Consider the following 72089-nt stretch of genomic DNA (forward strand, 5'->3'; position numbering starts at 1 on the left):
ACCCCCCTTCGCCGTCAGTAGAAATTATTTTCCACTAGTTCGTGTCTGTATTTGTATATACCCACACATATGTTTATGATTTTTTCGATTTATAATTGGGTGAAAAAATTCAGATTTTTTTACCTCTACCTTTTTAGAGTGGAAAACTCATGGTTTAAAATAAAATAAAATAAAAAATATTTTTTCTTTTTTTTTTACATTGCAAAGTTTTAAATTTATTTTAGAAATCGACACAAATTTTTTTGAGTGTAATTTAAAAATTAAGACCTGTGCACGTTTATTATTGGATGACTTCAACTTTACAAAAAGACAAAAAACGATAGAAATTTCGGAAAAGTAAAGTCTTTATATATATATATATATATATATAAACTTTTATGGAGTATTACCTGAATTTTGATGTACAAAATCAAATGTTTTATTTATTAACGTATGTAATAGTACATTTGTTTTGATGACATAGTAAGATAAACACCAATCAATTATGTTGTTGTGTGTGACAACTGTTTAAAACTAACCACAATTTTTAGTATAAATAAGTTCATAGTTTTCCCTTCTAGGTTTGAATAATATTCTGGTATAAATTTTACTTTTCTTAGATAGGTAAAATATAATTTAAAAATATTTTCTTATACAAAATTACATAATTATTTTTTTAGAATCTTATCAAGGTAATATATGATAAAGCTCTTTTTGAACTTCATATGTTCATTTATTTGCCTTAACTTAAGTTGTTGCTATGCTATGAGTTGACGCTTATAAATAAAAAATAAAAAATAAAAAAATAACATATTTTAAGAGCATGTCACATATGACAACACAATCTATGTAATAAAATAAAACCATAGAGTGAATGATAGAAAAAAAAGTTGTATTGAGTTGAAAGTATGCGTTGATAATTCTATTTCTATCTTTAATAAATCAAACTGTCTAGAATACATTTATTTTTTTAATACATATTTGATATCTAATTATTTTAGTTTCATACATATTTTTATCTTTAATATATTAATGTAGTATAAAAAAAAAATTAAATTTAAAATATTTTATAATCAATGGAACAAGTATTTTTCATGCCTTCATTGCAAATATTGCTAATAGAGATTAGTTCTAATTTGGTAGGAATTTTGAATCTTGTATGTGTCATCTAACTTTTCAATAGCAACAAGGAGGTAATACCTAAAGATACTATTATAAGTATAATACTGTTATTATTGAGAGCATTAAATGTAGCCAGCGCTTTCTATACTATTTATTGTAGTCTACAGTAAATATTGTACCTATAGTATTTTGAATGTAGTGAGAAGAAATTATTTATCTTCTCTCCTTCTCTTTGTATAAGAGAATTAACCCTATCAATAAACTCACTTCTTTTGTGTCTATATTTTTATATGTATGTGCATATTACTTCTAGCTACTCTTGTCTCTCTCTCTAAAACATTCTCAACACATTATCAACACAATTACTCTTATGCCCTAGTCTTAATTCTCAAAAACTTATGTGCACTTTATCCTTTGTTTTCTCCTTAATTTTTTTTATAAGTTGGTATTGTTATTGTGTTGTTGTTGCTGCTGCTATTATTATTGTTTTCTTATTGTGTTATTGTTGTGCTACTATTATTGCTATACTGAGTTGCTATTGCACTACTATTGTTCTTGTGTTGAGTATTTGTTGTGCTATTCTTGATGTGTTGTTGTCCTGCTGCTTTTGCTAAATTGAATTGTTGTTGCTGCTACTGCTATTATAGTGCTATTGATGTTGTACTATTACTGATAAATTGTTGCTTTTGTTGTATTGAGTTGCTATTGCACTATTGCTGTTGTATTGTTGTTGTTGCTACTGTATTGCCATACATTATCGCCAATTTGTTGCACCTTGCTCTACCTTACCACCATATGTTGCATCCTACCACCAACTGCTGTACCTTGCCGCAATCCACCCTAGACCCATATTTTTGTGAAAAAAAAAAAAAAAAAAAAAATCCTAAAATTTTTAATATTTTTGATTTGAAGTTTTAACTTTATCATTTTATTTGGCTTGACATTTTAAGGTACATTTTACTTAATCTTTTTTACTTGATTTTGTATTTTTATTCACAAATTTATTTATAATGAATGCTTCAACATCTTCAACTGCTTCTACTATATTTCTAACTATCACTATTGCATCCCAATATTTTCAAGCTCTTCTATTTCCACCATTGGTTGCTAAAAGAAATAATTATCTATTATGGGCAAAAATAGTAAAAATAAATTTATTTGTAGAACAACTCTTAGATGTAATTATGTTTGAAGAATCTTCTATTATAAGTACTTCAATTTTTATTACTATCCTTTGGAAAGCACTTATTTTTCTTCGTCAATATCTTGTACTTGCATTGCAACATTAATATTTAGAAATAGAAGATCCAACCAACCTCTAGAAGAATCTTAAATCCAAATTTGATCATCAAAAGACCATTTTCTTTCCACTTGCATGTAATTATTGGACATATTTATTTTTCTTAGATTTTTTAAATTTAAATGCTTTCAATAGTAAAATATATCATATTATCTCACAATTACATTTATGTAGATAAAACACCTCTGAAAAAGAAATGATTGAAAAAATTCTCTCTATATTTCTTCCTACATTTGTTGTGCTTCTACAATAATATAAGAATATGAAAGTTTAGAATCATCATGATTTCATGTCCTATCTACTTCTTGTGGAGAAACAAAACGAGCTACTCTTACGTAAAGCAAAAGTTTATCCTATTGGAACCATGGTTCTAGAATCTCATGCACTTAATATTCCAAAGTCTAAAAATAAATTATACAAACATAGAAAAAATACTTATAAGTACCAAGTCAGTCATGGTCATGACCATTTCCATCCATATGGAAAGAATAAACGTTCTACAACTAATTACAGTAGAAAACAAAAATCATAGATGCGTTCTTACTATAAATGTGAAATGATTGGATATTTGGCACATATATGCTGTATTTCAAAATACTTTGTTAAAATATTCCAAAAAAATAAAAAACTTTGAATTGAGGCTTGTCAAGTTCATACTATAGATGTGTCCATGGATTTAATTGGTGTTGATGATTTAGAGGCTTATATGAATGACAAAACTTCTAATAATGAGTCAAATAATGTGCTCATTGATTTTACAACAACACATACTATCTTGTGGAATAGAAAATTTTTTATTGAAAAATTTTCAACCTTAAAAACTAAAAATTTGATAACTATGGCCAAAACAAATGCATTTTTTTTCAAAAAAGAATAGCAATAGTAAAATTACTTGGAGGCTCTATCATAAAATGTAAACATACAATGTTTGCACCCAGAGTACATTGGAGTCTGATCAACTACAAAAATGTATGTGTTAATAGTTATCACCTCTCAATTGCAATTCTAGATAGATGAGAGATTTTGGTTCTTGAAAAAAATCATAAAGTTGTAAAAAAAATCTTTGTTGCAACAAATGGTTTATATAGGATTATAATTTAGCTTCCTATTATATTTAATTTTACATCATCTATCATAGAGAGTCATGTTTCTCTTTGGCATGGACGATTGAGACATGTAGGATCTATATTATTTCAAAAAATAATTCCATGTATAACTCGACATAATTTAAGACCTAAAGATGTAAATTCTATAGAATTATGTTATATATAACTACAAGGTAAGATGATTGCTCAGCCTTTGATTTTGAAACTCCTACAATAGTTACTACCAATGCTTCAAAGGTTGCATGGTCATATTTGTGGTCCTATTAATCCAATATTTGGATGATTTTGTTATTTTTTCGTCCTTATTGATGCATTAGACAAACAATCACATATTTCATTTTTATCAATCTAAAATATGGTATTTGGTAATCTTATATCTATGCTTATTTGTTTTTGAGGATATTTTCTTGATTATCCTATCAAAACATTGCGTATGGACAATGCAAAAGAATTTGCATAAAAGTCCTTTGAAGACTATTGTATTCCAACAAGGATTGAATTGAAATATTGTGTTCTATATGAACATACTCAAAATAGACTTACAGAGTCATTTATAAAGCATATACAACTCATTACTTGGCCACTCCTTCTTCAAAAAAATTTACTTACATCTATGTGAAGTCATGCAGTTTTGCATGTTATAGCATTAATATGCTTCCATCTTTCTTTTCTTAAAATTATTACACCACAAGAGTTCATTTTATGTTATATTCCAAATATATCTCACCTACAGATATTTACTTGTCATGCTTAGATTCTAATATTAGAACTTCAATAGCATATCATTGGAACTCATCAACAAAAAGGCATATACATTGGTTTTAATTCATTAAGTATTATTTGTATTATTGATCCATCAATTAGCACATTATTACGTGCATGTTTTCAAAATTGCCATTTTGAAAGGAACTTATTCTCATCTCTTTAAGGAGGATGTGAGGCCAAATTTCACCACTTGATGAAACCTATGCCACACAACAAGTCCAAGAGGTAGAATTGGAGAGCTCCCAATTGTGTAATTGTTAGATTAATTTAAATCTTTATATTAAAAATTTAATTAGTTTTAGGCCTTCCAAGCAATGGTTACCAACATTAAATTAACATGTTAAATGAAATTTACTATGAAAACATAATAAAAATAATTAACTAAGTTATTACTATTAATTGACCATAAGAATAAAAACTTAAGTTTGAGTTAAAAGTTAAGTTAAAAGTTAAGTTAAAAAAAGTTAAAATTAAAAATTAAGATTAAAAGGTTAAATTAAAAGTTAAAATTAAAAGGTTAAGTTAAAGTTAAAATAAACAAGTTGAGTAAAAAAATTAAGTTAAAAGTTAAGATTAAAGGTTAAGTAAAAAGTTAAAATTAAAAGTTTAGTTTAAAAGTTATAGTTAAAAATTAAAGTCAAAAATTAAACTGAGAATATTAAAGGTTAAAAGTTAAACTTAAAATTTATTAGCCAAAAAGTAAAATGTGGAGCTTACAATTCACTATGAAGATGATAGTAAAAATAAAGTGACAGAGGTGAAAGCGAAGGTACCTTGACAACACCTACGAATTGAAGGCAGCAACCCCCCTCTACTCCAAAATTTGCCAAAATTTGTAATTGGCTTCAATTTGAATGATTCTTAGCTTGTTGCAAGGCTGATTTGAAGATTCTTTTGATCCAACAACCTTCGTTGCAATCTAATGATCCAATCGTGAGAATTCCTCCTTTTAAGTTGAGTGATCCAAACTACCATGATGACTAACCCTCTTCACTTAGAAATTCACTAAAAATTTAGATTGTCTACAAATTCACCAAAACTTGTGCCTTTCAGAGCTTACCTTATAAATCTTGATGCTTTCAAAATTTCAAATAAATCCAATCACGAGGCACTGAGAAATGCATTTCCAAACTCGATTGATTCAAACTGCAAAGGCAGTCGACTCCCTAAAATTAAAAAATTCACCAAAAATTCCTTCTTACTCCAAATCAAGCAAATCTTATCTTGTTGGAGAGCTAACAACAAAAGCTACAACTATTTGAAATCTCACATTGAGACAACAGAAATTGAGTGACTGATTGAAGAAAATCCGAGGCCCTTGAAACCCTTGGTGTATTTGGAAGGCCAAGGAGATATCTACCTCAATGAAACATATTTTAAAACTTAATGACCATCCTTCACAATGAAAAATCCATACATACACAATCACAAGGTTCAAAATGAGAATTAAAATCTAAATTAAATTAAGATTAGGATTTTGGCCAAATTTTGGCATAGTTGTACCCTTCATCCAAAAGAGGAGAGAGAGAGGGCTTGGAAAACCAAGCCTCTCTTATACAATTGAGTGGAGGCTCGTAGAAGGGTGGCTACATCTCCACCCTTGATTTTTAAGTTCCCTAATCTAGATCTACGGCCTTCATTCTTCCAAGAGCCAATCTCTTTACCAAGGCTGATGGCTCTTGTAAGTGGTCAAGAAAGCATTTTTTTTGTAAATATAACTTCACTATTGTATTCAAAATACCTTTTTAAGCTAAGATCAACTACTCACATGCCTCAATCCAAGCTCAATTATAATTTTCATGGAAGTTTTTACTTACAAGGATCTTGGCAATTTTTGTGAAATTCTTCAAAATGAGAATTTCATTGCTTCTCTTGTAATTTGAAGGAGAGGTTGCTGATCTTGTTTTCTTCACTCCACGAGATAAATCCGGTGCCACCATTACATTAAAAAGGCTCCCATTAAGTAAAAGAACCACCATGCCGCTTGAATTTGTGGAATTTGGAGGAAAATCCAAAATTACCATTGCTAACTTCCCTAAATGTTTTAGAGAATTATAATTCCAACTCCTAAATCATGTGAATGATCATAGATGCATTCATAGGCTTTTAGTCAACCCTTATAGTAATGACTAACAACCTCTAAATTATTAAACTAATTAAGTTGCTATTCTAATTTTCTAACTCTTATCACTTTAGTTCTAATTAATTTAATTCAAGGAATTAGACTATGATTTATACCATCAAGGTTTGTAATCCTAAAAATTCTATAAAACTAAATTTCACTTATATAAATCCTAATCTAACATGTTTAATTATCATAAAATAGGAAAATAACAAAAATTTAAATTTTAGAGTATAATTGAGAGCTCAGAGAGGAATATTTAATCAACAAAGAAATATAACACTTACATTTAAAGCACTAGAAACATCTTTATAATGAATCTTAATCCTATAATAACTTTGGTTGAAGTTGAAGTTGTCAAGATTTTGTATCTAAAATAGGTTGTAAATAAAATACTTGATAGCTTCAATAATATGCCTTGAATTATAAGAATTTTAATTAATGAGGCTCAAAATGAACCTGCTTAGATTGCAATACTACTAATTAATATATTTTAAGTTAAAATATTAACATTTAAAAGGACTTGTGGACCAGATAAGCAACCACAAAAGAAAAAAGTTGTAATAGATGGTGATTTTAATATTATTTTTGTAAAAGTTCCTATTAAACCTATGAAACTATCAATTAATGACAATATTCCCATGCACATTATATCTTCACCTCATGCAATAGAAAATCTTGAAATTAGAAGGAATAAAATCAATATGAGTATAAAATTATCTGTTTTATATTGTGCTATAAATAATCATTGGGATAGACCATCTATTATAATAGATGAATCATTTGTATTCATAATTGGAGAAGCTCTTTCTTACAATAAATGCAATCTTAAACCTCAAAACATCTAGGAAACGATCCATTGCTCTGACTAGTTAAAATGGAAAACTGCCATCAAATAGTAGTATACTTCTTTGTATAAAAAAAAAAGTCTTTAGTCAAATTATAGATACTCTTACTTCTTGTCGCGTGGAATATAAGATGGTATTAGTATGCAAGCAAGATGCTAAGGATCAAATAACCTGCTATAAAGCTTGTCTTGTTGCCTAAGGATTTATTCAATAGTTTGACATTGATTATAAATCCACATATTTTTCAATCATGGATTCAACTATATTCTAATATATTATTGGAATGGTAGTTCATGCCACCCTTGTGATGTGTCTCATAGATGTGATAACTACATATTTATATGGTTCTCTTTATTCAAATATTTATATGAAAGTTCTACCTGATTTGGAAATAATAATTCTAAATGCATATGCTCCAAGATAATATTGTGGTATTAAATTATAGAAGACCTTATATGGTCTAAAAAACTTTGAATGCATGTAGTATCAATGTTTCTATGATTATTTAATTATAAATAATTTTGTAAGTGATCTACTAATTCTTTATTTATTTATCAAATAAGATAAAATTGGTTTTGTGATCATCATTATATATATATTGATGATCTTAACCTAGAGGATATTAGATCTCTATGTGCTGTAGCTATTAACCTACTTATCTATGAGTTTGAGATGAAAATGCTAAGAAAAAAAACTTTTTGTATTGGTCTTCAAATTATGCATCTTATAGATGGTAGCATTTTTTTTCTATCAGCTAATGTATATTAGACAAATCTTATGGAGATTCAATATGATTGATGCTTATCCATTGTCAATACCAATGATTGGGCGTGGTAATAATAGTCATGATCCATAGCGTTCATGTGAGGAAGAAGAGGAAATATTTAGAGAGCAATATCCATACCTTATAGCAATTAGAGCACTTTTATATTTAGCCACATCTATAAGATCCAATATTACATTTGTAATTAGTGTTCTTACAAGACATAGTACAGATTCAACACTTCAATATTGGAATGGCGTCAAATATTTACTATATTATTTAAAAGGCATTGAAGATTTAAAATTATACTACACACAATCTGTAAACTCAAAATTGATTGGATATTTTAATGCAAGATATAAATCTGATATTGTAACAATCAAATTTCAAGTAGGCTATGTATTCTTAAGACATGGAATTATAATATCATAAAAATCAGTGAAACAAACTATAATTGCAACTGCATCCAACCATACAAAAATTATTGCCTTACATAAAGCATGTTAAGAATATATTTGGTTGTAATTATTTGATAAATTCATTCAAACAACTTGTAGATATTTATATGATGATTCTTGAACTATCTTATATAAAGATAATAGCACTTATGTTACATAGATAGAAGTTGGTTTCATTAAAGGTGATAGGACAAAGTATATTGATCCAAAGTATTTTAGTTATATCCATGACTTGGTTAATAATCAAATACTTAAGATCAAAAAAATTGAATCTGTAAATAATCTTGTTGATCTCTTCACCAAAGCTCTCTCTTTGTGCAACCATCACCAACTTACTTATGGCATTGGTATGTCGCAACTTACTTTTCTTGAGCAAGAAAGTTAATAAATTCTTCAAAAAATGTTGTATTCTTTTTCCTTCATCTATGATTTTGTCTTTACATATAATAAAATTTTCTTAAATAAGATTTTATTGAAGTAGCAATTATTGATCTTACAAGATTACAAAAAATTATAGATCATAATTCTATGCATATAAATATTATGACAAGCAAGGAGGACTGTTGAGAGCATTAAATGTAGCTGGCGCTCTCCATGCTATTTACTACAGTCTAAAGTAAATATTGTAGCTATAGTATTTCAAATGTAGTAGAGAGAAATTGTTTATCTTTTTTCTTTCTCTTTGTATAAGAGAGATAATCCTATGAATATAGTCAATTCTTGTATATGTGTGTGTTTTTATATGTAAGTGCATATTACTTCTAGCTACTCTTGTCTCTCTCTCTAAAACATTTTCAATAATTATTAGCTCAAACATGCTTCAATAGAAGGTTCTTTAAGAATGCTTTTCTAATACTACAAGGATCATTAATGAAAAATACTTTTAGTTTTGCCCTAGTGTAAGCACTGAGTATTTGATAATACACAACTTATTATTCTTTAGTCAAAAGTGTGTTTTTATTTTGCGCTTGCATATGTATTTGAATAGTCTTATATAGTTATTTTGTAATCAAAAAATAACTCTATAGACTATCAAAATTTATCATAGGCTCATAGAAATTAAATTTTGTGAGACTTTTATAAAAAAATGGAATTCTTTGGGTATTAATGCAAGTACAAAGTTTTCCACCTCCCTATTTATGGACTACTCATATCTTTGGTTTTGCAAAAGATATGAGAAATTGTCTAAAAGACTTTACTTATTATTGGTCCAAAGAATTGTTGTATCATTAAGAATGTAATACATCAAAATAACTACAAAAAGATTTTGCAATTGGCCGCTTGTCTTTATGACCATTGCTTCTTAAAGGAATTACTCTCATTTCTTGTCCATATTGTAAAGGCCAAGAGCTACACCTCCAATCTTATAAATATATTATAAACATAACAATCTTTTATTTGTAGAATATCAAATAAAATTATTTCTTGTATAATTTTAATAAGCTTTTGAAAGAAATATCATTTGTTAGTAAAAAAATTCACAAAATACATCCATTTAATTATTAGAGCTTGTTTTTTCAATTTTTATGACTTGATTCTAGTATTTCAAGTAAATCGTCTTAGAAACTTTGTATAGGAAATTTCTCTAGTTTCAAGCATTATCCTATTTATTTCAAAATATTCTTTTATCATCATTTTTTATAATTGGTCTAAATTTAGAATTAGCTAAGATTCTTATTTGTATTGAATAACATAATATATTGATCTAGTAAGTTCATTTACAATTGCATGATATATAGAGATCTATTATACATTTTGAAGTTGAAAAAATGTCATACCACTTCAAATAATGAGACATATTGGACATCAAAAAATCCATTGATTTTATTATTCTTGAAGTTAATAGTCACTTGATCATGACCTTTGTAAATATACTTAAATAAATAATATACTACTTGGATCATAGAACATATTTTAACATTAATATAAGCATTGAATTTGGTAGCCAAGTATATGTTATAAAAGACAATCATTTGATTATTCATAATAAATCCATTTCTTGCAACATAAGTTCTTTATTTATCTCAACATCAATAAATTATATATCTATCTTCATTACATTTTGTTTTTGAATTGAATACTTATATCTTTTTTCAATACAACATGATTTATGGACCATACAACTAATTATAGTTTCAAATGCTTTTAGATGCAAAAGATGGTCTAGTAGTTCAATTGATACTAAAGAGTCAAAATCTTCTAGCATTCTCAACTTACAATGTTTCTTCAATATGATCAAAATATAGATATGTGAGAGATCTTGTTTTTGGAACTCAAATGCTCACAACTTAGCCACAAATTCACCAAATGCTCCTTCTTTTATATCATTAAGAGAGTATTTAATTTTAATTAAAAGATTAAATTAATAAGATTAGATTGATCTTCGATGGTATGGCCTTCTAAGATTTTTGCCTCAATTTTGGACCCCTTTAAATTATACATGAAAGTAATAAAAAAATCTATTTTTTAAATGTACATACTTTAGCCATTATATCTTAATATGGTTTTATCATTTGACTTGACCCTTCTACAAATAATAAAGGCAAAATGAACTTCCAACCAACTTGTATTGCATATGTATCACTAGCATACACACCATCTTTAAGCCCATAATATCAATTGGACTGTAAAATCTTTTGGTTTTCACAAACAAACCTAAGCTGCTTTTTCTTGATACATATATAAAAATCAACCATATATTGCTGAAAAAGCTTGATATGCCACAAGATTCATGTTTTATTTGTATGCATCTACAACATATAAGTATAGAATTGCATTTATATTACATGCCTTGAATTATTTCTAATAACAACCTTATCTTTGTTAATATTCACAAATATATTTTTACTCTACATAAATCTATACAATGGTATGTTTAAATTCTATCCAATTTCTTCTTGTGGAAACAAAAGCATATAATAAAGCAATTAATATGATGGATGTAAAGCGCTTATACATGTTAAGCCACCTCTATTTAGTAACTTTAGGACTATGTTCCTTTCATGTATGCTTCTATCATTCATATCACCAACTATGATCCCTCCAACATCATCTATTGTCAATGTGTTGTAATGTTGGACATTTTGTTGCCAAAGTACAATTATCTGGATTTAAAGATTTTCAGCAATGGTCTATATGTGCGTACTTGTACTAACAAAGAGATGCACATATAAATTAAAAATAAATAATATCTTTTGTAGTGCCAATATAATATTATGTTATATACCTTGAAAATAAGCCACTCTATTTTCCAACTCTATTCTTGGATTAAAAGTATAGAGTTGCACTAACTTAGAAATCTCTTCATTAACATAGAATAGTCTACCTATTTAGTGGTACAATTCTTCCTAAATGTAGTTATTCCCTTGGACAAGACAATAGTTAATTTTTGCTCTAAAAATGTCAATGCTAATGCATTGTTATATCCTTGAATATTGTCTTAAAATGACCTTGACTTGCAATCAATACTTTTTAAAAGGCTATGCAAAAGCTTTGAGGGGAGCATTAATTGGTGGAAGAGTCACTTTCTTGTTAATAAAATATATAATCAAGCATATAACTTGTTTTTTTATCATTGATTACTAGCATTGAATTAAAGAAAATATGAATTATATAATAATACACAAATATTACAAGATTAGAATAAGTATTAACTTAAATTTTTTTGAAGCGAGTTAAAATTCCTTGTGATAGATAATAATTAGAAGATACAATAATATAATTTATTGCTTAATGGTGCAAATGTTGTGCTTTAAGAAGCCATTCTTGTTACTAAGGATTTGTCAAAATTTTAGAAATTTCTACAAGTCTTATACATCTTGGATTTTAAAAAGTTTTCATAAGTAAGCATCCTTTGGCAAGGCTCACAAGGATGAATAAGCTTTTCTTGTCTAACTAAACCACTAAGTTTTTTCTTATATATATATATATATATATATATATATATTGATACTAGTTTCTACTTTCATCTCTTTGCATATATATATATATATATATATATATATGTTTCTCTTCTTATTCTATACCTTTGTTTTTTCTCAGATGCATCAAATAGGTTTTTTTAACAATTCCTTCTCAATAGTGGTGCTTTTTGTTCCTTCTCAAATATGCTTTCATGGAAATTCTTGTTTTTTAAAGAACTAATTCATTTCCATAAAGCCTTACTTTTGAATTGCTTAAGAACATATATGCAAGATTTTTTTTTGATTGGCGTGATTTCAAGTATAGTTAATACATTGAATCTATGTAGAGAAATAAAAATGAATTTGAACATAACCACATACATTCTTATCATAAAAGCATGAATGAAATTTACAAATACATCAAGTTTTTGGTTCTTTATAATATGAATTTTAGCAATAGTAAAGATCAATACAAAGATGGAGGGACTAAATCTAGTTAACTGAGATTTCTTACTCTTTATATCTAGTATTGTATTCAATTAGGCTACTTATAAAGAATTGAAAAATTAATAATGGTAATATTTTGTTCATCTCTTCATCAAATGATACAATTTTAATCAGCACTTACTTAAAAATGATGTTAAAAAGTAAAATTTCTTCTTTTTGCATTTGTAGATTTATATCATTTACAATACTATGCAAGATTGTATTAATGAATGATGTTTGTGAGTCTAATTCTGACGTACTATCCCTTGGATTGTCATGTGCCATTGAACCCAACACAAGATTCATAACCGATAGGAATTTAATATATTTTTTTGGATACATAAATAATATTTTTGCTGATTCTAATTCATATATTCTTGTATACATTAGCTGTAGAAAAATAAACTATGAAAAAAATATATTAAAAAACATGAGAATATTCAAATCTCATTATCTACCATGTATTGCACCTGGTTGATGACCTTTTGTTGTTCTATAGCTGAATTTCAATAGAGCAAGTTAATGTACCTGATTTCTTAGAAGAAAATAATTTTTTTTACAATATAATTAGGATGTCTAAATAAAAAAATAAGCAATAAAAAAATAGCAAGAATGTTCAATGGTTAGAAGAACAAGTCATTTTGCCCAAGTGAATCCATAATAAAATCCCCTCCACAACTCTCAAAACAAGAAAACACCCAATATGCAATGACACAAACCCACAAAGTAATCTCATAACTTGCACGACAAGTAGATTTTAGAGAGCTTGTAGCCAAAGTAATTGCAACAAATTGTCCAACAAGAATTTTTACATAAAACACTTTGGAAAAAAATAAAAAAAGTAAAAAAGTAAAAATAAAAAATGTCATCACAAAGGAAGAACGGTTGAGCTAAAATACCCAGAAAAAAATAAAAAAAATAAAAAAAATGGAGGCATAGGAAAGAAGTAAAGTAAAATAAAATAAAATGCATATAAGAAGCAAGAGGCTAAAAGGAAACGAGGGCAGTAACAAGTTTTCCGAGGGGGCTTGCCAACGTGGCGTCGCCTATCTCCGAGGTCGCTGGAACGCGGGGGTGGGTGCCTCTGGTCGAATCCAGGATTCTTTCCATATTGATGAGGAATGAAGGGGAAGGGGAGGGCTATGGAGTTTTTCTAAGCCTCTCTCCGTCTCTCTCGCTCATGCTTTGTTTATGTTTCTATTCTGTTCGCATTCTCTCGTTGTCGTTCCATTCTGCAGGTCCATCATCTTCGTATGTTTGAAAATGGCATTGATCTAAACTAGGTTAGCAGCAGACTGTAGCTACTTGCCCTCGGTTTCTGTTTTTGTTCGGTCTTTCAGCTGGTGCCATGGCCATTGTCGTCTCATCATCCAGATTCGTTCTCTCTGCAGGTAGACGACGAGGAACGTAGGGTTTTCTTCACCCCGGTGCTCCGAATGCTTTGGTGACACAATCTTCGAATTGGACGTTTTGAGACCAGGCTTTTGTGTGGATTGTGTGCCACCAACCAACCAGGCAGTATGTGGAGCCTGTAGGCGAGGTGATCGGTTGTGGAGGAGTTGTGGAAGAGATGCAGTGCGGGGGCCGTGGATGGATCTATGAGAAAGGGGTGGAGTCCATGGCGCGGTGGACGACGAGCAGCTGTTGGTGAATCTGGAAGAGACGCAGGACAGAGTAGGGGAGCGTGACTGTGGTGGAAGTGTGATTATATGAGAGCTCTGGTGAGTGTGTGTGTGTGTGAGAGAGAGAGAGAGAGAGAGAGAGAGAAGGCTGATTTGTTGCCCTGTTGTGGCAATTATGGTGTGCATCGAGCGATTTGGGTGTCATCGATGGAGTTGATGGTGGGGATGTTGGCGTGGGCATTAGGCCAGGTTGGAAATTCACGGGTTTGGAGCCTCTGGATTCTTCTGGTTCTTGAATTTTTGGTTTGCTGACGTGCGGTGAGACGGGCGGGCGAAGGATTGGATTGCATGGTTTGATAATTTTGTGTTCTCTGGTGTTGGAGAGGCATCATATCCTTTCTGCTGCAGGAGTTTATGATGGTGTGTTTCTTGATCTTAGGCTCCGGGATTTGGTTTTTGTTCAAGCTTTGTGTTGTCTAGTTTGAGTTGTTGGACTCCTCTTACAGTGTTCTAGGTATCGCGTTAGTCGCTTGTCCATGATCTAAGATTTTCTGTAGCTTTGACTATGAGCCTTGATCTGTTGTTTGAGATTCTCGAGAAGAGTTACTCTTCGGTTTTTTGAAATTGTGTCCGCCCACTTTTCTCTTGTGCTGTTGTGGGACGGGTCGTTCCAGGGGTGGACGTAGCGGTGAGTGAGTAATCGATCGTGATGGTTGGATTAGCCTTGTCGACTCTACCTCTAGCATAGTTTGGAATCGAGTTGAGACTACTCCAGTGGGTTGTGATTTGCATTGAAAGTGGATTTATCTTTTAAATTTTAAATTTGCTGTAGAGCTCTCTCTTGTTTTCCTTGCCACGATGGGACTCTTCTGATGCTTAGGTTTGTTATTTTCTCATCGTTTTTCGAGTCTGTCGCAGTAAAATCAATCAGACTCAGTATATATCCCGGCTAAAAAGGTTTGTCTCCACTGCTGATTTTCTCCTTCTCATTACGCACATGTAAGTAAACAGGAATATTTGAGTTGGTGGGTCCAGTTTTTTTTGTGAAACGATTATATTGCCCTGTTTTTGTCTCATGATTGGAGAACACGAATGATTTGAGGTAATTCATATTGTGAATCTAAGCGTCCTGTCGCTGATAGTTGGACTTCTCTAATCTGATGCAAGTGGATGAAATCCAGGACGATTGGTTCTTTATCGGGTGGAGGCAGCGGTGAAGCGTTCCTAATTTTACAGCAGTATTGGGACGTGACTCCTCAGTGACTTCGAAAAGGTGACTGGTAAAAGTTGGTGGTGTGGAAGGTATGTCTGTGATGTCTTTGGAGGAGCTGGTGGAGCTCAAGTTCCGTTTGCATGACGGAACAGACATAGGTCCTAACAGATATGCTCCAACGACTACTGTGGCCAACATGAAGGAGAGTATCCTCAATCAGTGGCCAAAAGGTGTGTGGGATTCAGTTCTTCTGATTGTTGCTGGAGTGGCCATGTAATTTGGGGCATACTCATTTTATGGCGAGGAAATTTGAGCGGTGGAGTTTTGCGTTGGTGCAGAGAAACAAAATGGCCCGAAGTCGATTAACGACCTTAAATTGATAAATGCTGGTAAAATTTTGGAGAATACCAAAACTCTCGCTGATTCCAGAGTACTATTGGGGGAGATTCCGGGATGTGTGATTACCATGCATGTTGTTGTACGACCACCCTCGAACGATAAAGCTAGTGGTACCAAACCTCCATCCATCCCCTCTGGCTGTGAAGATTGCGCTTCTGATTTCTGCATTTGTCTGACATTTTCGGCAGTTTATGTGCTTGTAAGCACCACTCTCATTTTGGCTGAATTACACTAGCTGTTAATTTTTTTTTTGGTATGTGCACTTTTGTGTCTGCATCTGCCAGATATTCCGTTAAGTTAATTATATTTCTGCTGTGTTGTGATCTGCGTTGATATAGAAAAACAGCAGTCCGAAACCCCGAATAGCGAAAATTGCTGCTGCACTATACTTTAGCTTCCTGAAAGCTCACCGCATGTGTTGGAAGAAAAATTTGAACGAAAGCTTGAGGTTGTAGGTAGAAATTCGAAAGAACCTGGGTGATGAGGCACTGCTATTTGCTGCCCCCAAGTTCAAATCTAAGACTTGTTGGCTGAGCACAAAGTCACTCTGGTGCTGGGGGTGTTTCTGTCCTTCACCAAGCATCACTAAGATCCTGCAGACGTTTCTCTTGTACGGGTGATACATAGGTCAGTGCGAATGCAGCAGTAACTAGCTGTGAGAATTCTTTCGATTTCAATATTTTTTGTGAACGTTCCTTGGGAGTGGAACTGAAGCCATATGGTAAGGGCCAAAGAGGTAGGACAGGCGAGGATTGTGGTGCGCCTCTGTCCTGGAATATCATCTAACCAGTTCGATAGTGCACACTGAAGCGCCATGTAGAGGAAATGTGCACCTGTATTCAACAATATGGTGCACATTTGGTTATGCATGGTCTCCCAGTTTTTGATCCTCCCCAGACTTTTAGCCTGTTTGTGCTTGGCTGAGACGTCTTGCACAATGCTACCACTGCGGACCTATCTACTCCGTCTCTGTATCCAAAATGCCACTTCTGCTCCCGCTTATCTACAATTACAGACGGTTTGAACAAAGGTAGGTACCATATCCAACTTCGCGTCTACTTTTACGTCAGGTTCGTGCATGGCAAGGAGTCCTACACAGATGTGATGATAAGCCCATCTTACGTTCGACATTCACCTGGCAGATACTTGACAATGCTTTGAGGATCATCCCCACAGAGCTGTGTTTAATGATAGAAATCTAGTACCTATGGAGATCAGTTAGGTTAGTAATGGTGCCACAAGTTGTATTGCTGTCTTTACTTGTGTGCCTTTTTGTGTGATATTTATTTTGGAGTTTCAGTTAAGAAATATTGATGATTTGATTCTTGTCCTTTTCAGAACATTTACTTCCATATCTGCTTTTTACACAGTTTGTAAATGAAAAAGAAAATTGTGTCTGCACATTTGTTATGAAATTTGTTAACAGTTGTCATTTGGCATTTCACACATTGGCGCAGATACTAGTACCAATTTGTCAACGTAAGAAAGATGAACAAACGTGTAATCTACTTGTAATGATCCTGCTCTGGGTTCAAAGTATGTTGATGCTACATATGATCTTTCATGACATGTACAGCTTTAGTCTCTTGGTGCGATAGATCAATGGGTCCTTACAATTATATCCAGAATTCATTGAAAAACAGTGCCGAAAATATGAATTACATTCTGAAGAATACGTAGACGTTACATAAACGTCTTTTCCCGAAGTAAAGTTCTACTTCAGACGGCACCAGAATGAACAATTTGACCCCACGATGTACTAAGTAAAAAGGTAAACAAGCCCGCAACTTTTCAAATCCTACATACACGTTATGTGCACATTGAAACAGTCTGTTCCTAAGTTGGTGTTTCTAGACGCAAAGTAAGTGCGCTCTCTCTGTTAAGAAAGCAATCGACTACTGGATATCATCGACCCCGCCGTCTTCCTGCGAACCCATTGCAAAATTGAATAGAACAATCACATATTAGAATAGATATTTAATTGCTCTACGTGAATCAATTGTGAAGCACAATATAAACCATATACAACAATCACAAGGATCATTCTAAGATGAGATGAATAGAAAAGTGTATGAGACACTCACGCAGATTATGATCTACACTAACCGAAGACTATAGGCATGTTCGAGGATTAAGCTTTCTAATCTAACCCACCTGTGCCTGAATATTGGAAGAAATGTCTTGGTTAAGAGACCGGCGACAGATCCGTATCCTTGATTGATATGAGTCAAACGCACTTACGTCTGCATCCAACCATGATAGAGCAAGTAGGCATTTCAATTATAACCGGAGGCGTGTTACTTCTTCTCGAGGTCCAGAAATGCAATTTGAAGAGACCAGACTGTTGAGCTCCACATCACTCGGCCACTTCTTTGAGCTTGGGCACTCGCACGTACTCAAAATCATCGATATTAACTTTGTTCAAAACGTCCTAAGACACATAAACATGGGTAAGTAACAGAAGCTATTACCATTCCCAACCAATAAACTCAAGCTTCAAGAGCACAAGTCGAGCTCTGCTTCGTCACAAGTGCATTTAAAAACATCACCGTAAATTCAACATTGTGCACACCTTCAGCTCCTCATTTAAATCGAGAGATTTTTTCCGTGCGACAGCTTCTGCTACAGCACTGGCTACCGCACCTTCACGAGTTAGCGCCTTACTGGCAGCCATGGCTGCCCATTCCTTCTCATCCCGAGCCGTCAGAACATCCTTCCTGGGCTCCATTCACAAAGTCACAATACATTACTCAACCTCAAGCCCCAACTCGCTGCTAAAACCTCCGCAACCATCATTTTCACAAATTTCGAAGCCCTGGAACCCTAAACCAGACAACAAAAGAAAAGAAAAAAACAGCATACCTGCCCTGTTGCAGATGGGCTAGAGCCACAGATCCCAAAACGGTGAGAGAAATGAGAGGAACTCCAAACTTCAAAAACGGATTCCATCTCTTGACCGCCATCGCTACGCTCGATGCTCTACCCCGCCAATTAATAATCCATTCGTCGCTAACACGAGACAGAATCTGTATACTGGCAAACCACAAGGAACACTAAACAAATACTTGTGTTTACCACTGTCACAATTCCGAAAAACCCTTCCAAAACCATCGCAGAACTTCCAGGGAATGAAAGCTCTCGACAGAAAATGTCGTCAACCTCCACCGAGTTGGAAGTGTTCGTAGAGTTCCAATTTCGTGACGACGCGAAGCAAAACCCTAAAAGATGGTCAAGACAGCTACGTGGTTTTACTCTATATCTTTGCCCTAATTATCCATTTTTAGGATTTATGGTTTGGTTGACAAAAATTTAATATTTGTATTAATATAATTAGGGGAATGTTAAATAGATCCAGGTTTTCACTAAATTAATCTACCCATGATGAAGAAAATGTTAATCATGATGAATGTGGTTGGTTTTTATTAGTTTTGGATCTAATAGTGGAGAAATGAATTTTTAGTCAATTTTTATTTTTATTTTTCATGATGGTTAGGATGAGTGGGTTAATTTAGTAAAATCTTGGGTCTATATAACATTTTCTTATAATTATGATTTTTGAACAATTTTTATTTAAAAAATCTACTTTGATTTGCATACAAGTTGATATTATATATTTTCATTTTAGGATTAAATTTTATATATATATTCTTTTTTGTTAAGTCCTATTGATTAATTAAAAATTAAAGCAATGTCAAAATTCTATATCATGATTAGATATTGGAATGAGTCCAATTTTTTAATTTTAATTTTATATTTCAAAAAAGAAATCATGACATAACTACTTTTTTGTATGCACATATCTTCAAATTATTCAAATTAACACAAATTATTCTATTAAATTATATGTCTTATTTCCAATTCAATAATAAGAAGAATCCTACAAGTTATATTTTAATACAAACAAAATCAAACTAAAGATATATATACATACACAAATATTACAAAAATAAAATTTAAAACACAAGTATCAAAACTAATAAACATTTTTACAAGAAAAAATTATTCTACCTATACAATCTTATTATAAAATGTGAATTTCTAATCATAATGATCATTAATTTAAAATGCTTTGATTGATATTCTAATTCACAAATTTTAAAATCTAATCTTCACTTATTGATTCTATTTTTAATCTTTTAAGCTCTACATTTATTTGATTCCATTTATTTTTAGATTTCAGTTCTTTCTCTATAAGATTCTTATTATTTTTGCCAATATGTATTAAAACTTTACTAGCAATTTTTCATTGTCAACTTGATATTGTCTTTTAAGAGAGAGTTTGACCTAATCTCTATTCTTATATATTACTTGTATATGTAAAGCTACAATTTTATAATGATTGATAATTTACAAGTTTTTTAACATCAACAAAATATATATATATATATATATATATATATATATATATGTATTCATAGATACAAGTTACATTTTAGATTATATTTATTAGAAAGAATTTACATTTTTAAACAAATAAAATATCTATTTTACAACCTAGAATCAAATAAAATATTTTATAAATATTTGCATTTTTTAAATCTATATTTATTGTTAAGTTTTGTTTGTTTGTGCTACATACAATTATAATTGATTTTTAATAAGTCTAACAAAAAACACTTAAGTGTGTGCATCTCATGGCTTATAGTTTAAAACAAAATTTAATGAATTTAGTTCTACATTTTGACTTGGGCAAGTGTTGGTAGAAAAAAATGTAAGTCAAGTTAGACTAATCACTACATTAAATTTGACTTCTTTGCAAAATTAGTAAATTGTTGTCACCTACTATGTACAAAACATTGATATAGAGATTTTGTGAATATCCTTTTATAAATAATGTTTGTAAAAAATAAAAGTAAATTGTATTAGAAAACTTTAGATATCATCTAATAATCAATAGTAAAATTCTAATGCTATATACAAGATGTAAGTTTTTAAAGAATTATAATGAATTTTATTAGGTTGATTATATAGAATTAAAGAGAGAATCATGTAAAATTTGAGTGTATTATTACTATAGACATTCAAAAACCAATGATGAATATTCAAATCAATTGATAGAGAATATGTAAGATTTTTTTTTTTTTTTTTTTTTTTCTTTTTTCTTTTTTATAATTTATTTGACATGAATTTTTTTTCAGTTCAATTTTGTACGCGGGTCTAGTAGGTAAAGTGCAAATCTATCTTGTGGAGCATTCCAAAATATAGCCCAAACAGTATCTAACATTTGTTTTTTTGCTCATTACACTTCTATCGGCGTCAAAACGTCGCAGCGTAAGGGGCCCAAGTTTAGGGTTTAGCGAAACTACGGACCCACAATTCAGGTTCAATTCACCCTACCAACAATTATCTCCTGACTTTGAAGTTGGCAAGATCGCGTTGCAATGACGCAATTCCCAAAAAGGAAGTCACTTCGAATTATAGTCAGAAGGGCCCTGGCGGATGGATCGGACTATACAATGCTTCAAATCATCGTCATCAGCTTCCTCAGGCAAGCGCTCTGAGCCAGCGTGAAGCACCACAGAATCTACTGTGTTGCTTACCTCCAACCTGAATGCTAGAAACAAAATGTTCTCGCAACATATAATACTGCCCTGCGGTACACTGATGCTCTTGGAGTCGAGAGTGGTGAGAATGTCTAACAAGAGGCCCGCCCGATTTAGACAAGTGATGTGCAGTTCCATTTTCCCATCAACACGCTTCACCTCCACCTGTTCGAAAACTCAATTTATGATTTGGTGAGCTCTTGCTGAAGCGGGCAATTGATAGTCTTCACTTTGACCTCGTGAGATCACCGGCAAGTCATATTCCTACCGTGCTAGTTACCCTAATCCTATCAAGCTCATTGAATCCTGGAGATTAACTTTCATCTCAAATTCATGGCTATTGTTCACTGACTGGACTGTGTTAGCCAAGCAATAAAAATTTCCCTATATATGCTTTTTACACTGAAACAATTGAACTTAAAAATTCTTCATTTGTACAAAATCGGTTCAAGACACTAACCATGACTACGATATGACAAGCCCTCTGCGAATTAACTTATAAGGTCCTACTAGTCAATTAATGTACGTAGCTGATGCTCTTCATTGTCTCAAGTTTTCAGGTGAAAATATACCTCTGGATGCTCGTATGAAACATCATTCATGGAGCTCATGTTTATTGTTTGTGTTCCAGCTGGATCTTTAGGATGCAATCCTCCATCGACAGGGCTTGCAGAAGCATTTTGCAACGATGCCAGGTCGGCGTTGAGATCGCCCACACATTTTTGAAGTTTGAGTACGTGCTTGTATGCGTTCATCACAATAGAAACCCTCTCATCCTGAGAAAGATCAGACTCGAACTCAGAAAGGAGCTCCACACATTTAAAGGCATAACCACACAGGGTTTATGTCACAATGCTGTAAAAATGCAGATTAAGCAGCTGATATCTACATCACCGATGCGCGATATTCGCAACTCATTCTGATTCAAAACTTTCTAGACATTGCGAGGCATTCGAAACTGAAGGATGTGAACAAGTTCAAATTTCCTAAAATGGATTTCTGATAATAAGTTCAATCGTGTTTCTCACCTCAAACGTTTTTACCTCTCGACCGCTTGGTAACATCGATCTCAAGATAGCAAGTTGTTGATCCAGCTTGGCATTCTTGCGTCGGTGTTCAGGGAAAATTTTCTCAGCTGGGACGCCGTACGTTCGCTTCCCTGATCTTGGAACATTTGATTCCAATGTTTTGAAAACCTCCTCGTCCTCCGAATCGGATGACACATCAGATGCATACTCATCGTTTACAATGCCTTGTGTGTATGCTTCAAAATCTCCCCCTATGTTGTAAGGACTTCCAATTCCAAAAGCCATCGAGTACAGCGTCGAGAATGAGCAGCACTCAATGCACTTCGCTACTTAAAACAGTTCGGGTATGGTCGTAAAGTGGTGCTTCCCCGCGTGTTAGGTTTATCTGGCCTGAGGTTGGAGGATAAAACCAATGCGACAAATCATCAGCTGGAGTTTGCTACTACGTTCATTTAGGTACGTGGAGCTATTTTCGCCGGCCAGTACTCAACACAATCCTCCTCCAAAGCTTTAATATCCTTGATTATCACTCGGATACAAATTGAAACACAGTTGTAATTAAACAAAATATATAGGTCATGAAGATGTAGAAATTTCTGTGTACCCTTATTTCATGCATCTCCTACAGACTCCGCACTGCAGATTTTGGCCGATACAACGCACAGGAGAATAGGTAGTGAGGTACTTCATTGGTTAGGGGATGGCTTTAAACTCGGGCAAATTCTACAACTTATTCATTCACCTGTATTCGTTAGGCTTAAACGTGAACTGCGTCTCTACCTTTAGATTGAATTGGTGTCAAGACAAAGTCATGTCTCCCCAAGAGCTCCCTTCAGTACTTGCAGATGAAATCCAAGCAGACCAGCAGTCTAGCAATCAGCTTCCAGTCGAGGTCGACAAAAAAGTTATTAACAGACAGTGGCGACTCTTTGCTCGTCTGAGTTTCCTCAATACTGCAAATCTCAAGGATATCAAAAGTTTGGAAAGAAATGAAGTAAAACCACGAACTAGATACACATCTCTGAGTGATTACAGAACTGTATCACCAAAGCCCTCGGTGAAAAAATCCACTTGACTGCTCGACTATGTTTGCAGATGCAACTCTTCGCAGCTCATTATGTACTCAGCAAGACGAGGATCCTTCACTGTTTGCTGCGTAATATTCAAGACTTTTCAATTATCTGAGAAATAAGTTCATCTCAACGAGTATGGTCTTCTGATCTGTTGCATGCATGAACCTACCTATACCGAAAAAGATGCGAAGAGACCTGACGGATACAAGACTATCGTCAGTCCTTCAAAATGGGGGGAATGTAGAGTTCGGCATCCACAACCACATTCCAAGACCCTTGCAATGGATGTTCACCAAAATTAATTTTTATCAATGATGTATTTAATCCTCTATTATTAATTTGTTTTGTCTATGAACAGTAAAGAATGTCTGTGCGCGTTGCGTCTGTTATAAACTCATCCACTGTCTGGTTATGTTGACACAACTTCGACAACATTACGTCAGGCGCTGTGGTAAATTTCAAATCGTTTATTTTCAGTCCAGCGACCTCTTTTAATATGACACCATTTCTAGATGCATGAAATACCACTGACACCAAAGCCAATCTCATCTGACAACCATGACGGAATCACTGACCGCTTGACTGGTCGCCGCCTGACCAATCACTGGCGTGCGGCCATCGCTGTCCACAACTTCGCAGCAGTATTATTCAGCCCCTCCACGAAACCAAGAATTGTTGTATACGGAACACTCCATCAATGAAGGTCTGATCCAAACCGGTGCGCCACTAAGAAAGACAGAACGTACTCGTTGCACCGAATTACTTTTTAATATGCTAATACCACCACTGTCCCTGCTGAAAGTACATGCACCGAGAAGATGCTACAAGCAAGGGAAGCCGCGCGAGTCGACAGTGCATCGAACTAGGTTAATGCAGGCCTCAGAGTGGTCACTGCAGAAATTCATCAAACTCAATCGGACCTCAAATTCTTCAAAATTTGAAGCAATTGGAAAAATCCATCGCTGGATCACGCTAAAGACATGGCGCTCTTGCGTGCGGGAAAGTTAGCATAGCCAAAAAACACATCAAAGAAAACAAGGACGGCTAGCTCGGGCAATGCTCGGATGGGTGAACACTTATTAATATTAAACAATTACGCCAAAAAATAACGTCGAATTAAGCGATGGAAGTGTGACTATGCGTTTAGAGTGTGCGTAGAGATTTAGAGGTGGTTCCGTGCGACCAACGGAGTTCGTGCAAAGCGTGCTCGACTTCGCACTTCGCACTTAACTGGACTCCTGCAAAAAAATAAAATTAGCAGGTTCTTTTCCTGCTCGTTACGTACTCCAGCTCACATGACTAGTTGCACAATACGGTGGGAATGCGGTGCAGCACCTGATGCTTGGTGCATGTCATTCGTGTTAATGCTGAGGCAGATCTCGGGGCAAGATTAAAAACTAATTCCTCTGAAACCACTGTAGTCTTCCTACAACACTACCGCATGAAATCCGAGCTCCTTCGTGTTGTGGTGGCCCTGTTGCACCCGGTCATGTAGAGCACTGTCCACATTTCTCATATGTCTGCGACATTTGACGACGCCAGAAAGTGACAACGCCACTGCACCGGGCATCTATTTAGGCACGATCCCAGATTCCGAGAGACTTTTCAGGAAGATCGTTAATCGACTTGTTGAGAGTAACGTGAAATAAGATCTTAAAGTAACGACATGGTTTTGATTTGCTGCAACTACTCACTTAAACTGCTGCTTACCGAGGGTTGAATCTGTTTGACCTTCCTTGCTTCGAGCCAACCAGAGTAATATTGTTTTCCATGTTCTACTTTACATGACAAGGATTCTATCCGCTCAAAAAAATGCTTGCAAATTCGTGCTGTAGGCTGGAATCAATATACTTTGTAAATGCTAAACCATCTCATACATAGCTCGCTTCTATTATGCCGAAACAGGTTCCAAGTATCCTTGACAGGAATTCATCCTCAACCCTCAGGTTTGCTTCAAGGCTACATTCCATTGCAAAAAGCCTCGAAGAAGGACACACACACCACCGAAATGGAAAATAATTATAAATGTTAAATACCAGAAGTTGCTTCTTCACTACTGTAATTTTCACCCGTAAACGACATCACAAATTAAGAAACGACTTTACAATAATTTTACACTTTTTTTTCATTATCCTGCATACAATGGTTTTGGTGAAACCCTCGATAGCAGTAGACATATCTGCGTTATCAATTGTTTAACGAAATCTTATGATCTATGTCTGGCGCATATGTTTTGAAACTCATTGAGCTAAAAAATTCTTCAAAAAATTAATTTATTCTATATCTAATATTTAAATAATTTAAATTATATGTATATATATATATATATATATATATATGCAAAAAATATTATTAATGCCACCATAGTTTTGCTACTCCTACTACAATCTCATGAAAAATACAATCAAATTTTAGTCAATTTTTTTGTTTGCTATTGTTATCACAACTATTTCTTCATAGTTTAATATAGAAAAAATATCATACATATCCCTCAAGTATGTTGAAATATTAAGAATATCTATATATTTTTGATAATAGAAAATATACCTCTTGTGGTAATATCCTATCATATATAGGGAATCATTTTCTATTATCAAAAATCCAAGGGCATTCTTGATATTTTAGGATACTTGAGGTATATATTTGATTTTTTTAGATTGTATTATGTGCAAAAATATCCATTTTTTTAATATAAGTATAATATAAATAATATTTTTAGCCAAAGCTTTATTTTTACAACCATCTTATTAGATAGAATGGAAAAAAATCACAAATTATTGCCCAAAGACTAATTCACAATCTAGTGTTAGTCAAAACTAGCTCTACAATGTATTTTTCACAAATCTCCGATTTTATATTGTACATGACCAATGTACCCACAAAATGGCCTTTACAAGGTTGATAGAGGTTGAGAAGCTTGTCATAGCTGTTGTAGTGTACAACAATTTGAAACTTGTGATCCTAGAGCTTAGAGAAAAATCCCCCATTATCATCTATGAAGACGCAAATATGGACAAAGTGGTTGAGCTTGCCTATTTCCAGATGTTCTTTAACCATGGCCAATGTTGTTGTGCTGCCTCTTGCATCTTTGTCCATGAAAATATCTGCAACAAGTTTATAGAGAAATCGAAGGCTTGCACATTGAAGTGCTTTATTGGTGATTTGTTTAGAAATGGCATGGAACAAGGTCCTCAAGTGGAGAAGGGCTAATTCCACAAGGTGCTTGATTATATCAAGAGGGACATAGAAGAAGGTGTCAACCTTCTCATAGGTGACAATGAGCACATCAGTATTCCATTGTTAATTTTTAAATTATAATTTAGTCATTAGTAACAATTCAAATCTCTTTATTTTCTAACACAAACTAGGATGTTGGTTTGCAAGTGGAGGTCATTTGGAGAGCAAGGACTACTACATCAAGCCACCTATCTTCACCAATGTGAAGGAAGGTATGATAGTATCACCAAAAGGGGTACATTTGCTATTATCAAAAATATCAGGGATATATTTGTTATTTTAGCATATTCAAGAAATATATATGATATTTTTACTTTGATATATATATATATATATATATATTCTAAATAAATACTAAATATATACATTGAGTTGGTGATTGGATGTGGTGGCACTAACAAAAACTATGGTGACATTAGCAATACCTTATATATACACACAATAGTACCTTGCTTAATTAATAGTTTCAAAGAATGGAAATTTTATACATTATGCAAGGAATATTAGGTAAATGATATCAAATAATGAAGTTATATCTATTTGTTTATATATATATATATATTCGATTTTATTTTTATTTTAATGCTAACATGGCAACATGCCACATCATGCAAGCCAATAAAATGGAGTAAATGCATGGATAAAATGAGATTTCAATACTCCATGTGAATATGTATATACATATATACAAACAATCTGATCTATCCAATTTGAGATTGACTTTGCACTATTCTTGCTCTATTCTCTGTTGCTACTTCATTCATTCCAAGTGAACCAAAAACACAAGCAAAGGAAGACAATAGCTAATTCTAGAGGAGAAGTGAAAAAAAGCAACACACCATCCATTTCTCTTTCTCTCTCTCTCTCTCTCTCTCTCTCTCTGTGTATGTGTATATATATATATATATATATACATATTATATTCAGCACAATACACACTCTACCACATGGAGGTAGGAGGCAGGAGGGGGAGCATCACAGAGTGCAAGTGGGAGAGCTTGGTGTTGTCTTTTATCATCTTCTTCACAATTCCAGGCACATACTACTGTTGCTCTTGCCTGCTGCTGCAGCTCTCAGACAAACCCCAGAGTAGAGTAGACAGACAGGAGCAGAACAGTGCTGTATGTGACTGGGGAAACACGTACATATCCCCACGAAAAGCAACAGCAAGAAAGAAAGAGCACACTGTAGGTATGTCCTGCTGCTGCCTCATTTCCCCACAGTGCATAGAAAAGCTGCACAAGAAAGGATTGTGTGTGTGCACATCCATCTTTGCTCATGAAGTAAACCATGAATAGTAGAATGATGGGGTGGGAGTAGTGGAAGATGATGAAACCCTAATTTGAATGGAGGCTGCCTTTTTTCTCTCAAATTCACCTTTTTGGGTCATTCCTCCAAATGCTTCCATGAGTAGTCCTTCTTTCTCATATTGGTTTGGTGTTTTGTTCAATGCTAATGGCTTGTATTTTCCCATGAGATCTTGTTGAGGGTTGTGTCATTTTTATTTGGCCACAAGATCCAAATGTGTTTGCCCCTCTACTTGAAGTACAACTCAATTTCAATAAAAAAAAACTTACTGAATTTGTTGTGTATTGTATTCAATGATACAGCAAAGACAAAACCTGTGTAAAATAATTCTTTGGATGGATGACACAAAATATAGTTATTCTGAAGCCTAACAGGTTTACTTCTCTATTGTTTATCTCCAACCTTCATTTGGAGCAACACTAATCCAAACCCAACTCTGACAGTGCAATAGTAGACTGTTCTCATTTTGTGCATAATATGATACACAATATGTATATATTTCATGTTTTCTGGTTCAGTAAAAAAATTAGACAGATAAACATTTTCAATCTATATGTAGTTGAAATTTTATTTTATATCCTTCATATTGTCTCATTAATTTTGTATGAACTTAAATCAATTATAAGGTGACTGATTGTTGGATATACTAATATAACTAAGTTTTTACTGAATCCAAGTTAGAAAAATATTTAAAATGTAACTTTGCAAATGTAGTTATTTGCTCATTGTAAGATTTTTCTTCCAACTTCTATGATGTTTCAATTTCTTACCTTGTGTTCTTGCATAAATAACATGTAAATGGTCAATTGTATTAATTGTCTGTGATTTCAAAGTCTAGTGACTTTCAGCAAGTTGCTTAATCTCCATACATGTTGGGGTATAATATAAAATTTTATAATGGTAGATTAGCACTGAAAATACTTGTTATTTTTGGAAGGCTTCCAACCATATTTGAAGATATAAAGATTTCATCTTATTGTATTGAATATATTTTATTAATTATATCCTATTTTGAATAATTATGAAGCTAAAATAAAAAATTTAATAAACAAATAATTAAATTACTATACAAGAATTATGCAAGCATATTGCTACACTAGTTAAAAAATGATGTTACATAAGAAGGCGATGTACAACAATAAGTCCACCCTAACAAAATGGATTTTACTTGTATTGCAACAAGCAATTAACAAATTACAACTTTTATTCTAATTGATTTTTATTTAAACTGATATAACTATTTATAATAAGAAAAATTATAAGTATCATGACATGTATCTTTAAAATCTACATTGCATGATTTTCAAATTGTTCTTATAATTGAAACATTATTAAAATTATATATTTTAAGGATCCATACATGATTTGCAAAATTCAACAAATCATATGACATACTTGGCTCGTTAAATATGATGTAAAATTTATTTAAAATATTTTAACACTAGAATCGAAAAAAAATCATTGAGGAAATGTATATTTTTAAGATGCTTTAATTCCAAAATAATTTATAAATTGAAAACCGTACAAAAATATTGTCTCCTTTTGTAAACAATCTATTCTTCTTTAATTGGATATAGTTGTAATTTTCAAAGTTGAATAATAATATTGTTATTTATAGATTTTTGTATTATTTTATATATTGTGAAATAACATAAGTATTATGTGTCTTATTCTAAATATGTATTTTTTAGAAAAGATTATTTGAAATAACATAAGTTGAATAAATTTCACAAATAGCCTTCTATTGATCAAGTTGTGAAATTAGATTATATCATTAAGAATATATTCTTGCAATAAAAGATAGTAAAATGGGTTCTTTACATGAGATGGTTCAAGTGAATTTTTCATATAAATCTTATAGTGTGAAAAATATACAATGAGCCAAATATCCATTTTAAGAAAATTAACAAGATTATATTTTATTATATATAAGAAAAATATAATAATACATGAAAGATTAATCAAATGTTTGTGACGTCAAATTTTCTTATAAGTTTAATTTTTAATTACATGATATTTTTAGAAAAAAAGACTACATAAATCATGCTTGGGATGGGCAATTCAAATTTGGTGCAATGAATTATAAGTAGAAAAACCCTTTGGAATGACCAACAACACATGGATCAAAGAGCATTAAAAAGATTCTATCACCCTTTTTTTCTAACATTTGATAAACTAGAATCAAGTGAATCTTCACAGTAGACAAGGGACTTACGAGTTGAAGCTTTACAGCAGTACATATTCAATTGTTTGTTTTGGTGATCCTCTAAGACAAAATATAATGACACCAAAAAAAAAAAAAAAACAAAAACAATAAAAACAAAAAAAAACAAAACAAAACAAAATTGCTTCAAATTCAAATCGTCACCACTTTGGTTGATCATCAGAGCCACAAAACTGCTGCCACAAAGTATACACTCCATTTTACAAGATGTTATCACTGTCAGATCACACCTACTCAAAAGATACAACTATAAATATATATATATATATATATATACACACTAAAATATGTACCCTTTAACTGTAAGAATCAGCTTCTTTGAACCCATCCACAAGAATCTAATTTCGTCCAATTCAATCTATGCTACCAGGTGCTGTGGATCTAAAATTGGGATCTGGGTTGCACTGATCCCAACGGAGGAAAGGTGAGGCAGAACTGGGCACGTACAATGAGTTAGATTAGCATTCTACCTAGATTTTAATCGACGTGAAATCAAAGTCAGACACGTTCAGTACGCAGGAAGTTTCAGGGATTACTGACATGGGGATTTTTGCCTTGCCTAGATCCAATTACGTCTTGTAAATACTGGATTATGATCGGCAATGCGCAATATGAGTGAAGCGCAGCCCCCCTACTGAAACATGATTCGTGACATACATGGATAGTCAGCATGGCCACAGAGTTCTTATTGAAATCCACTAGTCAAGCGACCCTTTGCATAAGCAGCAACGTTTCAGTAACACACCTCGTAATTCCCGCTACAGCTTGAAGAACACAGGTCCACAGACAGACCACCATGAAGATATCACTACATTACGTCTCTACAGATACTTTCGTCTGCTCAAAAGCAAATAACATGTTCATCAGCTGATGTCGAGATTTGTCCGAGACCAAATGTAGCATCCTGAAGCGGGAAGATGTGCTCCATACCGAATAGAAATTCAGTGGAGATTGCAGCAGATTGAACTTTAGTGATAGTGCGTATTGCACTGCAGACATGTTGCAAAAGTTCAGTGTATGAGAATTAACAACTTCTATTCAAGCAGGGTCAATTTTTTCCCATCATATCTAGCTTAACAAAACAAATTAGGTATCAGAAGAAGTATGTGAAGAACTCAACCATGCATAGAAGGACAAGGATACAATGCTTTGTTTATTGATAAACTTGGCAATAAGCCTTCACGTGTTTAATAATAAAGCAATTGCCAAGTTCAGCCAGTACTAACGTTCTAAGAAGAGGATTGATCATTCTGTCTCAAGATAACGCTGTAGCGAACGAGCAAAAAGCCACTGGAATAATCTGCTACATTATATCAATGACTCATGCAAACTGTGGAATCTAGGTTGCAGGGAGGCACATGTTACCACAACAAGATACTTCTAACAGCTCTTGTCCTCGCAGGAGAACGGTCAATGCAATGACGACCCACAAAGTTACAAAGCTGCTGCTTACGCTGCAATCAATTGATTCTAGGAGTTATCAAATTCTCGGAAACCAAGAGATACAAGGTACAAATGTTGGAACACTAAACTCTAGCAAAACTGAAGTTTCCGTAAGAGCTAATCGTGTTGTGATGTAATCTGGTTGCCAGATTGAACAACACCACCCACAGAGGAGTTCGAAGAGGAACTAAACGAGGGAAAGTTCTCCAGCTGGAACGCTCCTCTTCACGAGGTTTGCCCATGCATTGTTGGTCTCTTCAATGACCTTCAGTGCATAATCCTGCCACATGAAGACGACAGGGGTAAATATCTAAAATGCAACATCAGGAGAAAGAAGAACAGAAGTAGGTATTGAAGCCAATACATTCAACAACGTTCATTGAAACATTCCACATTTGTGCCCTGAATATTGTGATCTTTTACCTTATCAGCAGGCTTGTTATCAAGACCAAACCTATTGGCGGGCTTTCCATCGGGGATCTTGTAATCTCTGAACCAGTCTCTAATTGCGGTCAAAGTGCCCTGCAACCCCGCACGTAAGAATGTAAGCAAGCTATCACCGATTGATCAAAGACTTGCACTACATAAGTGTTCCGAACTCTTTGCAACACATTTCCGATACTTCGAACAAAAAAAGGTCATGTCATTCTAGTTGACCTACAAAGTTTTGGTCATGTCATTTAGGTTAAACAAAGTTCCCAAACAATTCAAAACCAAGGCTCGTGAAAAGACCGACATCGCACGTACAACTTGACATACATCTATGTAAAGCACGACTTGATAGAAGTCTCTACAAGAGACCTATGTACACAGAATAATGAGTCTACAAAATGCAAAGAAGAAATTCATTGAATAAATACGTACTAACGCCCGTTTCCATAAGGAGGAAGACACTTAAAAGCAGTATGGCTTAAAATCAGAAGACTCACTGGGAAGTGCTTCTCGCAATCAGCCACGTTGTTGACCAGATCAGCCTTGGGATCGTCGATGGAGATAGCCACAACTTTCCAGTCAAGTTCACCCTCGTCAATCATGGCTAAAACCGCGATGGGTTTCACCTTAAGGACTTCTCCAATTTTGGCTTGCCTCTCCCCAATTTCAACAACGTCAACTGCGACAGTAACGTCCCAGTCAAAAAATCAGGAATGCACCAGGTCTCAGAAGGGAGAGACTGGAATCCTCACATGGCTCCATTCTGGAACCCTTTTGGAGGTTACACATCAGGATTCAAAACATAGCAATGAGATATTCACTCGCGACCATGAACCCACCTGGGTCGTTGTCACCGAACGCGTTCTCCACGTCAGAGTTAGAGTGCGAAGGGTCCTCCCATGTCTGGGGAAGAAGTCCGTAATTCCAGTTGATGTTATAACTGCCCCAGCATCCAACATAGGCTCAACGTAAGGTTTGGACCACGTCCAAGAAGAAAATTTATTTTAGAAAACGAGGGGGGATAGTCTAAGAGAAGAGGTGTCTAATAATTCTTTACGGCAACACATTGTGATAGGAAGTATGTTAAATCCACGAATACACAGTTAGGAACTTACGGGTAGAACCGGAGCTTCCCCTTCTTCGTGTCCTGCTTGATGGGAGTGCTGGGCTCCTCAGTCGCAACCTCCATCTTAGCACTAGTCTCCTTAGGGATCTCAACAACGAAGTTGTAGAGTCCGTCTCCGGCGTGGAGGGGGATATCATGCCATGGTGAGATCTGCTCAATACGGTTTGTCAGCGATCACTTCAATATGTGAGAATCATGTCATTACTACTTACTTATGGTTACTAATCTAAGTTCTTAAAGACCCTTTGATATCATGTGCATATGACATGTTAGTACCAAAAAGTGTCGTGAGGTGTACCCTAGACATAATACTGGGCTTTAGAGTGTAGATACGTAGCCAAGGATTGATACATATGATGTGACCTCAGACTAGGCACGACCGTGGGCATGAGCATATGGATTCGTTCGACAACTGCACCAATTTAAGCTTGCACCCAAGTGGTGAGGCTAGACAAATCTGAAAGACTTTTGCGTGAGCTACAGAGCACTGCAGTTTGATGTTCCAATTTGGTTTACCAAATCAAAGCTTCACGAGAGCACCCAATCGACCCATTCTACATTAGTGAATGCAGTGGTGCAAAATTTTCACCATCTATAGTTTGAATCTGTAGCTCTATCGAATGTAGTCCTACTCCGCCTACTGATTACAACTGAATTTGAACAGGTCAATAGTGCTAGAATGTGATAATTAATGATAACTTCAGGAGTAATACGATAAAGAATGTATCTTCTTTGACTTTAGGCGACGCTCCAAGATTAAGTAGTGCAATCGACAGCTACCGATCAAACACTAATTTAAATCCAGAAAGGCCATAGATATCAGTATTGAAAGCATGGCACTCACCGTCTTGCCAGACTTGTCAGAGAAGAAGACCCTGTACTCTAGAGACTCAGCTGCTCCTTCCTCCTTGACGGTATACTCTGCAGAGACGACCTTACAGACCTGGAATCTCCTGCTCTTCACAGCAGACCTCTGCACGAAAGATTGGTGCAGTGGGGCTGCCCTCAAGGAGAGGGAAGCAGCAGGCAACAATGCCGTCCTCTGTGAACCCTTCACCACTGATGAGTTCACGCACTGTGGCAAATGGGACACGCACCCTGCTGCCATAGCTCTTGCTGCCGCCATTGTCACCTAAAACTCCAAAAACAACGCCTCTCAAGTTTCCATCACACATCCTTTCAAACCAGCATCTTAGCCACCGTAAATACTATCCCCAATCATCGACTTCGAGACAGCTCTCCAAACACAACCTCGAGCTGCAAACACATAAACCTCTACCCAAAACCTCATACAACTCCCAGAACTCCACAGTATTCCAACACATCATTCATACATCACACACAACATCACTACTTGAAAAACCCTGCAAATTGCGCATACATCTTCCCGATCGACCCAACTAACCCACAATCCACCAAAAAAAACTCAAGACAAAACTCTTGATATTTCACATCTTACGCAAATTATCAACCTGAAAGTAAAGACAATGCAAATCAAGGAATGAGGCTGAACCCACCTGCTGCGATGCAACCTTGCGGACACCGCACGACGAGAACTGAGAGCACGAGAGAGCGAGCGAGAGACAGAGACGCAAGCAGATTTCGATGTCCTAGTCCAGGACCCTCCCCGTCGGAGTTTAGTGTGTGGTGCCTGATGAACCAGTGCATCTGGACTCACTAAAAACGAATATGCTCCGTTTTAGTGACTTACTAATCCTAACTTACAAACTTTCTCGCAGCGTCCCATGGGCCTGCTGAATGCCTAAGATGCTACGTTCCCGTGTGGGGAGCTCATGGGAACCCGAGAACGAGATAAGGAACTTCAGTTTCACCGCTCGTTTGGTTGTATGGGTATCCGTGTGGACTGGTCTTTAGCATCTCGGGAGGTCCGAATACCTTGAATCCTGACCTTTGATTTTGTGGCCATTAGTTTTCTTGGCTGCATGTGTATGGATGTATGTGTATGTGTGTACACACTCACAAGTGGAAACCTGTATCATTCAGCATATAATAATCATCTAAGCATCATTTATCATCCATAAATAACTTCTCATCCCTTCTTAAACTTTATCTATGATTAAAAAATTCATATTTGATTAGAAACTTCATCTAATATCTATTTATGCAAAATCCTAAATTCATTTCAATCTAACATAGGTTTATCTAACTGCTGATTTGTTCCCTAAAAATTAGTTTTACTTCGAGGATGTCACCTTGAGAGTTTATGTAGAAACTTGGCATATTGGAAGCGTTCGAGATATTGTTCTTCTAATGTTGGTCCTCTTTAGCCACACTCTATTCTTCACTTACACTATCTTCAAAAATAATGACCTCCTCCTTAAACTATCTTGCTCCCACAATTCAATTTCCAACCATATCTTGTATTTACTCCTGATTTTGTCAAATTGCAAGTAGCAACGAGCACATTCAGTCAATATAAGCAATCTTCAATATGAAGAATGCAACCAAAGAAAAATACTCTTGGCCTTGTCGTATCAAGATCATGACTTGGATTCCTACTTCAATGCTAAAATTAAAGACTTCAGGAGCATTGAAATGGAAACAATTACAAGATAAGTCATGATAAGTTTGGTTTAGTATTATATATGTAGGTTGTAGTTTTTGATGATGTCTACTATGGAATCTAGTAAGATGATGCATCTTCTTTGGATGATCACAAAAAAATTGCAAACTCAAGTGTAGGTGAATTCAACTTGGATGTTGGGATTGTCATGACCAAATGCAGCTCCAACTCATTTCCTAAACATTTTAAACCAAATCTTTGCTTCAAAAGAAGTGACTCTTTTCATACACATAAGTATCAAGGTGCACTGTCGTGATGTAACATGACTAATAGGTGAAAGAGTGTGGAAATTATTATAATGTAGGAGATCTTAGTTCAAAGCATTAGAGCAAATTATCTTAAGAAATATAGTTAATAGTCAAAAGGGTAGTAAAACTAAAAGGTATCAATGCTGCCTTTTTAGAAAGGTCACCTCTACTTACTTTGTAAGACCATAAATAAGGCAAAACAAAGTAGATTGGAAAAATAAATGATATAGACATCTTTAGAAGGAAGTTAAGATTAAATTATAGCAAAATTTACTTTAAAAAACTAGATATTGATACCTGGAGAGGGCCGATTATGAACCAGGATCGAAATCAGACCCTAAGGCACGAAACTGAGTCTCAACTACGACTCCACAATTCTTTTGCAGATCGAAGAGTAGAGTTTGATAACAAACTAGATAGGGTTTCTATTAGCATTGGTTTTGAGCAATTTGGATTTGTAATGACTTTATAAGAGCTTTACAAAATCAAGTTTGTTTTCAGATGATTTGGATTTTATGAAATAAAATACGATTGACGTTTTGGACAATTTCAAGAGTTTTGTATTAGATCTACATGTAAAAATTTGTGGGTTAATGGTCATATTTGTGCTTAATATATGTTGTGAATCTTAGCTTGATCTAATAGTTGAATTGAGGATTATTGAGGTTTAAATGGGTCAAGGTCTCAGAAAGTAGAATTTTAGGTCTAGTGAGGATTTTTAAGATTTCTTGAAATTTACTAGTTGAATTGGAGTAAAATTTGTGTGTGATGATATTAGACTTGTTTTCCTACACATATAATAATTTTGAAATCAATCGAACGGTTAAAAAGAGAGATATTGGCTTTGGAAGATTGGCATCAAAGTCAGAGAAGGAGGTTGGCCAACATCCAAGCTTATTTTGAGGTTATCGTCTATTTCGTAATTTCGATCTTTTTCAAATTTTTTATGCTTATTTTCAACTTAGTTTTTAAGAAGTGTGTAAATTTTGAATTAAGATCAATGGTTAACTCATTATTTATTGAGGTTTAAATCTATTGTAGAAATTACTAGGATTTAATTTAGGATTTAGAGTTTGGTTAGGATTTAATTTAGGATTTAGAGTTTGGTTAGGATTTGATTTAGGGTTAGGGTCTAGTTAGGGTTTGATTTAGGGTTAGGATTTGGTTAGGATTTGATTTAAGATTAGGATTTGATTTAAGGTTTAGAATTTGGTTTAGGATTTAAGATTTAGTTAGGATTTGATTTAAGATTTAAGATTTGATTAGGATTTGTTTTAGGATTAGGATTTGGTTAGGATTTGATTTAAGATTTAGGATTTGGTTTAGGATTTAAGGTTTGGTTAGGATTTGGCTTAAGATTTAGGATTTGATTAGGATTTGATTTAGGATTAGGATTTGGTTAGGAGTTGATTTAGAGTTTAGGATTTGGTCAGGATTTGATTTAGGATTTAGGATTTTATTTGATTTTGTTTAAGATTTAAGATTTAATTAGTTTTTGGCCTAAAGTTTGAATGAAGTCCAATAGGATTTCAACTAGGATTAAATTAAGATTGAATTGAGATGTATTTGAGATATATTTGTAATTATTCTAATATTTCTTTAAGATTTCTTATTGTTTCTTTGTAATTCCTTTGAAGTTTTTTTAAATTTGATTAAATCTTATTTAGAATTGTTAGTGTTCTATTAAAGTTAGGATTTTGTTGTTGCAATTTCCATTCTACCTTCCACAGCTAAGTGCCTGGAGCATTCTCAAGCAAGACTTCATATATTATGACAACACCCACAAATGGCTATAAACACTATCACAAGATCTGTACAATGTGACATAGGTACAATACTTCTTTACTGCTGTATTGCAATTAAAGAGAGAGAGAGAGAGAGAGAGAGAGAAAAAAAAAAAAAAAAAAAATTGTCACCATTGATAGTTCAAATTATACATTGCAAAAGCTCATTGTACTCTATCACACAAACATTGATGAAGAGTCATTTTGTGAACTAGACCTTTCTTTGCTAGAGGAAATTTTACATAAGTACTAATAACTTCCACCACCTCTCTAAGAATGAGGCTTAGTAATCATCGATCACAAAAAAATAAGAATAAAACTCATTATCGATGCAAGCTTGATTACATCATATAACTGTCTCTAGTTCAAATATCCACACACAAAAGGAATTAAAGAATCCAATGACAAAATTCATATTCTATACAAATTTGTAGAAAAAACATTGACCAAAAGCAGAAGTTGTTGTACCTCCACTCGAATTGGAATAACGAACTACCAAAATTACAAATAGAAGACTTCACATACCAATTCCATTAAAAATAAGTAAATCAAATCCAAAAAAACCATAAGAAAAAACTGCTCTAAGCATAGCTTATTAAAAATGTGGAGCTACCATATACAAGAAAAAAAAAATAAGAAAAAAAGAAGTTTGAAGCGTTGTCATGGACATGCATATTTATTCCAATAATTACCTATATGATTAAATAGAAGCAGGTAAAAGTAGATTAATTTCATAATAACTTTTAAAAAAGCTTCTTAGAAGCTTAATAGATGTGTTTTTGATTTTATATGTATTTGTAGTTATTTGATATGTTAAAAACTTGGTCAATAAGTTAATCACATATCACATATATTGATAGCTTATAGAATAATCTTACTATGTGGTGTACATATATAAAGCTTGTCTTGCAAGTTAAGATATGTATTTTGCAAAGTCTACACATATTGGAGATCTTATAGAACATTGGTATATAGCTCTTAGTTAGATAGTATATATGGAGGCTAGAGTGAAGCCTTCTTTATTCTTGTCAATACCTTTCTAGTCATTAGTATTGTTTTAAGACTTTTTAGTCTTCTTGTCTTTGGCAATAGCCATTCTAGTTTAATATTATACCATCTTTGAGTGATTTTTTAGTCTTTTCAAGTGATACAAGCATGTATTAGTCTTTAAGTTCTTTGAGACTCATATCCTTAACAGCTTGACAAGAGTGTTAACTTATTGTTCTTACTTTTTTAAAAAGTGAGTGAATTATCTCACTTCTATTATTACATTTTGAAGGTTATGGATTAATTAATTTTAAACAAATAGATTAAATTTTTAATATTTATTTTTTCCTTAAAGAAAGTAGATTATACCTTTTTGTAGAAATTTTTATTTGATATTAGAGATTGTGGATTATCTTTCTCTCATTTAATTTTTTGAATTTGTTTGAATCGTCTATGAAAGAAAAGATTATGGATGCTACCATCAAAAAAAAATAAGAATAAATTTACAACTATTACAAATCTTCATGAACTTTTCAACATTCTAAAAGTAAAAATTTCATATATTTTCAATGTGAATCATGGAAGTACTATTTCTATCCCTATAGAAGAATTCAACAATTAAGTTCAAAGTCTATGCTAAAAAATTACATAATTGAGAAAAGCAAGTAGATCAAATTTATAATTAAATCCAAAAAGTCTTACTACTATAAGCATAAAGGAGGTAAGGATAAGTATGCTTTAAAATTTTGATGGAATAAGATCAAATTTTCAAGGATTTCTACAACAAATAAAGTTCTATCTAAGGTTGTATCCTTCTCAATATCTTGAAGGATTTACTTAAGTTGGATTTATAGGGATAATTCTTTTTAAAATTAATCTCTCTTAATTTGTACCTTTCATAGAAAAAGATTCATGACTACTCTATAACTTAAATTTATTTTTAAAAGTTTTTATAGCTATATTTGAAAAAAATGATGGAAAAAAAGTTGCAAAGACTAAGCTCATATTTCTACAACAAGGATCATATTTAATCACCACATATGTTATTGAATTCCAAAATCTTATTTGCAATGTGGATTGGAATGACAAATCTCTTATCAACTGTTTGTTCTTGATAGACAGCCAAATCTCTATCAACAAAGATGATGCCAAAAGTTAGGAATAGCTTCTTGTCCTTGTAATCATTTTTTTTCTACTTTTATTTTTTACTTTTTATTTTATTTTTTAATATTTTTTTTCTTTCATTTTTATTTTTTATTTATTTTTTATCTATTAATTTTTTTTCTTCTTTTTAATTCTCTCTTCTTTTGATTTTGCTATTCAATCACTCTATTTTTTTTATTTATAAAAACTAATAATGATTGATTTTTTTATTTTTTATTTGATTTTATTTTTCTCATCTTTTCATGGATTTTTTTGAACTTTAGATTCTTTTTTATTGTCTATTTAAAAAAAATATATGATAATAAATTGTTTTTATTAATTATAATCTAATATTAGCTAAATTAAAAATAAAAAAGTCTTTTCACCTTAGAAGTCCATATCAAGAACTTCTTCCATCTATTTTGATATGCACTAATATTTCTAGTTTTTTTTTTTTTTTTTTTTTTTTTTTCTATTTGTCTAAGAATTCCTCTAGTAACTCATAAAAAATTGTGATTAAAAGCACAATAAGTTTCCTTTCTTTATAATAGATGTTTTTTTAGGACCAAAATATTACAAAGTCTTTGCTGTATTAAATTAAATTTAAGAGCTTCAATTTATATAATAAATAAAGGTTTTTTAAAAAAATATGAAATATTTTTGAAAAAAAAAACTAAGCCTATACATGTAGAATTCATAGATGGTTGTTTTTTTTTCTTTTAGAGATATTATCTATGAAACTATTTTTTTAAGATAGTTGCTAAGATCTTAATAACATCATAATATCTTAGTAATATTTAATGATATTATAATTCTTTCTATTCTAGTCATTTTAGATTTATTGTGGCTAAAGAAGTGTAATCCTCAAATAGGCTTGATTTCTTATAGTTATAATTTTTTTCATAATTTTATTTAGACTTTTAATATCCAAGTAAAAAACTATTAGTCTAATACATCCTTATTAATAAGTGCAAGAGCTTTTATATATGTTGCAAAAGAAGTATTAATTTATTTTTATTCATTATGAACCCAAATTTCACCATTCAATGAAATTGATGCTATACAACAAGTTCAAGAGGTGGAATGGAAGAACTCTCAATTAAGTAATTGCTAAGTTAATTTAGATCTTCGTGTTTGGAGTATAATTAACTTTAAGCCTTCCAAGCAATGGTTATTAATATTAATAAAAAAATATTTAATAAAATTTACTATCATCTTCAATGCTATTTGCATGATTTCCATTTAAATCTCAATGGTTTGTTCAAGTTCATTTATATAGTCATTAATTATTAATTTTTATGTAATTTAAAAATTAGAATAAATTAGAATAAATAAATAATTAATTAGGTAAAACTTATAAATTATCACTTCTTAAATAATTGATGGTAAAAATAATTGATTAAGTTATTACCATTGATCCATAGTAAAAATAAAAATCTTAAAGATTAAATTAAAAATAAAAATAAAAATGAAAATAAAAGGATTAAAATTTAAAAATTAAAAATTAAAATCTAAAAGTTGAAATATAGAAGTTACAAATTATTATAAAAATAAAAGTAAAAGTGAGACTAAAGAGAGACAAAAGCGAAGGTATCTTGATAACACCCAAGAATTGAGGGCAACAAATCCTTTCTCTTCCAAAATTTGCCAACAATCGTGATTAGATCCAAATTGAATGACTTTTAGTTTTTTGCAAAATTAACTTGAAGTACCTAAGTGCAAGAAATGCTCCTTCAAAGTTGAGTGACCAAGACTGCCACTCCAAGCAACCTCTTTCTACTTGAAAATTAACCAAAAATTCAATTTGTCTTTAAATTTAGTAAAATTTATGCCAATAGAAGCTCAGCTTAGAGGTGCATTTAATTCTAAAATTTCACAATAATTCAATTAGGAAGCACTGAGAAATGCCTTTTCAAAGATGAAAGCTCTAAACTGCTAAGGCAGCCAATCTCCGCGCATTCAAAATTTCACCAAAATTTCACCCTTATTCCAAATCAAGCAAACCTTACTTTATTAGAAAGCTAACACTAAAATCTACAACTAAAAAATATTTTACATTGAAAATCAAAAAATTGAATGATTGATTTAGGAAAATTCGAGGCTCCTGAATCCCTTAGAATATTTGAGAGGCCAAGGGAGCTGTCTATCACAATGAAGTATGTTTAAAAATCCAGTGACCATCATTTATTACTCAAAATCCATGCAAATACAACCAAAATTTTAAAAAATGAGATTAAAAATCAAAAATAAAATTGAGAATAAAGTTTAGGACCAAAATTTGGCATAACTTAGGCTTTTATTAAAAGAGGAGAGAGAGAGGGCTTGGGGAACCAAGCCACTCTTATACAATTAAATGGTGGCTTGTGGGAAGGTGGCCACATCTCCACCCTTGATCTCTAAGATCTCTAATGTAGATCTATGGCCTTCATTCATCTGAGAGCTAATTTTGTTACCAAGGCTTATGGCTATTGTAAGTAGTCAAGAAAGTACTTTTTGATAAATCTAACTTCACTATTATATTTTAAAAAAACTTTGTATGCTAAGATCGACTATTCACATGCCTCAATCCATGTTCAATTGCAATTTTTATGAAAGTTTTTACCTACAAGGATCTTAGCAATTCTTGTAAAATTCTTCAAAATGAGAATTTCATTGCTTTATATATATTTTGAAGGAGAGGAAGGTGATCTTTTTTTCTTCACTCTACAAGGTGAATTCGATGCTACCATTGCATTAAAAAGGCTTCTATTAATTAGAAGAATTATTATGCAATTTAAATTTGTTGAATTTTGAAGAAATCTCAAAACTGTTAGTTTTAAACTTCACTAGATTTTTTAAAAAATTATAATTCTAACTCACTCTAAATCATATGAGATGATTGTAGGTGAACTCATAGGCTCGTAGTCAATCCTAATTGTAATGACTAACAACCTTTAAATTATTAAAACTAACTAAGTTGCTATTTTAGTTTTCTAATTCTTATCACTTTGGTCCTAATTAATCTAATTCAAGGAATTAGGCTATGATTTATACCATCAAAGGTTGTAATCCTAAAAATTCTATAAAATTAAATTTTAATTGTATAAATTTTAATCTAACATGCTCAATTATCATAAAATAAAGAAATAATAAAAATTTAAATTTTGAAGTATAATTGAAAGCTCACATTCATGCCATATTTATTTTTAATGGTGTAAAGATATTAAGTAATATTTAAAGTTAGTATAAAGATTATCAAGTAATTCACATATTGTTTTAAAATATTATCTTAATAATTACTAAATTGATCTTTAAGAATAAATTCAATTGCCATTTGGACAAATCTATAGCTTATTGCAAAATGATTTGATTGCAATCAAGGAATATATTAATAAAAATCTTATCAATAACTTCATATGCTATTTAAAATCTTTGATAGGAATTTATATCTTGTTTGTAAAGAAAAATAATGAATCATTGCAGATGTGTATAGAATATTGAAGGCTCTACAAGATTATCATAAAAAATAGATATATTCTATTTTTAATATCATAACTTTTTGATCAATTGAATCAAACAAAGATCTATATAAAATTAGATATATAAAGGATATATAACTTGATATGCATTAAAAAAGAGATGAATAAAAGATTGAATTTTAAATCAAATATGAACATTTCAAATAAAATGTCATGCCTTTTGGACTAGCAAATGTACTAGTTATTTTTTAACATTTAATAAATAAATTTTTTTGAGAATTTTTAGATTATTTTATCATTTATTATCTAAATAATATTTTAATCTATTCTAAGAATATAGAAGAGTATAAACTTCATATTTTTTTGTATTATAAAAACTTAGAGATACAAGATTATATACAAAGAAGAAAAAGTTTATATTTTATACAATTTAAGTTGATATCTTGTCAAGGACATATATCTTAAAGAATTAAAAGATTAATATATTTTGGTATAAATCAAAAAGGCCAAAAAATCACTCAAAGATGGTATGATATTAAACTTGAATGGCTATTGCCAAAGATAAGAAGACTAAATTTTTTTGAAATAAGACTAAATATTAAAGCGGCATTGACAAGATTAAATAAGGCTTCATTCTTATCTCCATATATACTATCTAATTAAAAGCTATATGGCAAAATTTTATAAGTATTAATTGAGACCACACTGGAGTTTGGAACCACTTTAGGGTGGCCTATTTGAAGCAAAGAAGACCATTTGAGGCAAGAAAATCCATTTGAAGTTTAGAAGTTGGATTCAAAAAGCTTGTATTTTGGATTAGAAGTTAAAGAAAAGAAATATGTGATTTGGAATTGTAATGAGGGAGATATGGTTGTTTGAAGTTAAGGTGTGAATTTGATACCTATTATTATTCTTTTAAGCATAAAAGAGTTATAAGAAAGTATTTAAGAATTAAAAATAAGGTTAAAAAGCTGAATTGAAGAACTAAATTTTATATAAAGAAATAAATGCATTCCAATCTAGAACAAAGAAGAAAGAATTGTTAAAAATTGAGATTTTTAAATAAGTGATTTTTATGGAGGTTTTGATTTGGACCATATCTTGAGTTTTTGGATGAATTTTTAGCTCAAAATTTCTATAAGTATAAATGAATATATTTAAAAGTTGTATATAAAAAAATTATGGTATTTGAGTATTGGATTTTTGAGATATGATGGAATTAATATATATATGCCTAAAAATTGATATATTTAGTACTTGCTAGCAATTAGACAATATCCAAAGACTTGTAATGAATTTATGGTTGATTTTTTATATAGAACTAATTAAAGATATAAGTTAACATGTGAATTTTTTTAATTCCAATTGGACAATTAGATTAGAAGTTATTGAGTGATACATATATAAAAGGCATTTCTATATGAATAGAAGTGATTTTAGGATTTTTAGTCACATCTAAGGAACTCTTGTGCATCTTAGACTTGTGTATTTGATGTAATTAACTTTTTAAAGATAAGTTATAAGTATTATTTATATTTTATAAATTTATAACTTGTTTGAGTAATTAATAGCAGCTAAAAGCCCAGCACTTATTTAAAATAAATTCTCTCTATCAAGACACAAAGTCTTCAAGTTATTATCAAATTAATCTATTCTTATCTATTTATAATAAATAAATAACTATTGGAATAAATATTTATGTTCAAGAAATTATCTCATTTTTGAGGGATAAGTTTCACAAGGGCAATTGTATTTATTACATTCTTTGATGTTTCCTTTGAAGGTAGTTTATATGTTCTTTCAGCTTTCAATAATATTCTATTTCAAGGAAAAAACCATCTTGTTATTTGATTATTATTAAGGCCTAAGTAACTCTCTTCAAACAATAGATTTGTTATACCATCCGGAATTATTCCTACCTTCAATAAAATCAACAAATATTGGAAGTCTCTTCTAAGGTTGTGATACTAAATGCATTGTGTCTTGCCATATATTTAAGGTAAAATATATTATTCTTAAAGGTCTTCATTTCAATTATATTGTCTTGAAGGTTGCAATAATTATAATATCTCATCTTGTAAGTTAGCAAATAATGGTTCTTGAATTGATTCTATTAGATGTTGATTCTCCATCTCTTTAGTACCACAAATACATAAAAACTACAAACAAGGATAGAAGGTCAAATGTAATCTTTCTTAAATTGAAATTCTTTAATTGTAAAGATTTGTTATTCTTCATTTTAGTTTTGATGGATGTTATCAATAAAAAGTATCAATCTTCTTTGCTATATTTACAAGATTTTTTATTGGCTCATATGTGTATTTATTAATATCATATTTATGCTAATAAATAAGATATTTTAACCTATTCTTATACTTCCTTGAGTCTAAGACTTCTTCAACTTCTTACACTTAGTTATTATCTACTTTTAAAAGAAGAAGTGGCATTTTCCATCTTTCTAGTATATCTATTATCTTATATGGTTTAAAAAGAGTCACATGAAACATAGAATAGATCTCTATAGATTTTGATAGGTATAATTGATAAGCAACAAGATCAATTTGTTTACATATAAAAAAATGATCTAAATCTATAGTAATCCAACTTATTATAAGAATACATAGACTTGATATTACAACAAAATAACCATAGTTTGTCACTAATATGGAATTGAGTTTATTCTTTACAATATACATTTGCATTGATCTTTTGTCATTCTTGAGCTTCTTTTAATTATGCCTTTATGGTTGCATGTAGTTCTTATAAATAATTTGCCAAATCTTTTACTATAGGATTATCAACTTTTCAAAAGTCAAAAGTATGAAGTTATAGATGATAACCATAATTAACAAAGAAAGCATTTATTAAATAGAAGAATGTATTATGTTATTATAAGCAAATGTTGCCAATGGTAAAAGCGTTGTCCAATCATCTTGTTAGTAGTTGATGATACACCTCAAATATTGCTTCAAAATTTAATTCACTTGTTCTATTTGGCCATAAGTTTGAGGATTGAAAGCCAAAGATAGTTTTATATCTACTTTCAAAATCTTGAAAAAAAATTTCAAAATCTTAATAAAAATTATATTTTTTTATCAAATATAATATTCTTTGGTAATCCATGATAAAAATAAATCAAATGATCAATATTAAAGTTTATGAAAATATAAGGCCATGATTTTTTTGAAATAAGGGAGGTGGATGTCATAATGTAAAACGGCTAATAAATAAAAGGATGAAGAAAATATCATATTTTTGAAGATCTTATTTCAAATAAATTATAACAAATTATCTTAGAAAAATAGATAATAGTCAAGATGTAGAGAAATTAAAGGTGTTAATACTACCTTTTTTCAAAATATGCTTCTACTCTACAAATAGAGCAAAATAAGATAGATTAGAAAAATAAAAAATATAGGCACCTTTGGAAAAAAGTTAAGAATAGTTTCTAGCAAAAATTATTTAGAAAAACTAGATATTGATACCCGGAGAGGCTTGGTTATGATTTAGGATTGAAATTAGACCCCAAAGCATAAAACCAAGCTCCAACAATAATTCTAGGGTGCTTTGGAGAGATCAAAGGATAGGATCTAAGAGTTGACTTGATAGATTTTTTTTGAGTGTTGATTTGGTGTGATTTGAGTGTGTATTGACTTTGTAAGAGCTTTGTAAAGTTAGGATTTGTTTTGGGTGACTCTTGATTTGTGAAATAAAGTAGGTGATAATTTTTGGAGAATTTCATAAGTTTGGCAATAGATTTGCAAATGAAAATTTGAAGATTTGGTGGTATATATGTATTCAATATATGTTGTAAGTTTGACCTTGATGAAATGGTTGGATCAAGGGTTATTGAGGTTTAAGTGGGTCGGAATCTCAAGAAGTAGAGTTTTAGGTCTAGTAAGGATTTCTTAGATTTCTTGTAATTTATTACTTGGATTAAAATAAAAATTATGTGTGTGGGTAATAGACTTATTTTTCTATATATATGAAAAATTTGAAATCAATCAAATAGTTCAATAAGGAGATATTGATGCTGGAAATTCAACATTCAGATTGAAGAAGGAGACCGGCCAACATTTGAGAAAATATTAGGGTTGATCTTTTTTTTGGTGGGTTCGATTTTCTTCAAAAATTTTGTGCTTGTTTTCAACTTAATTTTGAAGAGGTATGAAAAATTTGAGTTAAAATCGATGGTACATTCATTAGTTATTGAGGTTTAAATCTGCTATAGGAATTACTTGGGATTACTTAGGATTTGGTTAGGGTATGTTTAAGATTTGATTAGAGTTCGGTTAAGATTTGTTTAGATTTGTTTAGGATTTGGTTAGGATTTGGTGAGGATTCGACTAAGATTTGGTTAGGATTTGAGTAAGATTTGGTTAGGTTTTGTTTAGGGTTTGTTTAAGATTTGATTAAGGTTTGATAAGGATTTGGTTAAGGTTTTTTTAGGATTTATTTAGGGTTTGATAAGGGTTTGGTTAAGATTTGTTTAGGATTTGATTAGGATTTTATTAAGATTTTTTAGAATTTGACTAGGATTTATTTAGAATTTAGTTAGGATTTGACTAGGATTTAATTAAAATTTTTATTTTAATATTTTATTAAGATTTCTATTTTAGTATATTTTTGAATTCTATATTATTTCTTTATGATTTCTTTAAAGGTTCTTTAAGAATACTTTGTATTTCTTATATATTTTCTTTGAAATTTTGATTGAATTTGATTTGATATTTAATTATATTTGCTAATCTTTAATTATAATTTGTTTAAAAATCTATTAGAGTTTTTAGGATTTGTTGTTGGAATTTTTCTTTTATCTTCCATAGCCAAGTGCCTAGAGCATTCTCAAACCAAATGCCATGTATTACAATATCCTGTAGTAGTTTATCGAATAAGCTAACTATGTGGCATATACATAGATAATTTGCCTTGCAAATTAAGACATGTGGCTAGCAAAGTCAACACATAGCTTTTAGTTGGAGAATATATATCGAGGCAACAGTGAAGCCTTCTTTACTCTTGTCAATGCCTTTCTAGTCTTAGTCTTATTTCAAGACTTTCTAGTCTTCTTTTTTTTTGGCAATAGCCATTTTATTTTAATATTACATCACCTTTTGAGTGACTTTCTAGTTCTCTTTAGTGACACAAGAGTGTATTGAGGATTTTCTTTGAGATTCATATCCTTGACAAATGATTAGATAATTTTTTTGACATTGGTAGAGTTTGCTTATAATAATATAATATATTTTTTTAGTAAAAAAAAAATTTATGCTAATTATGATAATCATCTATGACTCTTGAAAAGTTCATAATTTTGTGGTATTGTATTATGTGTATTCTTACTTGAAAATGCACTAGTTGTGGAAAGTAAGTAGAAATGCAACAACAATCCTATAAAGACTAATAGAATCTTTAATAAATTTTAAGTAATTTTTAATAATCTTAATCAAACTTTAATCAAATGAAGATAAAGTTTTAAAAAATTACAATAGCAGAACAAAGAAGTCATAAATTAATCTAAAAAAAAACATAATTTTTAAAAAATATATATAAAAAAATAAATCTTATAATAAATAAAAAATAATTTTTAAAAAATACTAAAAATAAAAACTTTAAATTAAATAAAAAACCCTAAAAATATTAAAATAAAAATTCTAAATAAATCATAAATAAATCTTAATTAAATTCTAATTTAATCTCAATTAAAATCCTAATGAATCTTAATTAATCATAGGTCAAATCTTAATTGAAACCTTAATAAAATCCTAAATTCTAAATCAATCCTAATTAAATCTTAATCAAATCCTACATCAAATCTCAATTAAAATCTTAATAAAATTTTAAATCTTAAATTAATCCTAATCAAATCTTAATCAAATCTTAATCAAATTTTTGACAAATCCGAATTAAATACTAATAAAATCATAATCAAATCCTAGTCAAATCTTAATCAAATCTAGATAAAATCCTAAATTCTAAACAAATCCTAGATAAAATCCTAAATTCTAACCAAATCCTAGATAAATCTTAAATCTTAAACAAATCCTAATAAAATTATAGATTCAATCCTAATCAACTTTTAATCAAAATTTTGAACCTTAAAAAAATTCTTAAAAAATCCTAAAATAGATTGAAAATACGATAGTTAATTATTGAACCATTAATTTTGACTTAAAATTTTCACACCATGCAAAAATTAAGATAGCAATAAACACATAATTTTTAAAGAAGATTACAAATATCAAATAGACCATAATCCTAAAATACCACTCGAAGATTGGCCAACCTCCTTTTTTAATTTTGATATTGATACTTTTATGCCACAATCTCTTAATTTTATTATTTAATTTATTCTAAATTATTTATAATTATTAAAAATTAAGCCAACTAATTTTGAGCAAAGTTGTATTTCAATCCAATTAGCGGATTGACAAATATCTTAGAAATCTTCTCCAATCTATTAAACCTCAATTCTTAAAATCATAACCTATAAAAATCCTCATACTCTTAAATCTAATTTCTTGATTGAATTCAAAACATTTACTCATATTTATAACAAGCAAAATAATAAAAAAAAAATTACTTATAAGCATGTTATGAAACTTATAAATGCTTAAAATTTATAAACTTGTTTTTATTTCTCAAAATCCAAACTCACCAAGTATATTATTAACTTTTAAAATCCTTCAAATTTTCAATATTAATCCAAATGACATAAAACTAACACTCAAAAATTTCTTCTCAAGTTTGCTCTCAATTTCCATTCTTTGATAAACAAAAGAACCTTAGAGTCGCCATAGGTGTATAGTTTTATACCTTGGGATCTAATTTCAACCCAAGTCCACAACCAATCCTTTTCAGGTAGCATTTTTTAATAATTTGAGGTAATTTTTGCTTAAACCTATTGTTAATTCTTTCTTAAAGATGCATGTATTATTTATTTATCTCATTTATTTTGATTTGAGGCTTTTATGCTTCTACAAAGTATTTAGAAATCCCTTCTAGAAAAGGTAGTACTAAGACTGAATATTTTACTACCTTTCTGTCATTTATCCTTGTTTTTGTAGTATATCTTTCTACTAAGCTCTTCTATAATAATATCCATATTTTTATTTTTTACCATATAGTCATGTCACCACATGATTGTCGTATAGTATAATGTTAATTCTTTCTTGAAAATGTATGGAGCACTTAGCTATGGAAGACAAATAGAAAATGTAATAAAAAGATCCTACTAAGTCTAATAGAATCTTAAATAAAATCTAAATAAAATTTAAAAATTCTAATCAAATTTTAACCAATTCAAAAGAAATTTAAAAGAAATTTTATTAAAAAATATAACAAAGTCATAATTTATTATTTTTTTAAATAATAAAAAAAATCGTAAAAAATCTAAAATAAAAACCTTAAGAAAATAATAATAAAATTTTAAAAATACTAAAATAGAAAATTTTAAAATATATGTATTCTAAATAAATATTAAAAATAAAATTTCTAAATAAATCTTAAGTAAATAATAAATAAACCTTAATCAATTCTTACTATAATCTTAACTAAGTTATGATTCAATATTAATCAAATTTTAAATATTAGACCAAATCTTGATGAAATATTAATGAAATCCTAACCAAAATTTAGACCAAATCCTTAAAAATCCAAAATAAATCTTAATAAATTAATATAGATATTTTAAAATCTCAATAAATATTAATTAAATCCTTGATTTTAACCAAATTTTACTTGTATTTAAATCTATAAGTAATTAACAAGAATATAATTTTTGAAAAAAAAAATTACCAATTAAAAAAAAAAAAAAAAAAACTCTTAAATCATTTGGATGTTGGATGTCTTCTTTTTCCAATCCAAATGTTGATATTTCAATAGCAATTTCTTCTTGCAAATCTATTAAATTTCTTCAAAAATTCGCTGATGTGTAGAATTCTAAGTCCAAATAATTTTCATTAATTTTTGCTTCAATCAAACTAATACCTGTTGCAAGATTGCAAAAACCCTAATTCACCCTAAATTTTAATTATTTAAGATAATAATCCACTAAAACTCTCATAATTGTCAATCTAGCCATTTTATTAATATTAAATTTCACAAATACATTGATAGAATAAAAATATTTCACTTGTAAATATGCTACAATATTTACAAAATCTTCAAAATTGTGAATTTTTTTTTATTTTTTAAAATCCAAATCCATTGAATATACTTTAAAAAGCCCTCAAAACCTCAATATGTCTTGAAATTTTGTAAAATCAACTCTCAAAAATACTCTCATAAGTTTTTTCTTAAATCTTGCTGTTTAATCAACCAAAGAATCTTAGAGTTGTTCTAAATGTATAATTTTGTATTGTGGTGTCTAATTTCAACCTTGGATCACAATTAATCCTCTTTGGATATCAATTCTTGGTATTATGAGATAATTTTTGCTAAAATATATTTTTAACTTCCTTCTAAAGATGCCTATATTAGTCACTTATTATATTTACTTTGATTTGGCTCATTTATGTGTCTATAAAGTAAATAGAGGTTTCTTCTTTAAAAAGTAGTATTAGTACTTATTAAATTTTAAATTTTATCTAATAGCCGTATTACTACATGATAGTAAAAAAATTTAGATTTTTTTTATTAAAACTATATGCAAAAATAAAGGTATAATTGAAAGAAGTTTAATAATATAGGAACTACACTTGATGATATTTTAAATGTTATATTTTAAAGACGTTATAAAGGCCTCAATAATAATCAAATAAAAGGGTGGTCTTCTTGTCATAATATAAAATATTATTAATAGTTGAGAAGACCTATCAAGTACTTTCAAAGAAAAAAAAGATCAAAATTAATGGCAAGTACAATTTGTTGCATCTTGTACTTCTTTAATATATGATGAATATTTCTTATGGACTTATCTCTAAACAAGGAAGAAATATAATAGACACACATATTTACTTAAATCAAAAGAGTTACATAGATGTAATTAAAAATAAATAACTTTCATAATATCTTATAGATGACCTTCTTAGAAGCTTCATAGACATAGATTTGTCTTTATGCATGTTTATAGGTGATTTTTAGATTGAAAATTTAACCAACAAGTTAGCCACGTATTACATATATTAATGATTTTTGGTACAAATTGGTTATGTGGTGTACATGTAGGAAACTTATTTTATAAGATAGACATATGTCCTATAAGTTAGATACATATTGGAGGTCCTACACAAGTTTGCTATGTAATTCCTAATTAGATAGTATATATAGAAGGAAGATTGAGATTTTTTTTTTTCTTATCAATGTCTTTTTTATTCTTAGTTTTGTTTTGAAAGTCTCTAGTCTTCTTTTCTTTACCAATAGCCATTCTAATTTTAATATTCTACTATCATTAAGTAAATATTTATTCTTTTTTAGTAACATAAGAAAATATTGATATTTTGATTGTTTATACTTCATATTTTTAGTGAAAATCCATAATAAAATGACTTTATAAAAATATCTTAAAGATTATTTTATATGTAGTAATTAATTTAAAACAAATATAAAGAGCTAATAAAGATAAAATATATTTAATGAAAAATATTAAATTATAAATTAATATAATATATAAAAATTAACTTAACACTATAATATTTTTTATTTTTTGATGTATATTTAAATTATTAAATAAAATATTTAAAAGAAGATTGGATCTTACAATATTATTAATAATTAAAATATTAATTATTAATAAAATTTAATAGAAATATTTTTAATTATTTAAAAAATAAATAGGTAAATTTTAAAAATAATAAAATTTGTGGTTTATTAGCAATAATGTTTCAAAAAAGAGATAGTCAAATTATATTAGTATAAGCTTTTCTTTTCAACTTTGAAATATCAAGTGGCGGCTTAAAGTTTGTAGAAATGGAGTGGTGGCTATGGTGGTAGAGAGGCACCTTTGAGGTATCTAATTCAAACTCTACTATTATTAAAGAATAATATGAGGGAGCTATATTTTCTAAAATCTTCCATTTATTTATGAATGATGACTAAAAGATTGGCTTCATAATACTTGCATTACAAAATTATATTAAATAACTTATTATATATAGACAAATTAGGAAATATTCTTTAATAGTAGCATGATGTATAATGTCCACATCTTCTATATATTTATTTCTATATTAGATTGATATATATATATATATATATATATATATATATATTCTTCAAAAAATAAAAATTCATAATTTAGTATTGACAAGAATAGAATGATATCAATCATCCAAAAATCTTTATTTTAAAATAAAATGAGCCAAATTAATAGCATATAAGTATTAGACTAATAATTATTTAAGTAAGACCAGATATATAAGTGGTCATGTTTTAATAAAATATAAATAAAATATATCAATTAATAGTAAAAAACTAATATATTAATTGATTAAATGAATCAAAGATATTCTTAGTTAGGTTTAAATTGGTGAGTTTAAATGAATTATATTTGGAATAGATAGAAAAATAGTTTCGGATTTTAAAAATTAAAATTTCTAATCAACAGATTAATCAATCAAGATTTTAGACCTAAAAAAATAGGTAGAAAATATCAAGCATTGATTTAATAATATTGGTCTTAAGTATTGCATTAAGTACATATTAATGGACCTATCAATATACATATCAATGGACCTAAAATTGAAAAAAAATAGATATGAATTTAGATTTTTTTTAGGAAGAAAATTATAAAGTGGATTAGATTAAGAATTAGATTGTAAAGTAGTAGCTCATTTAGAATAAGATGCAAAGATCCTTGAAGGAGGATTTATTTTTTTATTTTTGTAGAACTTTAAATACAAATTATTATATACACTCAATTGCAAAAGATTTAGGAAGGTGTTGAGTTTTATTAGAAGTTTTGTTTTTGGAAGAATTAGACAAAAAATTAAAAAAAGTGTCACAAACAAAGGTCTAGCATTTTGTTTTTACATAAGATCCTTTCACCATAATATTGCCTCTATACAAACAAAGACAAACTATCTCAAAAGTTACCAATAAGATAGGATATCAAGAGTCACATGTAACTAAAATAAAAAATAAAATTTTCAAAAATTTTTAACAAGAAAGGCTTGATGTGAATAGAATTACACAAAAGACATAGAAGAGAAGTAAATACAAGAAAAAAAAAACAAAAAAGAAACATAAAAAACATATATTAATTTTTGTGTATATTTTTTAATAAAAAATTATGAGAATTGTCTCATAAAAAACATTTATAATAATATTGTAAAAATAATTGCAAGAGGTTTTATTAGATATGGACATTAATGAAGAAAAAAAATGTATATCAAAAAAAGATTTAGAAGAATAAAAAATAATTAGCTGATTGGTTCCAAAAAATAGCTTTGCTATTCATAGTAAATCAAAGCTTGATGTCGTTGTAAAAGACAATGATAAAAGAATAATATTACAATTTAATTCAACTAACTCATTAAAAAATTTAAATTTAAAAAATTAAAATATATATACAACTAAAAAAATAATGCAAGAATAACTTCGCCATTTAAAATAAAGAAAGAAAAATCTATTAGTTTAATAAATTAAATTTGTATTGCCTTTATTTTTTAATTTTTTTTGAATTTACTTTCTTAGCTAAAATAAAGAAAAAAAATCTACAAAGTAATATATATATAATTCTCTTAAATTTTATTTTTAACACAATGAAATAGAATACTCAATCAATGATATATAAAAAAGATTATTTTAGATCTTGAAGATGATTAGATATTTCATTTTAAAGAAAATTTTAAAATTTAACCATTTCTATTAAATTAAAATTATTTCAAATAATATAATAGGATTTAATGATTTTATTATAATAATTATAGTACATAAGTATATACACAATTTTTAACCTAAATATAATATTTTATTGATTTTAAAACATAAATTTTACAAAAAAATAAGCCTAGGATTTTAAAAGACTATTACGATTAAATATTAGTTTTTATATTTTAGAGAAAATATTTGAATACATAAAAAATTCAAATGTGGCAAAAACTAAAGATGTATGCATTATTTTATTATCTTTTTATATAATACATGGTATATATTTTAGGAATTTTATTCTACAACTAACTTTTATGGATTACATTTAAAAAACTATGTAAGAATGTATTTAGACTTACCAATATATATATATATATATATATTTATAATTACTATAAAAAATATAAAAATCATGAAGAGATATAATAGGCTATCTTCAAGAATACATAACATTATTAAGGATATGAATCTCAATAATAAATTCCTCAAAACACACTTATGTCACTCTAGAAGAGTATATATTTACTCAAAGTAGAATAGTATTAGAACTAGAATGACTATTGCCAAAGACAAGAAGAATAGAAATTCATAAACTAGATTAAGAACAAAAAAAGGCATTGATAAGGATAAAGAAGGCTTTAATCTTGCTTCCATATATACTATCTAATTAGAAGCTATGTGGTGACATTTTATAGGACCTCCGACATGTGTCCAAATTGCAAGATATATGTCTAACTTAGAAGACAAGTTTCCTATATGTATGACACATGGTTAACTTGTACCACAAACTATCAACACATGTAACATAAGGCTAATTTTTTAGCCAAGTTTTTAACCTACAAATCAACTACAAACATATATAAAATCAAATTTGTATCTATATAGCTTCTAAGAAGCTTTGCCATAAGATATCATCAAATCTACCTATATTTATCTTCTATCTAATACTTCTTATGTAAGTAAATATGGATGTCAATGACAACCATAGATTAACAAAGGCAATGCAACATGAAAAAATATAATAAAAATAATATTTAAACAATGGAAGAATATTAGTCAAATGAGAAGAAATTATAGAGTCTTTTCTTAAGTCTAGAATACAACTAGGAGATTATTTTATAGCAAAGAGATATCTCAAATACTTATAAAATAATAAGACATATAGAATTAAATTTTTTACAATATTTATTTTATTTTATTTTAATAATAAATAATTTATTTTTAAAAATACTATTATATTAAGATATTTTTTTTAAAGATAATTTTTGATAGAAATATCCATATAGCTAAAACAAAAGAAGTCTAAAACATATTCCTAAAAGATAATTTTAAGGTTTTTAAAAGTTCTTTAAATTAAAAGTAAAGTTCATAAAATATGAGGCTATTTTTTAGGAAATGATCAATTTATTTAAAAGACTCATAAAATTCATAAATTTTCATTAAAGCTATCTTAATTTTTTTTATTAGAATTATAATAGAAAAAAAATCTAAATTTAAATATTTAAAAAAAAAATTCAAGTCAAATTCCAAAATGTCTTTCAAAATTAAAATTTCTAAAAAACCTATAATGAATCCAACAAAACTTTATAAACTATAAAGAAAAAATAGTAGAAGGCTAAATAATGCATTTTGAAATTAGATATAGGATTAAAAAAATATATTTCTAAATTATTCTTTGATATAATCAAGAAAATATATTCTAAGTCTAAAATCATCTTTCTTTAAGATTCTAATGGTCTTCAAAAGAATGGAAAATATCACCTAAAAATAATATGTGTAGAATTTTGTACTAAATTATATTTAAGACATAATCACTTATAAAAAGAAAAAGTAGTTTTTGATACAATATTAAATTTTAATTCTACTATATTAATATAGAAATGAATTTCTTATTTGGATAATTTAAAAAATAAGTTTCTAAAACAAATTCATATTTAAAATAAAGATCTTCTTTTCAAGAGAAAAAAAAGTGCTTACGGATGTAAAAACTTAATTAAGATGTATGTCATCCAAAAGAATGCAAAATAAGGTTATCTTTCTGTACCATGTTCTCTTTTGGTGAAGGAAAAAGAATTTGATCTGATAATTTAATCTATTATAAAATCCAAAAGATTGAAAGGAATTCCACTACTTTATAATAAATATTAATAAATTTTAAATTAATATTTTTCTAATTCTTTATTAATAAGTTATAAAAGAAACTAAACTATTAGTACTCAACAAGACTCAAAATAAGAAGCATAACCAAAATAACTAATGTTATTTTTCTATCTTTCTTATATCTTTTTAATATTTATTTATGCAATTTTTTCTAAGAAGTTTCTTTTATATTTAAAGCTTTTATTCAAAACTCTACATAAAATAATATACAAAAACTTATGTAAGTCAAGATTGCACAATTTTTTTTTTAATAAGTTAAGAAAGAAAATATTTTAGGACTAATTGATATAAAATAATCTATAGAAAATTTATTGTCTAAATGGATTTTTAAAGTGTTTTATCTTAAAAATTTAAGCATTTAAAATCTTATTAAAAAAAAGACTAATAGGAGAAGTGCCTAAAACCTTTAAAAAGTGGTGGCCATATTTTATTTAAGCTTTAATTTCTAAACATAATATACTTTGATCTTTCAAAAAAAAAAAAAAAAAAAAAAAAACAATGACAGAAAGGGCTTGGATCAAAATACCACATTATTTTATCTTTTTAATAAAAATATTATAGAATCTAAAATATTTTTTTATGGTGAGATCAAAGACATATACAATTAAAAATATGTTTATTTTATCAATAAAAAATAAAAAATAAATTTTATCTTAAAAAGTTAAAATCACTGATGTTAGAACTGCAATATATTTTATTACTTTAAATATTAGCAATAACAATTAATGAAGCATATATTATCTTTTAATAAAATATAGATAAAATTATTCTAATTAAAGAAAGACTTCAATTTATTTATTATATTTCACCTATAAGACAAAGTACAAGAAATTAAGGTAGATATAGTTTAAGTTTTCTAAACTATTTATGATGCATATATTTATTAAGTTAAAATCTAATTATAGATATTATATTTATACATTTATTTTTTTACTTAATTGGAACAAATTAGAGTAGATACAAACAAAAGTTATGATAAGTTGATTGTAAGATTTGTCAAAATTAATCAAGATAGCTAAAGTCATTCAATCAAAAGATACATTTAATCTTTTTAAAATAAGATACATTCAATTTTTGTTGTAGTCAAATTATAATTTAATTGAGTGGCAATGTCATCAAATTTTTCATCTTATTTATCCCTTACAAATTTTAAGAATTTGAAACATATACCAAGCCAATGCCTTGCTTCACCAATGTGCAACAACTAAAAATTTGGAAGTAAAAAGATGCCAATACGTCATGTTTTCAAAGAATCCTTGTTAAATAGACTAAAGTTGAATTTAGAATTGAAAATATGTTCTTGTCAGTTATTATTTACAAGGTCTTTAAGAAATACAATGAGTACAAAGGAATGGATAATTACCAATCTTAAGAAAAATGAGCATGAAAGGTGTCACGGACATACTCATAATTACATATACAAATATATAGAAGTAAGTAAAAGTAGGTAAAAGTAAGATAATTCTATAGTATTTGATATGAAAGCTTCCTAGAAGCTTTATAGATGCTGATTTGACTTCATAGGTGTCTTTAATTGACTTTTTGGATTAGAAACGTGGTCAACAAGTTGGCCATGTGCCACACATGTTGTTAGCTTGAAGACCAAGCTAACTATGTGGCCCACACGTAGAAAAACTTGCCTTGTAAGTCAAGGCATGTATCCTACAAAGTCAACACATATTGGAGGTCCTATAGAATATTGCCACATAGCTACTTATTAGATAGTATATATAGAGAGAAGAGTGAAGCCTTCTTCACTCTTGTCAACTCCTTTCTTGCTTCTAGTCTAGTTTCAAGGGCCTCTAGTTTCTTTGTCTTTTGGCAATAGCCATTCCATTTTTTCTTTCAATATACATACTTATTTATTTATATTTTGTTACCTTTCTTTGAGTGAAGGCACACTTGTCTGAATTGATTTTTCATCGAGTTCTTGTCCTTGACAGATTAACAAGAGTACACCTACAATATCAGAGTTTTGTCTAATCTTGATTAAGAGTGGATTATCTCTTTTTCTTGATAAGATATAAGCATATTAGAAGTTGCAAATTATCCTCTTCTGAATTGATATTGTCCTTAGTATTTTTTTTGTTCTCAAGTCCTCTCTTCTATTTGTCTTGAGCGATATTAGACATCTTCTCTTTTCTAAGTATTATCAGGGCAGAACTTATTGAAATGAAGAATGCAATGGCACAAATATAAGAACAATTGAGGGAGTTAATGCTTGCGATGCATCAACTCAATTTACCACCACAAAGAGCAACAAGATTGGCAGGAAGTGAAGATATAGAAATGATTGGAGCTGCTTCAACATGTGCACTAAATTATGTCCTTTCTCCTATGGTGGAATGCCCTTCCAGTGTTAGAGAACCAACAATTGTCCTACCCAAGAAGTTTGATGGTACCAGATCCAAGTTTTGAGGATTTATCAATCAAGTGCAACTTGTGATTGAACTTCAATCTCAAAGCTATCCAACTTCAGGATCGCAAGTTAGATTCATTGGTATGCTTCTTTCAAGTTTAGCACTATCGTGGTTTTCATCTTTTTTTGAACGACGAGATCGAATATTAGATAATCTAAAGGCTTTTTAGGTAGAGTTTCGATCCATGTATGGAGAACATGATGTAATTTATGTTGCAACCAATAAGATCCGTATTTTATGACAAGACAATCGATTAGTAACATTGTATGCTTCACAATTTTGACAACTTGCAACTGATATCAAGTGGGATGATGCTGCACTTATTAGCCAATTTCTCTATAGATTACAATATGAGGTAAAAAAATTAATATTCAACTTACCTGACCCTCAAACATTGAGTCAAGCAATTGACTTTGCTATGAAGTGTGACAATCGCCTTTTTGAATTTTGATCTGAGAACCGTATAAGTGGACCTCAACGTTACTATAATTCAATGGCAATACCAACACGTCTTCAACACATACATTCAAAAGTAGAGGATATGCAAATTGATGCAGTACATTTCAAACTTCTTACTAAATAAGAAAAGACTTTTCGTCGTCAAGAAGGATTATGTTCATATTATGGAGAACCAAAACATAGTGCTCAACATTGTCCAAAGAAACGACGCAACTACAAAATGAGGAGTATGGCTGTGACAGAAGACAATATGTTAGAAAACGAGTTTATCTAGCTATAATAGGGACTATGCGGCTGGAATCTTGCACAATATCTAGTAAAGGTCCTATTCTCTGCTCAGAATCCTCTCCTTGTTTTATATTAAATGTTATTTTAGGACCTAAACATTACAAAGCCTCTGCCTTGTTAGATTCAGGAGCCTCAGCGTGTTTCTTAGATGAAGAATTTACCAAAAGACATAGCATATCTTTAGTAAAGAAAACTAAACCTGTTCATATAGAAGTCATATATAGTCATCCATTATCTTCTAGAGATATTATCCACGAAACCCTTCCTATAGAAGTAATAATCAATGGTCATAATAACTTTGTAGTATTTAATATTATTAGATCTTCCTCTAATCCAATCATTTTAGGTTTATCGTGGTTAAAAAAATACAACCCTCAAATAGATTGGATTTCCTGAAGTCTTACTTTTTCTAAAAGTATAACTAACAGTGTAGTTAATCAAGTAGAGAGTCATAAGTCCAGTTCAATTAAATCCGTGTTTGTAGGTGCAAAAGCTTTCTTGCATACTGCTATGAAAGAATCACCATATATTATTTATACCATATTTGTTTCTACTGGTGGAAAGACTATAAGTCGCATTCCAAGCCAATATCAAGAATTTCAAGATATATTCAAAAAAAAGAATGTGGTTACACTCCCGAAACATCGTCCCTATGATTGCTCAATTGACCTTCAAGAAGGAGCACAACCGCCATTTGGACCAATCTACACTTTATCACAAAATGAGTTGATTGAATTTAAGGAGTATATTCAAGAAAATCTAGCCAAGAATTTCATACGCCATTCTAAATCTCCGGCAGGAGCTCCAATTCTATTTGTGAAGAAAAAAGATGGATCATCGCGGATGTGTGTTGATTATCAAGGACTCAACAAGTTTACCATCAAGAACAGGTATCCACTACCTTTAATATCTGGACTTCTTGATCAGCTGAATCAAGCTAAGATCTATACAAAAATAGATCTCCGAGGAGCATAGAATCTAGTACGTATCAAAGAAAGAGATGAATGGAAGACTTCATTATCGTATTACGTGCTTTCCTGCTCAAGAATGTATCGAGCATCTGGTTGTAGAAGGTAGTATGGAGATTCGCTAATATTCAAGCAGTCTATCGATTTTTGACTATTGGAATATAAACGATTGCAAGAATATATTGTAAATCTATACGGATGTCCTTCGACTGCTCACCGAAATCCTTTTTGCCCCAGCCGATAGGTCTCTAGACATTATAAAGAACCTCGAACAACCCAATCTGTTAATCTTCGATACCGCTTTATACTCACGACCTTGTATCCATTGATTGTCTTGTTAGATTAATCCAATAAATTTCATTCTCTTTGCATACTCAATCCTATAGACACCCTTTTAATTCTTCAATCACAGACGTAATTTCGATTTCACAAAATAGTTAAGAGTAATCACACCCACTTCATTAAAACCTCGATTCACCAATACAACACATCGACTATTCAGCAACGATTGCCTCAGTCTTTCCAAAACCCTATGAAGAAAAAAAAAAAAACCCAAATCTCTATCTTTTTTCTCCCGAAGCATGAAGCTAGCTCTCCCCCTTTAAAACCCTAATTATCCCCCTTTCATTTCAAACCTTAGCCTCTGAATTTCTTCAATCTTTCGTCTTAGATCCGGAATTGGCTTCGTCGTCAGAGCTTTCTCCTCCATTTTTTGCCTTTTAAAAGGTTTTTTTTTCTAGAAACAATGTTCTCTGAAATGGCACAGAGAACAGGATAGCCTGAAATGGAATCAAAATCCCCGTAATCGGAACCACATTGAGTCGCCCGACCAATTCAGGTCTCATATTGGCTAAGAGGCCCATAGTAAGATCTGGATGTTCTCGTAATTGGGTCAAATTGGTCCTTCGCATCAAGCTCGCTCAGTCATCAATTTAGTCCTTTCGATTCTGTTGACTCCCAATATTGGACTCGAACGGAGCATTTCGTTACTGGTAAGTATGCCCTGATCGACTATGATGGGGTCTCTGAACTGGCCCTTGAATATTGGCACTGGAATTGGTCATTGCTTCCAATATTCGAGGTAACTGAACATTAATAAAAGTCCCCTTTCTTTATATTTTCATGGTATACTCGTGTCACAACACGACAACGTTTTGAACTAGGTATGGACATTTTGAATACAATGTCATGTCTTTTGGACTTACAAATGCACCAGCAGCTTTTCAACATCTAATGAATGATATTTTTCGAGAGTTTTTGGACGATTTTGTGGTCTGTTATCTAGAAGACATCTTGATCTATTCTAAGAATCCAGAAGAATACGAACTTCATATTCGTCATGTGTTATAAAAATTAAGAGATGCAAGACTCTATACCAAGATAAAAAAGTGTGTATTCTACACTACTCAAGTCGATTTCTTAGATTACATCATTTCAAATGATGGGCTTATGATGGATCCTAAGAAAGTTCAAACTATTATAGATTGGAAGATCCCAAAAATGGTAAGAGATGTCCAATGCTTTTTGGGATTTGCCAACTACTATCGGATCTTCATCAAAGACTTCTCTCGAGTTGCAGCTCCACTTATACGTTTGACTTGTAAAGACAAACTCCAATGGAATCAAGAAGCGGAAGTTGCTTTTGAATCTTTGACGACAACATTTGTTTCTGCACCAATCTTGTATCGTGTTGATTTTTCCAAAGCGTTCTTTATGGAAACAGATGCATCAGACTTTGCTCGGGGTGCGATTTTGTCACAAATGGGAACAAATGACAAACTTCATCTAGTAGCCTTTCATTCAAAAAAATTCTCAGCAGCAGAAATCAATTAAGAGATCCATGACAAAGAACTTCTTGCAATTGCGGATTCTTTTCAAGAATGGCATCATTATCTAGAAGGTGCTTCCAGTCCAGTCACCGTATATATAGATCACAAGAACCTCGAGTATTTTATATCAGCATATATATTAAATCATCGTCAAGCTCGTTGGAGCATGTCTTTATCAAGATTCGAGTTCATCATCACCTATCAGCCAAAAAAATAACAAGGTTTATCTGATATCTTGTCTAGATGTTCTTATCTTGTACCAAAAGAAGGAGATGTAGCTTTTGAGCAACAAAGAACGGATCTCTTGAACCCAAAGCAATTTCATCTTCGAGCAATAAAATCAACATTGACTGTTGATTTAACTTTTATCAAGCAAGTCCAGTTAAGTATGTCTTCAGACCCTCTTGTTCATGATATCAAGAATAATTCTTCTAAATCTCATGATCCCTCTAAATTTGAATTCAAGAATAACTTACTCTATTTCAAAGGACGCCTATATGTTCCAGAAGGAGAAGCACGTTTACGTATTCTTCAAGCTCGTCACAACTTCGCAACAGCAGGACATTTTGGATACAAGAAGACTTTGGAGCTGATATCTAGGGATTTTTGGTGGCCTCAAATGTGGAAGGCAGTCATACCCTCAAAATCTTTGGGTGATAAGGTATGGCTACTTCGTCACAATGTCAAGACCACTCGTCCTTGTGACAAGTTGGACTATCAAAAGCTAAGACGATTTTCTATTTCTGTACAAATCAATCCAGTTGCATATCGTTTACATCTATCGGAGTCAATAAAAATCCATTCAGTATTCCATGTGTCTCTTCTTGAACTGTACAAGACAATGGACATACCAAGAAGACGACAAGCTCCACCTCCTCCTATAGAAGTAGAGAATAATGAAAAATTTGAAGTTGAAGAAGTCTTAGATTCAAGGCGGTGCCAAAATAAATTAGAATATGTTGTCCATTGGCATGGATATGATATTAGTGAACACACATGGGAGCCAATAAAGAATCTTGTAAATACAGCAAAGACGGTAGAGGCTTTTTATCAATGACATCCATCAAAATTAAGATGAAAACCTTCTTTATAAAAGAAACAACATCTAGGCAAGATAACATTCTACTTTCAATCATTGTTCATAGCTTCTTTGTAGTAGTGATGCTCAGGATATGGAGAACCAACAACTAGCGGATTCGACTCAAGAGCCTTCATTTGATGACCTGTCGGACGAGACATTATGATTGTCACAACCTTCAAGATGATGCAATCGAGATGAAGATCTTCAAGAACGACATGTTCTTTCTCGAATAAATGATGAGATACAACGCGTTTGGTATCATGACTTGGAAAGGGACTCCCAATGTTTGGTGATTTTGCTAGAGGTAGGAACAACTCCTGATGGTGTTCCAAATATTCTATTCGAAGGAAGTTATGAAGGCCTCAACAATGATCAAATAACTGGGTGGTCTTCCCGCCTTGATATGGGACACTACCGATGGTTGAGAGGCCCTATCAATTATCTTCGAAGAGAACAAAGATCAAAGCATGTGGCGAATATAATTCGTCACATCATAGATTTCTTCAACATATGATGACCACTCCTCGTGGAATTCGTCCCTAGAAGGGGGGTAATGTCACGGACATACTCATAATTACATATACAAATATGTAGAAGTAAGTCAAAGTAGGTAAAAGTAAATTAATTCTATAGTATTTGATATGGAAGCTTCCTAGAAGCTTTATAGATGCTGATTTGACTTCATAGGTGTCTTTAATTGACTTTTTGGATTAGAAACGTGGTCAACAAGTTGGCCATGTGCCACACATGTTGTTAGCTTGAAGACCAAGCTAACTATGTGGCCCACACGTAGAAAAACTTGCCTTGTAAGTCAAGGCATGTATCCTACAAAGTCAACACATATTGGAGGTCCTATAGAATATTGCCACATAGCTACTTGTTAGATAGTATATATAGAGACAAGAGTGAAGCCTTCTTCACTCTTGTCAACTCCTTTCTTGCTTCCAGTCTAGTTTCAAGGGCCTCTAGTTTCTTTGTCTTTTGGCAATAGCCATTCCATTTTTTCTTTCAATATACATACTTATTTATTTATATTTTGTTACCTTTCTTTGAGTGAAGGCACACTTATGTGAATTGATTTTTCATCGAGTTCTTGTCCTTGACAAAATGTCATATAACACAAAACTCAAATTATTTTTTTCTCTTTAGAACTCATTACAAACTATGGTCAATATTTTGCTATTCTAGAAAGATACATTGAATTCTCTAACATATGGTTTAATAAGTTAATAATTATTAAAATATATAGAGAAGTCTATTCTATTAATCAAGATGCAATTGAAGTAACTTTACTTGCTTTTTGTCCATGTCTTGTCAATTATAACTTCTCAAATATATATATCATATGAATAAGATGATTTTTTTTTTATTTTTTTTATTTTTTATAGTATGGTGCTAGATAAGAAAACTACTCAACAATAAATTTTTCGTTTAAAAAAAAAAAAAAAAAAAAAAAAAACTTCCAAACTACAATTGTATTTACCACAAATATTGATTGAAGTCATAAGTTATTTCTTTTTTTTATTGGCCATGTAAATAAGCCTTGCTGCTTTAATTTTTGCATGGATAAGTAACTCAAATTTTATTATTATTTTAATAAAAAAAGCTTTAATAATTAGGATTTTTATTTTTTCAAGAATAGCTAAAATAACTTGATGCAGAGATAGGTAGGGCAAATTAGCACATCATCCTTCTAGTAGACAATGTACCTTTTTCACATTACTCATGATTGGTCAACTCCAAATATCAAAATTTGTACACTTCTTCCAAAATCAACTTCTAAAATTTATCCTATAGATGTAAGAATAATTGTTATTTTCAAGTGGTACTACCAACCATTTTATTTGCAAAATGCCATCAATTACAATGAGTACCATGAGCTCAATATATATAAGGTTAAGAAGCTGACAACAATGTGTTAGTCACTTACAAACTAGGATAAAATCTCTTTGATTACAATTAAGAATTACTTCCATCGCATTGGACTTTTTAAGTGTACAAGCAAAGTAATAGAAATTGAAGTTAAAAGAATAGTTAAGACAAAGCTTGTAAGTACACTTAAACATATTGAACCAAACCATGTTTTTTTTATACAATATGCTTATCTACTCAAGTAAATAAAAACTCTAGAAAGCATTCACATGAAAATATGACATCTTTGCTACCAAAATCCTTTTTAAACTTAAGAGTGCTTATATCAAGTAAAAACGCATCATCTAGATTTGCTTATAGATTTCTTTGATTTTAAAATTGTCTTAATACTTAAAAATGAGATATGGCATGACAGTAAAATAAGACATATTATTTGGTTTAATATTCAAGAATTTAAATACATGGTGTTACAAAAAAATGCGCAAGTATATTTTAAGACTACTTATCTAAATAAATTCCTCTCTTAAATGGTAAATGGTGAAACAAGTCTTGGTTAGTAAAAGTATTATTAGGATGTAAACAAAAGGTGAAAATCTACTAAAACAACAAAATTTCTCCTAATGGCCATCTCATGCATACACCAAATAAAGAGAAGGCAATAGAAATTATACAATCTTATACAATTTGTAACAATCCTATACTTGCCTTACAAAGATATTAGAACATAAGAAGACTTATTTTGCTTTGACTTCTGTTACTTGTGTGATGGATAAACCAATTGTGTTATAAAGAGAAAAAAGGAAAAAGAAAAAGGCACGCATTATTCTTGAGCTAAATCCACATAATTTCTGTTTGGAATTGATTGGAGGCTTTGCTCAGCACAACATCTGAAGGTGACAAATTGAAATCACATGATGTCCGAATTTTGAAAAGATCAAGAAATAGGTAGTCATGTGGCAATTTACATAGACTTTTTTAGGTCACCGGAACAAGTCACTGGTTTGGTTCAATGAACTTATACTCTACTGACGATGAACGATGCCATGCGGGTCTGGTTTTACAGGGTTATGAAATGGGTCTTTTCCTGAAGATGCTGTCACTGATCTTGTGAAAAGTTTTATCACGTACATGTGATTTTTTTGCGGTCCCCGCTGTGTTGGGTGCAGAAGAACGGCATAAATGCAGAGTAGGGTATTGCTGCATAGATAGGGAGGATATTTAGGTCAAGCATGCATTGAAGAGTTCTGCCAGACAGGTGTATGTGTTGAACTTATTACTAAAGATGAAGAAGACATCACTTCTTTGCTGTTGAATTTGGTTAGATATTGAAAAAAAGTTGGGTGCGGGTTTCGATCACATATGGAGAGCCCTTTGGATTTTCGTTTTCGTGTTAGAAATCATGAATGACCAAGAACTTGAATCAATTTCGCAGCTGATGGATGAGCTGGAAAAAATGCCTCTGTACCCATTCAAGATTGTTTTCAAGGTTTGAATTATAATGTACGGTCTCACAGGGTGTTTTTCTTAGCTGCTAGTCACTATTGTGGGCACATGATTTGTAGTAAAACACTGCCAGATTAACAAGTGAGCAATGCTTATGAGAGCAACAGCATCACTACTGCCGTTACTGGAATTACGCAGCTTCTGCCGATGCTGCCCTAAAACCCTGAAGATGTCGAATGCCGGCGGTGCCGGCTCTGTAAGAAATAAGCTTCTTTCATTGCATTTGCTTGTCTAGTTGAGGATTTAAGTTGCTGGTAAAGAACGAAATGATACATGTGTTCAAGATGCTGATTGTATAAACTCATCCGACGAACTATTGCCTTAGACTGCCGGGGCTGCACACCAGACGGTTTTCCGGAAGAATTAGTACTGTTTCAATTCATTAGCTAAGGATATGAATATTCTCATGAGAACATGAATAATCCCTAAACTCTAATCCTGGTAATGATAGTAAGTATAGACTTGATGCAGTTAGTTTTTCTTTACAGTCGAGAGAAACATTTTTGATTTTCAGGTTCTGAAACTACTTGCGGATGCAGGGATTAGTTCTGGAAACAAGCAACACCACATGCAAAAACCGGATGAACCGTGGATTGTTCTTTGTATACTGTTGTATATCTTGGTGCTCTGTGTTTCCGTGTATTACCTCCTGCCTTCACATTACAGTTGGGATGCGAGTGTTGATGGGAGCTTCTACAGAGGTGTTACCTTCCCACACAACAGGTAATCTCGCTGAACATTGTATATTTGAAAACCAGACTTCGAAAATGGTTACGTCTTCACATCTGCTTGTCAAGCTGATTTAGGTGCAGGGACAATTTTCTCATTTCCGCTTTTGCTTCAACTGAACTCAACTGCTACACCCATCCAGATGCTCCTGTATGCATTTGTTATGGAATCAAGAAGTGATATTCTGTGGTTACTTGTGGTCTTATTTTGCTAGTTTATTGTTGATAAGGTGTGCAGTAACCTTGTTCTTGATTGAAATAGAACCAATGCGTCATCCACCAACAGTGATGATTGATTTAGCAACGCTTTGTCTTCTGCAACCTATCTCGATCAGGTTATACCACTATTTTAAGGGTTGCCTCAACTTCCCACCTTTCCACTAGATCTTCTGTACGATCATCTTAACTTGGAGCACATAAAATCATCTGGTCTGGTGATTTTCTATCGAATTTGCACAGTGCATAAATTGTGTCTTAAAAATTGCAATGTTTGGTCCCTAGAAGGAAAATACGAGTGCTGATCAGTATTAGCAAGTCTTGTTTCCTTGTTGGCATCTCAGATCTCAAAAGACTCATTAGTGGATAACTGCTTTAGCCCAATATCAGCTATTCACTTTGAGATGTTTCACAACATCGAGTAGGCAAGCTTGCAGTATTGGGTGGGATAGTGAAAAGGTCTGTTAGATATGATGTCTAACCAGTGACATTCTACCTATCGTTTGTGTATATGGCATCTTTGTATGAAGTATTGTGTTGTTGGTTTCTCTTAAAATTTAAGTAAGCTGGAGAACAATAAGAGGTTCCTGTGACTTTCTTGATGCTCTCTTAGCTGCAGCAAGGTTACCTCGGTTGATACGAAACAACCGAGTGCTATCAGTACGAGAATTCAAATATCAACGCTAGAGGTTATGGTTTTTGGTCAAACATTGGATGTGCTGTGAATGTTGGTGAATCTGCCCCGTTGATTTGCAGATTCTATAGCTAGAAGATTGTCGAAAACGTGCACCTCTGGTCATAACTGGCAAGCTGGATTGATTGTTTTAAGTGCAAGGTCAAGGTTCTGAATTTGCCTGTCGACTTGTGAATTGTAGCCTGGTAGTTATGTAAAGGATATTCAGTGCCTTGTATCTTGAGTTTAGGTTTGAACTTGGTTCGTCTGTACGGACAGTAGTGCACTATAAAAAAATGTTTTCCCTCGTACGTCTGAACTGATCATTAGAATGAAGTGAAACCGAAAGAAGATAATGATTCCTGAATACTGTATTCCCATCTCTGATATCCAAGTCTGTACCTTTCGAACTGCTGCTTGAGGATTGACGAAGGTGAACTGCACCTTGTGCTGTCTCGAATGAAACAATATTGAATTATTAAATGAAGTCTCGCCCAGGAATCGCTCGAAGTGTTCTTTCAGTAAATGTGAGCAGTGATTTTCCTTGACAAACCTTTTGGAAGTTAAAGGTGCTCAACCTGGAAATTCAGATCTGTACACATACTTCCTGTCAAGGAATTAATGCTCAGCAAGTAAGAGTAACAATTGCTCTTACAATGCAATATCATAATCAATAAGCATCTTTGGCTTTCAATTGAAGACCACTTCATGAATTTATATTGATTGACTAAAAGGAATTTCCTTTAATGAATAGGCTCTAAACTTCTGTTTTACAGAAACGTTAAAAGGAAGAAGCGCTGATCGGAGATACAGGGGAAAATATACTGTTGGTGATTAATTCCAAGCATGGCATCTTCCATCGTGCTGTCAAGAGAAAGGAATGCAATTCCTCGGCCCTCAAAAACGACACGTAGAACTTGCCACATTTCGCAATCGCCATCAAATTTAATGACCTTGAATTTTATCCACACATTATTTAAATCATTCTTGTTACTCAAACAATCCTGATACACCCAAACAACAGCATCCGACACGCTTCAGTGCCTTTACAGGTATACATCATGCTTGTCAAAATGCATGGCTAGCGTCTGTAGAAGCTTTTCGACTTTGACATTCAGAATTTCCTAAATTGTTGGTAGTGGCTACACTATGATAGTCTGAAAGGCGAACGGCAAACCGTGGCACTGCCCAGGAAGCTTTATTTGGAGGATCTTACGTGTGGCTTTAAAGAACTGAAAGTGCTTTTATAGATTCAGACACTGCAGCCTGCAACATTAGGTGCTATTTGTTTATCATGCGGGTGTTAAGTCCGTTGAAGTGTTTGTGTCGTTTCTTCTTGTCTCAGGATAGCTATGGACCCATGATGAACTTCATGAAGATTAATTGATTTATAGGCTGGGAAAATCTGTAATCATCCGAGTCTTCCATTTCAGTAGAAACTGAAATCATATGTCAGGAAATATTCGTAGCGACTTGGTCGTTATGTTGTTTTCTCCAGCACTTCGAAGGGTAGGTTACCAGTTCAGTGTTGGTGCATCTTTCCACTTGAGAGGTATTATGGATGTAAATCCAATTAATGAGGCGGACAATTTGCCAACCCATGCTGCCAGGCAACAGTACAAAATTCATGTGCAATCAACCATCTTCCTCCGTAAATAGTGATCGCCCAAATTTGCGTCCGCTACTCTACTTGAACACTTCCTCAACCGTGCCAACTTCATGCGCATGGTGTGATGACTGATGAAATCCTACCATCATTCCAAACCTGAGTTTCTTCAACACTTCTGCACCCTACTCAATTATTTGGTTTCACGAGCACAGAGACAAGCGCTAAGTCCACCTAGAAGAGTCCAAAAGACATCGGACTCCTTTTGGGTTTCTTTTATAAGCTCCTGACTCTCTCGTTCCCTTCGCATCATTGCACTAGAATTCGACATGAAACTTGAGTCTGAGTATCAATCCCTTCAGATGATAAAAATTCCAGCTACTGATGTCAGACTCGTCCGCCGTTAAGCTCTTGTGACGGATGAGCATGTGAGAAAATTTTAAGAGAGGTGGCCGCCATCGTTTCAGCGATCAGGACAAACAGGTGACAAATTCCAGCGCCTCTGAAGTGAATAGCATGCCCGCTAAGTCGGAACAGATGCGCTGGTACAGACAACGCTGTCTTCCCTACTAGTTGAACGTCCCCACTGATTTCTGACTTTTCATCTTCGTGGGACATGAGAGCTTTAAGTTTCAGAGTGAGACTGCAAGGGGCGTCTGAGAGGATCCAGTCTCCATGATAAGCTGCTTTCGGATAAAGTTTCCTGAGCTCTGAAATATGTGAGTCAGTAGCGTCCTTGTAGATGGTACGCTTTGAGAGGGAGACTCAGACA

At 31.2% G+C, this 72089-nt stretch overlaps 5 protein-coding genes and 1 pseudogene across 26 annotated transcripts in view; 3 read left to right on the top strand and 3 right to left on the bottom strand.

Moving 5' to 3' along the window:
* Nucleotides 1-13969: 13969 nt before the first annotated feature.
* LOC112282418 (membrane-anchored ubiquitin-fold protein 3) lies at nucleotides 13970-17427 on the top strand. 16 transcript variants are annotated; one of them, XR_016503091.1, is made up of 7 exons: nucleotides 13995-14134; nucleotides 14243-14572; nucleotides 15392-15430; nucleotides 15655-15916; nucleotides 16025-16195; nucleotides 16424-17115; nucleotides 17228-17427. XR_016503091.1 is itself a non-coding variant. In XM_090250627.1 (6 exons), exons 4-6 carry the CDS (start codon nucleotides 15778-15780, stop codon nucleotides 16538-16540), a joined length of 516 nt encoding a protein of 171 aa, XP_090106753.1. In that variant the 5' UTR covers nucleotides 13970-14089; nucleotides 14243-14572; nucleotides 15392-15430; nucleotides 15655-15777; the 3' UTR covers nucleotides 16541-17427. The 16 variants fall into 16 exon arrangements, 11 of the variants coding, with proteins under 11 accessions (XP_090106753.1, XP_090106757.1, XP_073390269.1 ...); XM_090250627.1 differs by having other exon boundaries at nucleotides 13970-14089; nucleotides 16025-16284; nucleotides 16424-17427; XM_090250631.1 differs by having other exon boundaries at nucleotides 13970-14089; nucleotides 16424-17427.
* Nucleotides 17428-17692: 265 nt separating this feature from the next.
* LOC112282419 (uncharacterized) lies at nucleotides 17693-19302 on the bottom strand. The gene is made up of 4 exons (XM_024519982.3): nucleotides 18948-19302; nucleotides 18658-18802; nucleotides 18240-18516; nucleotides 17693-18010 (listed from the first exon to the last, which is right to left on the bottom strand). Exons 1-3 carry the CDS (start codon nucleotides 19046-19048, stop codon nucleotides 18442-18444), a joined length of 321 nt encoding a protein of 106 aa, XP_024375750.1. The 5' UTR covers nucleotides 19049-19302; the 3' UTR covers nucleotides 17693-18010; nucleotides 18240-18441.
* A 1862-nt stretch (nucleotides 19303-21164) lies between these two features.
* Nucleotides 21165-25805, bottom strand: LOC112282268 (transcription factor SCREAM2). 5 transcript variants are annotated; one of them, XM_090250633.1, is made up of 5 exons: nucleotides 25440-25805; nucleotides 23437-25286; nucleotides 22657-23046; nucleotides 22201-22404; nucleotides 21165-21793 (listed from the first exon to the last, which is right to left on the bottom strand). In XM_090250633.1, the coding sequence occupies exons 3-5, from the start codon at nucleotides 22939-22941 to the stop codon at nucleotides 21491-21493; spliced, it is 792 nt and encodes a 263-aa protein (XP_090106759.1). In that variant the 5' UTR covers nucleotides 22942-23046; nucleotides 23437-25286; nucleotides 25440-25805; the 3' UTR covers nucleotides 21165-21490. The 5 variants fall into 5 exon arrangements, with proteins under 5 accessions (XP_090106759.1, XP_090106762.1, XP_090106760.1 ...); XM_090250636.1 differs by having other exon boundaries at nucleotides 23437-24434; nucleotides 25065-25805; XM_090250634.1 differs by having other exon boundaries at nucleotides 23437-24967; nucleotides 25065-25805.
* An 807-nt stretch (nucleotides 25806-26612) lies between these two features.
* On the top strand, nucleotides 26613-26939 carry LOC141045461 (aldehyde dehydrogenase family 2 member B4, mitochondrial pseudogene; annotated as a pseudogene).
* A 4695-nt stretch (nucleotides 26940-31634) lies between these two features.
* Nucleotides 31635-35070, bottom strand: LOC112282889 (soluble inorganic pyrophosphatase 6, chloroplastic). The gene is made up of 7 exons (XM_024521028.3): nucleotides 35017-35070; nucleotides 34344-34631; nucleotides 33489-33649; nucleotides 33213-33313; nucleotides 32871-33052; nucleotides 32365-32463; nucleotides 31635-32221 (listed from the first exon to the last, which is right to left on the bottom strand). Exons 2-7 carry the CDS (start codon nucleotides 34623-34625, stop codon nucleotides 32129-32131), a joined length of 918 nt encoding a protein of 305 aa, XP_024376796.1. The 5' UTR covers nucleotides 34626-34631; nucleotides 35017-35070; the 3' UTR covers nucleotides 31635-32128.
* A 32470-nt stretch (nucleotides 35071-67540) lies between these two features.
* The window catches only part of LOC112282282 (uncharacterized), a 4800-nt gene continuing 251 nt past the window's right edge, over nucleotides 67541-72089 (top strand). Inside the window, exons 1-3 of one of the 3 annotated variants that reach the window (XM_024519710.3) lie at nucleotides 67557-68290; nucleotides 68634-68817; nucleotides 70488-72089. The exon at nucleotides 70488-72089 is cut by the window's right edge and continues 242 nt beyond it. In XM_024519710.3, coding sequence (XP_024375478.1) covers nucleotides 68183-68290; nucleotides 68634-68817; nucleotides 70488-70549 — 354 coding nt within the window. In that variant the 5' untranslated portion in view covers nucleotides 67557-68182 and the 3' untranslated portion in view covers nucleotides 70550-72089. Of the gene's footprint in view, nucleotides 70344-70487 lie in introns of those variants that run through there. The other 2 variants (XR_012217496.2, XM_024519709.3) reach the window with 2 other exon arrangements.

The sequence above is a fragment of the Physcomitrium patens genome, chromosome 5, assembly GCF_059467195.1.
Source record: "Physcomitrium patens ecotype Gransden chromosome 5, ASM5946719v1, whole genome shotgun sequence".
Lineage (NCBI taxonomy): Eukaryota > Viridiplantae > Streptophyta > Bryopsida > Funariales > Funariaceae > Physcomitrium > Physcomitrium patens.

Coding starts and splice junctions, on each gene's coding strand:
- LOC112282889 (XM_024521028.3), bottom strand. CDS start 34,625: ATGGCGGCAGCAAGAGCTATGGCAGCAGGGTGCGTGTCCCATTTGCCA. Junction 32,464..32,870: donor ATTGCGAGAAGCACTTCCCA/GTGAGTCTTCTG, acceptor GCGGGGTTGCAG/GGCACTTTGACCGCAATTAG. Junction 32,222..32,364: donor ATAACAAGCCTGCTGATAAG/GTAAAAGATCAC, acceptor TTCATGTGGCAG/GATTATGCACTGAAGGTCAT.
- LOC112282419 (XM_024519982.3), bottom strand. CDS start 19,048: ATGGCGGTCAAGAGATGGAATCCGTTTTTGAAGTTTGGAGTTCCTCTC. Junction 18,803..18,947: donor GCCCATCTGCAACAGGGCAG/GTATGCTGTTTT, acceptor AATGGAGCCCAG/GAAGGATGTTCTGACGGCTC. Junction 18,517..18,657: donor ATTTAAATGAGGAGCTGAAG/GTGTGCACAATG, acceptor TATGTGTCTTAG/GACGTTTTGAACAAAGTTAA.
- LOC112282268 (XM_090250633.1), bottom strand. CDS start 22,941: ATGGCTTTTGGAATTGGAAGTCCTTACAACATAGGGGGAGATTTTGAA. Junction 22,405..22,656: donor GAGAGGTAAAAACGTTTGAG/GTGAGAAACACG, acceptor GATCTTTCTCAG/GATGAGAGGGTTTCTATTGT. Junction 21,794..22,200: donor TTTCATACGAGCATCCAGAG/GTATATTTTCAC, acceptor GTTTTCGAACAG/GTGGAGGTGAAGCGTGTTGA.
- LOC112282418 (XM_090250627.1), top strand. CDS start 15,778: ATGTCTGTGATGTCTTTGGAGGAGCTGGTGGAGCTCAAGTTCCGTTTG. Junction 15,917..16,024: donor CCTCAATCAGTGGCCAAAAG/GTGTGTGGGATT, acceptor GCGTTGGTGCAG/AGAAACAAAATGGCCCGAAG. Junction 16,285..16,423: donor TTTCGGCAGTTTATGTGCTT/GTAAGCACCACT, acceptor GCGTTGATATAG/AAAAACAGCAGTCCGAAACC.